At 44.2% G+C, this 72,089-nt stretch overlaps 1 protein-coding gene across 1 annotated transcript; it reads left to right on the forward strand.

The window, feature by feature from the left end:
• Window positions 1–2,120: 2,120 nt before the first annotated feature.
• LOC146180111 (putative glutamate receptor) lies at window positions 2,121–46,891 on the forward strand. The gene is made up of 9 exons (XM_084580329.1): window positions 2,121–2,142; window positions 2,697–2,899; window positions 25,163–25,266; window positions 31,688–31,778; window positions 34,940–35,101; window positions 36,793–36,946; window positions 40,226–40,443; window positions 45,020–45,306; window positions 46,099–46,891. The coding sequence occupies exons 1-9, from the start codon at window positions 2,121–2,123 to the stop codon at window positions 46,397–46,399; spliced, it is 1,542 nt and encodes a 513-aa protein (XP_084436455.1). The 3' UTR covers window positions 46,400–46,891.
• Window positions 46,892–72,089: the final 25,198 nt, after the last annotated feature.

Below are 72,089 nucleotides of genomic sequence, written 5' to 3' on the forward strand. Positions count from 1 at the left end.
GTTCCGTTACTTTACTTTGCTGAAGTTCTGTAGCTCGGCGTTCAAGCGGCGCGCTTGGTAATCGCCAAAGTCAATGTGCCTATTCGGACTCTCAAGGTGTATTCTCTCTTATTGCTCTTCGATTAATCCGCACCTCGGCGAAAATTGAAATACTCCATGGCTTTGAATTATATTTAGCATAAAAAGTTTTGGTTGCATTTCGTTGAATACAGATTAAGTGCTTAGCTCCTAAAATCATCCTTTTTCGCATGTTTGGAATTGTAACATTTATCTGGACAATGAGCATTACATTAAATTTCCTGACGAAATTTGCCGCCAATAAGAAGACAATAGCAGGTTTCTTCGCTCGTCAAAAAAAGAAAAAGAAGCGAGAATAAACCAAAATATATCTACTCCTTAGAGTTAGTAGTAGTAATAATGATAGTTATCTTTTAAAATTATAACAAAAAGATTTAAAAGGATTTTTGTCGCACATATATCTCCTACAAAAATCTTTTTTCTACCTGTTGCTATTTGTTTTAGTAAATAACTACTTCTGCTATTATTAACAGCTCGCAGGAGCTGGATATAAAGTTCATATCTAGCTCCTTTGAGCTAGTACTAGTTGTATAGTAGCTACAATTAATGGTTTCGTTTAGTCCCCTTCTGAAGAGTGAGCAACAATCTTAAGGCGACTCCACATAAAAGCGACTTCGAAAAATTCGTCATGTTGTTTCCTTATTTCTTGTTTTTTTGTTTCCAGAGAATACGAAGATGTCTTTAAGAAGAATACGCCTTGACTCCATAGTCCTGGTAATGCAGATAATAAAGGCAAAAGGCTTCTCGCTTGCGCATTTAAATAAAATGTTTTCATTATTGTTATATTTAGATAACCCACTATTACTTTTAGGTACCCATATGGTGGATGCGCGTTTCAGGCACGACTATCATCATTAGGTAAACTAGACAGAGCTGGGATGTTCAGTATAAATGCTCTAATCGAGAACCACGTGTTTGAGGACCTTACTTTCTTACACGGGCGGCGTCGAGAATGTTCACAGCTTTAAGTTTATTCTCAGCAGATCCTGCGGCTCCCCTTCTTCCCGCTTTTCAAGAGCCTTGGCCACTCGTTGCTCTCCTTGTCCTGAGCCCCCTTGTTTCGGCGCAACGAAGTTTCTCCTTGCGGCTGGAGCGATATATAAGCTTTTTCCCGCAATTGACTTCGTTTGGAGGACGCGCATCCCAAAATGCAATGCAATGCGAGGCACGCAGTCACTTTTCGACGTTAAACCTCCCACACCGGAAACCAAACCTTGTAGCTTTTCAGGCTGAAATCACATTTGGTCGTCAGTACCTTTTTTACCAGACTTGTTTTGGGTACTTGTCTCATTCGATCAGAAGTCGAATGTTTTCGTCGTCTATGGCGGCAATGCAGCAATAAAAGCCTCTGCGACAGCAATACTAAAAGTGGTGCCACATCGTTGCGTTAGCAGCTGAAAAATTTCCTTTGGGTGCAAAAATTTAAACTCTTTAAATATAGTGAAGCTGTCGCCAGCATAATTTTCTCTAATTATTATTGATAATTGAGCTTTGAAAGCTCTTCAAACCTTCCGCAAAACAACTCTGCCCTTCTTTTCCTCACCGAATCTATTTTTTAGCAGAGTTGTGGTAAAAAAGGCGAAATGGCGCCACAGGTGAAATCGATATAACAGCAGCTTCTTTTGTTTTGCCGCCGACACAATCGATGCGAACATCCAACTTCTGATCGAATGAGGCAAGTACCGCAAACAAACATGGTACGAAAACAAATTAAACATATCATATTTCTGTGCGACGCATGAGCTAAGAGGATCGAGTCAGCGGTTTATCGAATAGAATCATTATACGGCACGCACATATATCCACAACGATTGTTATTTAGGTTATATAAAACTAGTGGTAAATAACTTATTTCACACAATATCAATCGATCTCATAGTTTTTCGAGCACTCTTCTGAAGGTCTCGATTGACGCAACATATGACGGCACTATACATGTGCATGGCTTGAAATGAGAAAGCCTGCTCTCACATTTTTGCGATGCTATTTTAACTGGAAAGCGGCTTGGGAGAGCGTACGCGAAGAACAGTTGGGCACAGATCATGGGAACGGCCGGATCCCTAGGTACGTCCGGGAGATGCCAGCATGGCCAATTATTGACACGAATTTCTCCTCTTCCGCAATGCCAGCCGTACATGATGTCGCATCTCTAAGAGTTGTTTTGGTCGGTTGCAGTCGAGAACCTTCGGAACCAAAAAACGGAGGCATTTCGCGGAGCTCTCAAGCTTTTATTACGGGCTCTGTGTGAAGCTATTATAGCCTACGACAGGGTCGTAGCTGCGAATGTCACTGCTCCACTGCGTCACAGTACTTAATCTGTACGTTCGCGCTGTTCTTCAGCGGCCACAAGTGGCCGCTTGCCAAACAATTACCTTCAATGCACCGCGGACGGAGCGTCAGTGTATAACACCTATACCGCTAAGGTTATTTCTGCGGGTACTTGACTCGATGAGTGCGTTTGATGCGTCACGTGTGAAGATGACCCCTTCACTGGACACTGACGAAGAAGAAGCAGTCGCTGAAATTGCTATCGCGCAGAACGAGCTTGTCTTGACTACTCCGCTTCCTCGCCAACGCCATCCTTGACGTGTAAATTAGATCTTCTTCATTTGTGGTAGGTACGGCTAGATATCCTTGCCTCACGCTGGAGCTTCGCATCTGCAAGCTACCGGCAATTCGCATGGCCGAAGACGAACACCCACCGACCGCCCCGATGACCCCACCGGTTGTCTGCTCTGGTTCCATACGCCAGCGAGACCCTACTCTCTTCAATGGGACAAACGACACCGACTGTGACGACTGGCTTGTTTCATACGTGCGAGTGGGTTCATACAATTAGTGGGAAGACGCTATGAAGTTAACCGACGTTATCTTGTGACCGGAATGGCCAATCTGTGGTATCGTAACCACGAAGCCGACATGACGACTTGGGACTCTTTCAAAGCGAATCATACAAATGTGTTTGGTCATCCTGCTATATCAAAGCTCCGCGCCGACAAATGCCTGCACGATCGATCACAACAGCTAGTCGACAAATGTACAAGTTACATCGAAAATGTGGTCCATTTGTGCAGTCATGTCAAAGCGTAGATGTCTGAGGGAAAAAAGATAAAGAACATCCTGAAGGGCGTAGTATATGACGCCTTTCAAATGTTAACATCCCGGGATTTGACTGGCGTCTTGCCCTATCAAGTCCTGGAGCATCAATGGACAAGAAGTGGAAGCTGTGACAGAGTTTCCCTTTTTGGGTTCCAAGATTACCTCTGAAGGAGAATGCAGCCAACAAATTAGGAGACGCCTGCTTCTGGGAAAGAGAGCAATGGTTAGCCTTGACCGCCTAGTAAAGAGCAGAAACATTAGTCTGCCAACCAAGATCCGTATAACTCGTGCTATGGTCTTTCCAGTTGTGATGTATGGACGAGAGAGTTGGACTGTGAAAAAGGCTGACCGCCGAAGAATTGACGCGTTTGAATAGTGGTGCTGGCGAAGACTCTTGAGAGTTCCTTGGACTGCCATAAGATCAAATCAGTCGATATTGTCGACCATAAACCCTGACTGCTCATTGGAGGGTCAAATTCTAAAGTTAAAGCTCAGCTACTTTGGTCATCTGATGAGAAGAGAGGAGCCGCTGGAGAAAGATTTGATGTTGGGAAAGGTTGAGGGTCGCCGGAGAAGGGGTAGGCAGCGAACGCGATGGTTAGATGGCATCCTCGAGGCACTGCAGATGAAGTTATGTGATGTTAGGAAGATAGTGAGAGACCGGAAAGCGTGACGTGACATGGTCCATAAGGTCACGAAGAGTCGGACACGACTGAACGACTGAACTGAACTGCCCAATATGTCAGCCTTGGCAGGAGCTACGATGAGTTGCGTTAGCAGCGCCTCCTCCTTCGACAGCCTTCCACGCATGTCGAATCACTTTCTGGCCACTCCGCTACATCTGAGACCTCGCTGCTACAGCAGCTCAACACAAGGTAAAACAAAGCAAAAACCACCTGTGTTCGCCTCAGCTTTCTGCGCCCTGTTTGTGATTTTTTGCGCTATTTTACTTTGTGATGATTAACCAACTAGCCCGCAATGTGTTATTCAAGCAGCTCAAAGACTTGATCTGGCAGGACGTTGCTCGCCAAATATCACCACTGCCCACAAACTGCAAGCTGTCACACACTTTGGCGCCCCTTCTACAGGCCATCGCCGACTGCGTGTCCGACCCTGTCCTCTGTCCCTCTGCCAGTGCCCATGCGTCAGGCCGCACCAGCCGTTGAGCCCCTCGCATATTCAGACGTCCCTGTCGCTTAACCAGTGAAGTACGTTGCTGTCGATGCCCGATTAAGGCCACCTAGCTGCCCTTTGATATACGCTACGCCTGCAGTACCAGTGCAGAAATTTCTTCATGCTTCATAGATTTGGTTCCATCTCGTCCGCAGCTCCGCAATCGTTGGCGTAAAAGTGATAATCTGATATATGTCCCATGTTTTATTCGTGTAGATTTCCTGTCCATATTGCCCGGTACTGCCGAAATCACGCTTCCGACGATTTTCTGCCGCGCCGAATGTCAGCTTCCTGGCAGCCGCCACGAAATCTGTACGTAGCCGCCGGTCCATCTGCAAGTTCCATCCCGAATGACCGTGCTAACTTTTCTCCTCGCTGCTCGACCTCTTCGCCTCACCTATCTCCTCTGCGACGGCGTCACAATCTTGAGCAAGAAGAAACTTGAATGCCACAGTTCGTGAGGCGAGAACGCGCCACGAACGAACTGTAAATCACCTCACCTATTTACGGCAAATCTGTTTGAAGTGTTCAGGGAGTTTTAGAACTGACTCTGGTCGACACCGGTGCTGCTGCTTCTGCCATGGCTGCAAATATATGCCGTTCGCTGCTGTTTCTGCCATAGCTGCAAATCTTTGCCGTTCATTGCGCAAAGTTACGACCCCTATTTAAGGATTCCTGGTATCCAAGGCAAGTGCCCCAACTGTAGAGCCTATAGCGCTGTGCACAGCTCGAGTCGTCATTCAGGAAGTTGTGTACGCAATACAACTCGCCTTCCTGCTTTGATGATCTTATCGCCGGTTGGGAATTTCGGTCACTTCTTAACGCGGTGATCAACTGTACTTGTGCCGAACTGCAGTTTTGTAGCGTTAGATACAGTACGCGAGTTGGGAGGAGTTTCGCGAGTCCTCTGAGTTAACCAAGCTACGCATGCGCGAGAGCCACGCTAGGCCACAGGGCCACAGCTGCAGCCACCGTAACCCCAGCGGAGGAAAAGGAGAAAGAGTGTGTCGAGGCAGAGAGAGGAAAGGGAGAGCAACCTCGCCCATGACAGTATAATTACTAAGGAGGAGAAGTTGTAGAAAAAACGGCGTATGTCGAGCCTGAGAAAAGGAAAGGAAGTGCAACTGTGCCAACGACAGTGTAGTTCGGCGTTCATAGATCGGCATTTGTAAACCAGCGTTCGTGAACCTCCGGTGTTCGCAGACTGGCCCTCGCACACCGGTGTTTGCAGCATGAATAATAGAGGGGGACAAGGAGAAAACATTTATTTACAATGAGATGATTTGGGAAAGGGATGTACGTATGGTTGTGGAGCTGAGTGGCAGACCATATTCCGGCACGCCTTTGGCCGCCTCCGCTGCCCGAGCTCTCTGGACCAGGGCACGCTCGGCCTCCAGGTCCGACCTGGACAGGGCCACCTCCCAGCCCTAGGGAAGAACGCTGACGCGTTCCACTCTTAAACGCGTAGCTTAAGCGTTCTACCAACACCACCTTGTAAAAGAAAAGGATGTTGGCTCTACCAGGGTGTGTCAAGCGAGCGAGAGGAAAAAGGGCGCCGAACCGTGCCCACGACAGAATAGTTCGGTGTTCCTAGCTCGTAATTTGTAGACCGGCGTTCGCAAACTACCGATGTTTCGCTAAATAAACGTTGTGTGCATCGTATACAGTGCTGCCTGTCTTGGGAAGCCAAGGGGGTAGTGATAAGCCTTGACAAGCCAAGATTAACCAAGAAAAGTCGAGATAAGCTAATATAAATCAAGGAAAAGCCTAGACAGGCCAAAATAAGCCAAGCTCACACTATGTATATGCTGGTATTGCAGAGTTAATTAAGCCACTGCAAATTTTTTTTTGCTCTTGACGAACCGTCAGCAGACGTCCCTTTTCCCATACTCATTGCTGCCGAAAATACTCACCTCCCTACGTGCTCTTTCAATCTTGTGCCCAATGCTTGTGCTTTTTCCCGTAGTACAGATGAACTTTTCACCTAATCGCCCATTTTTCTAAACAGTAAAAATCTTTCCCTAACTTACGCCGTATTTTCTATTTGAGCTGGCCTCACTGCGCTCCCGATTTATATTTCGTTCTTATTTAGAGTGTCCCTGCATTGCGCTGAATGCCTCGACATTATTCAGCTCATTGATTCCATTCTCACCGGTGACACAAGAACCGCTTCGCGGCCCGTTGACTTGGCAGCACACACACTTTCTGTTTTTGCGCTGTTCCAGTTTCTGCCAACGTTTTCGTCCTCTCCGTCGATGCCAATCTGCCTGGATCCCAACGCTCTGAACTTCTCGCACTGCATCATCAGTTTGGTTTGGTTCTTCATTCGACTCTCACCAATCTGCTTCGAGCCGCACATCAACTCGCTGTATAGAGCTGTATAGATAGTGCTGTTGCTGCTGCCGCAGTTTTTGTTTGTGTGTAGAAAGCGTATCCTGGTAGTGATGCCTAAAGACTCTGACAGGGATGCCAGAAGCGAATTACGCGAGCTTCGCGCGGATATGAAAAGTCTAAAAGATTCCATGACATTCATCAACGCAGAATTTGAAGTAATGAAAAATAAATTAGCAGAAGAGCAAGAACAAAACGAAGATCTGGAGGAAGAGAACGAAAGTTTGCGGAAAAGGGTGAAGGCTAACGAACAAGCCATTGAGCAGCTTCAGCGCAGAATGGTTCAAGCAGAACAGTACTCTCGAAGAACTAACGTCGAAATAAAGAAAGGTTGGTGCAGAAAGAAGATGAAAATGTTACGGAACTGGTGGGAAAGACGTGCAACGCTGTAGGCAAACCTATCACAACTGATGACATTGCAGTTTGTCATCGCGTGGCAACTCGTGAGGAAGGCAAAGCCAACATTATTGTGCAATTCAAAAGCCGCAAGAAAAGAGATGCTCTTCTGAAAAAGGCTCGAAACAAACACATAACGAACGAACAAGTGGGCTTCCCAGATAAATAAAGTGTGTTTGTAAATGAACACCTCTGCCCAACCCTGAAGCGACTTCTTTCCCTGGCAATAAAAAGAAAACGCGAGTTTGATTGGAAGTTTGTATGGGCCAGGAATGGAAAAGTTATTTCGCGAAAAGTCGAGGGAAACGACGCGGTGTGAATTGAGCACGAAAAAAATTTGTCAAAGATTGACTGATTTGATGCCTAGTTAGTTCCTTGCTTTCATCATCATTATGTTTTATCGAGAGTTCTGCTCACCTCCTGATATCACACTGCAGGTAGTAAAGTCAGCGGTACATATCAACGCGCATTCACTGGCATCAAAACAAGAACAATTTACTACGTTTCTTGACGAATTTCGCTTAAGGATTCATGTCGTCATGATAACGGAAACATGGTATCATGAAAAAAGCCAGATGTCAACATTAGCAGGTTATAGACACTATTGCCAAAACCGAACTGAGGCACGTGGCGGCGGCGTCGCCATGCTTCTCAGAGATGATGTGTGCTGCGAGGTGTAGCACCATTTCACGCGTAGTAATACTGACGCGGAGGCGTTGTGTGTTTCTAGCGGGAAAGATATATTCGCAGTGGTATATCGCCCTCCTTCTAGAAACAAAAATCATTTTTCTTTACCTTAATCGAAGAACTGTTGGAGTATGCTTCCTTTCATGAATATAGTCTGCTATTAGGAGGTGACTTTAATATTAACATAGCTGGAAATGACTGTCATTCTCTTGATTTCAGTAACAAACTGTTGGCGTCTGGCTTTCATTCTGTCATCAACACATTAACGCGAATAACCGAGACAGGCGAATCCGTCCTTGACCTTTTCATTGTCAACCAAGACACCGTCGTACACTCCGCTGGCACCATATGCTATGATTTAAGTGACCACTGTCCAATATTTATTGTGTATTCCAGCTTTAGGTCAAAAAAAAAAAAACGAGCAAGGATGAACCCATGTATGGGAGCATATCGAAAAGTAATCTGGAATCTTTCCGGGCACGCCTACTACACAACGACTGGTCTCCTATTTATAATGAGAATAATGCCTCTGAAGCTTACAACAAATACCTAGTCTTGTTCTGTGACCATTATAATAAATGTTTTCCATATAGGAAACTAAAACTAAAGAATAAAATAAGAAATTCGTGGATAACACCCGATCATTTGAAGATGATTAAGGAGAAACAAAAACTGTTCCAAGACGTCTTGCGTACCAGAGAAACGACAGCACTAACAAACTTCAAGAAGTATCGAAATAAATTGACTGCAGAGTTAAGAAAAGCAAAGTTTGCTTACTATAATAACATCCTATCTAATGCGCCAAGAATTGGTCCCCAGAAAGGGTGGAAGATCATTAACAAAATTCTTCAAAGACAACATCGCAAGTGCAGCCCTCTTGAAATGTCAAAAGATGGAAAATATATTTCGGCTGTCGATTTAGCCGAAGATTTCAATGCCCATTTTGTAAACATGATGAGACCAACCTGCGACGAAACAGGGTCAACGACTAGGCACAAACAAAATCCAACCGTATTCCTCGAGCCAACGGACGAAACGGCAATTTGTAGCACGTTCCTTAACCTGAAAAATACCAGCTCAACTGATGTCGACGATATTCAGATCAAGCCTGTCAAGTTCGTAATTGGCGTTATCTCGCCTCACCAAGTATATATTTTCAACCTGCTCGTCACAACTGGCTGCTTCCCAAATCGCATGAAAGAAGCAAAAGTACCGGTCATCTTTAAAGGCGGCAAAGCAAATGACGTTATGAACAACAGGCCGGTGTCTATACTGCCAGTATTTTCAAAGGGCTCAGAAAAAATCTTGTTGGTACGCATAAAAAAATTCTTCACTAAACGTAATATACTACGAGATCATCAGCATGGTTTCCGTCGAGGAAAATCGACTGAAACAGCACTGTTAACGATGAAATAACTTATCATCAAGACATTGAGTGCAAAATGCTTACTTTGGTTATTTTGGTGGATTTTAGCAAGGCCTTTGATTTCCTGAACCACAAGTTTCTGTGTAAAAAGCTGACTGCTTACCGTATCCGCGGTGTATCGCATGTGTTGCTTGAATCGTACTTGAGTGATCGGAAGCAGTGTGTCAGTATTGGGGATCCCTCCTCATCTTTTAAGAGTATTTCTTCTGGTGTTCCACAAGGCAGTCTATTGGGCCACCGCTTTTCAATGTATATGTAAACGATATTGTTCAACCGAATTCTGATGCCTGTTATGTTCTTTATGCCGACGATACCAGCATGTTTGTTTCTGGTCATGATATAAAGGAAGTAGTTGCAAAAGCGGAAACTGAGATGTCTAAGATAATCAATTGGTCCAACGCCAATGGTCTTAAGCTCAACGCAAATAAATCTAACGCCATAATTTTTAAACCAAGAAACAAACAGGCTGCAATAGATCGTCTTTTAACGCACGGTACAGCTACTATTGAAGTTGTCAACCAACATAGGATTTTAGGAGTGACATTTTCGGCTGACCTGACATGGTCACACTACTTTGATTGTTTGAGCAAATCACTGTCATCAGCTGTGGGAGCACTTGCCAGATGTCGTTATTATATGCCTGAAAAATTAAAAGTTCACATTTACCACGCATTACAGTCCAGCCCACTTATAACGAACTTGATCGTCACGCGGCAGTTGTTCGTTGTATCCGACGTTCATAGTAAGTGGGCCACCTATAATACGGGCAAAAAGAGCGAGCGAGACAAAAGTTAGCTTTATTTCTGAAAAAAAGTCCGTGATGCATGTCTGCTTCATCAAAGCTGATCGCATCACTGCCGTTTCTAATTTTTCTAGCGCGGTAATATGTTCATCGCCAAGGCCTCTGCTGCACACGAGTTCCTTAAGCGACGCGATGTAACCGATCGCGGTTGAAGCATTCACAGCAACCGGCGGTAGAGCAGCATCCTCGTCATCGTCCTCGTCGGTCAGGAAGGGCTCGCACTTCACGCACAATAGCTTCGTCAGTGCATGGCTCCGCAGTGTCGGCGTCGTCATCAGCAGAAACGAAATCGTCCCAGGCAACGTCAGGTCCGGCCAGCTGCGTGTCAACGATGCGTTGCCACAAGTCCTCGTGCGACCGGCCTTCCGGTGGGTGATCTATGGCGTCCTCGGTACCTGGGCCCATAAAACCCGCCTTGCGGAAGCAATTTGCTAAGCACTCCGCGGTGAGTTCCATCCACACCGCTTTCGACATCTCCACGGCGGCAAGCAAGCTGATGCGAACTGGCATGGCAGCATCAATCGCGATCAACAAGCGTTGGATGACGCGCCGCCGGTAGCACACCTTGAACGCATGAATGATTCCCATATCCAGCGGCTGAATTTTTCAGCTTGCATTAGGAAGCAAGAATAGCACTGTCACCGCACTCAAGGAAGGCTGCACATGGTGCGCTCACAGTTATCCAGCACGAGCAGAACCTTTCTGTTTTTTCGTACCTTGTCGCGGTTAAATTCGACAAGCCACTCGGCAAATAAGTCACAACCCATCCAGGCTTTTGTATTGTTCCTGTAGCGTACGGGCACGTACCTTCCAAAGCATCCCGGCTTACGCGACTTGCCAATGACAAAAGGCAACCGCCGGTAACTGCCGTCCATATTGACACACAGAAGAACGGTTATGCGCAACTTGCTGTTCTTCCCTCCTGCGCACTTGTCGCCTTTCAAGGCATGCTTTTTAGATGGCAACATCTGATAAAACAACGCATTCGCGTCGGCATTGTAAACGTCCCGTAGAGCATAGCTCGTGATTGTTGGGAGGTTGTCGGGAAGCCACACATCGACGTCCTCGTTGTTCACAGACCTGGCCTCGCCGACGACCGCCTTGAAAACAATTCCGTGGCGAGCCTTCAACCGGTGGAGCCATTCATTGCCTGGGCTGAAATCGGGCAGTCCATTAGGAAGGCGAAGTCTTTAGCCTTGGAGAGCATCAGCGGTCCAGTGATCGGAACGTTGCGAGACCGGGCGTCAGCGAACTACTTCAGCAGTGCGTGCTCAACGTCCGCATTCCGGAGGCGCTTTCTAGGCGTCGGGTCGGCATTCACGCTAGCACCAAGAACCTTTTCCTTGCCCTTAGCTATGATTGAAATGGTCGATTTCGACAGTCCGTACTTCTTGACCAGTTCGCAGTTTTTTGCCCTTTGAGAAAATTCATTAACAATGACCATCTTCGTTGCGATGTCGACAGCTTTCCTTTTAGCACCTGAAGAGGTCGGCGTACAGCCCCCATCGCACCAGGAGCAAGTCAAGCCCTTGGCCTCGCGCGTTGAGGCAGCCTTCAACTCCCCTATCTGGGAAAGGCACGGATGCATTAACGATGTCAACGCAGTTCCATCGCACAGAAAGAATCGACGTGGCATTGCCCTCAGTGCGGGATGGCAATGGAGCAACAAATGGAGAACCGGTTTGAGTCGGTAGAGCAGGCGCCTGACTTTCCGGATTGGCCGACGCAGATCCCGTGGAAAGTGACGCGGGCGGCGTCACTTTCTCTTTCGTCACCGCACGCGCGCGCTTTTTCGTTTTCATTTTTCAACGAGCCCTTTTTCTTTTTTTTACTTTATTTTACCAGCAAAGGAGCGCCGGGGGACGCATTGTGCGCTCTGTGTTCGCGTCGTGTCAGGGGAACACAAAGTGCGCGAAATTCGCCTGCCGCGGGTTCGCATTCGAGAGAAACCGCGCCAAACACCGCCGGCTCAGTCAACTACGGGAGCCCGACAGCTTCGCGTTCGCTCTAACCAAGTGTTGAGACCACAACAGTTCGTTCTATGTGAGACACTGTGCCATTGCCCCAATATATATTTTGACGGTAGCACCGCCCTCGTTCATACTAAGCTAGCGTTCGTTATATCTGCGGCTGTTATAAGTGGGTTGGACTGTATTCACATCACATTTAAACTATTGTTTGCTTGTTTGGGGAACAACAACGATCGGCAACATTAACACAATTTTTCTTTTACAGAAAAAAGGTCTTCGTAATATTGCTAATGTATCGTATTACCATCCGACAAAAGCACTGTTTCTCAAGTATCATATAATCAAAGCACAATATTACCTACAATATCACTTAATATATACTTCTTTTTTGCAAACAATGACCTTCAAAGGTTTTTAAAGAGCTCCGCAAGTTTAAGCAAACAAAAAAGCGACGACCGCACCCGCAGCTGTGACAAGCGGTTTGTACCGCATCGGCGTACCGAATATCTCTGTCAATCCTTACAATACCAACTTCCACATCTTATCAATGACTATGAAAAGAGGGCAATGTATTTCGAGACCTTCAATAAAAAAAAGATTGCGACATTATTTTGTAAATAAATGAACTACTTATGTTTCAATAACCATGCTCACTTTGTGATTACAGTTGTACTGACATGTTAGAATTCTGTAGTGCTTTATAAGTTTCATTGTGAATTGAGTATAACGCAAATTTCTTATATTTTCCGTGAATAACTACTGTTTTGTTATTTACTGTACTACTGAATTTTTTGTTAGATTTTGTTTGAACTGATGTTAAATTGATGTGAGTCTACACTGTAATTTACTGTGGGACAACTGCTGCCATGTATGGGCCCTCAGGCACTCTTCAAGCTGTTCTAGAACAGCTTTTTTGCCTGATGGTCTTCAACGTCAAGTTAAAAATGAATTGAATTGAACAATTGCCCACCACATTGCACCGGCTCCCATGCTTCTCTGTGTCAGCGCCCCTATTGAGCGTCTGTCACCGAGCACCGAGTTATTCAAGCCAAAGCTGACACTATGCTACAGAATGGCATGATTGAGACTTCTAACAGTCCGTGGTCCACCCTTGTAGTCTCGGTGAGGAAGAAAGGTGGTGCTATTGGCTTATTTGTCGACTATCGTCATCTAAACAAAATCACGCGGAAAGACGTCGCGTATAGATGAGGCATTGGACGTCTTACAGGCCGCTGAACTCTTTTCTTCACTCGATTTACGATCCGATCACTGGCAGGTAGGTGCCCATGACTGCGGAATATTCCTCTAAAGCCTCATTTGTCAACCCCGATGGCCTCTTTTAATTTACTGTCATGCCTTTTGGTCTCTGTAATGCCCCTACTACATGCCAGCGTATGATGGATACGACTTTGCGCGGCCTGAATAGGAAGACGTGCCTCTCTTACCTTAACGACGTCGTGGTGTTCTCGCCAGACTTTGCGACCCGCCTCTCTCGCCTCAAGCAGGTCTTGACATGTCTTGCGAACACCGGTGTGCAGCTGAACTTGAAGAAGTGTCCTTTCGCTGCTCGTGAGCTGACCATTCTAGGCCACATTGTGCCCAAGGAGTGTGTCCGTCTTGATCCCGCCAAACTTCGAGCTGTGACTGCTTTCCAAAACCTACTACCATTAAGCAACTAAGGAGTTTTTTGGGTCTGGGCTCATAATTTCGGCGTTTCATACGGAAATTTGCTTCCATTGTCGCTTCGCTGATGCATATCCTCTGCAATAACCCAAATGTTTCGCTGTGGTCACCAGCATGTGACGACGCCTACAACATATATTGCACCTCCTCCCCACAGCCCCGAACATCCTTCGCCATTTTGACCCTTAGGCGCCCACTGAAGTGCACACAGAAGCCAGTGGTGTCGGCCTCTGCGCTGTGCTTGCTCAACGCCCCTCTGGCTTCGGTGAATACGTTGTCGCTTACATCAACCGTACTCTCACGAAAGCCGATGCGATCTACTATGTAACAGAAAATCAGTACATAAACATTGTCTGGGCACTCACAAAGTTTCGCCCTTACCTTTGCGGCCATTCATTTGATGTAGTCATGAACCATCATGCCCTCTGCTGGCTTTCATAGCTCAAGGATCCCTCCGGCCGCTTGGCATGGTGAGCTGTTCGTCCGCAAGATTATGATATCCGTGTTATTTACTGATCTGGTCGCAAAAGTAAACACGCCGACGCTATGTCTCGCTCGCCGCTCCCAGCCGACCTTACCAGCCACTCCGTCTTTGACTCTGGGACGTCTTCGCTCGACGTCAGTGACATGCCCGCTACACCATGAAAGGGTCCATGGAGTGCATCTCTTACTGACTACCTCTCCCACCTTTCGGCGATTACCCCTTGGCGCGCCCTTCGCCTTCAAGCTCCTCAATGAGATTCGGGATAACCTTCTTTTCAGGCGCAATTACAACTCAAGTCAAGAGAAATGGCTCATCGTGATTCCGCGCCATCTATGAATTCGAATATGTACAGCTTTTTACGCCGACCTGCAGTATGGTCACAACGGAGTTTACAATACGTACAGTCGAATCCATTTTAGCTACTATTATCGTGGTATGTACAACAAGGTTCTTAGGTACGTCCGATCGTGCCTAGCTTGTCAACGCCGCAAACCTGCCTCTCACCGTTCGGCTGGTGACTTACAGCCTCTCATATGTTCACTTACACCATTCGACCGTATTGGCATTGAGCTCTATGGCGTTTTTCCGTACACAGCTGATAGCAATCAGTAAGAATTGTAGCCGTCGACCACCTAACGCGATATGCAGAGACCGCCTCGCTCCAAGCTGCAAAAGCCCGAGATGTGGTCGGTTTTTATTGAAGAACTTTATGTTCCGTCACGGTGCTCCTTTTTAACTGCTCAGCGAAAAAATCCGTGCTTTCTTATCTGACGTTGTTCAAGCCCTACTCGCTCAGCGCAAAATCGCTCACCGGATTGCACCGCCTACCAGCCGCAAACAAACGGCCTTGCTGAATGATTTAATTGCACCCTGAGTGACATTCTCTCGAAGTACTTTGGATCCAACCATACTAATTGGGACATTGTCCTTCTTTATATCACCGACGCGTACAACATTGCTGCCCAATCGTAGCATGGATTTCTCTCCGTTCGTTTTGCTTTACGGTCGGCATCGATCTGCTTCCCTTGATACTGTCTTGCCCTACAACCCTGTCTCATTAGGAGGTACCACAGTTACCGAAGCTTAACAGCATACCAAGGAATGTCGCCAGGTTGCCCAGAAGTTCACGACCAACTCTCAGTGCCGCTAAAAACATCGCCATGACAACGATCAAAGAATGCACCACACTTCGATCCTGGCTCACTCTTGTGGCTATTGGTTCTATCCGGCAGCCCCTGCATCTCAACAAAATTGACCTCCAAGTATCATGGGCACTAACGTGTCATCGAGCGCACTTCACCAGTGAATTACATTTTCGAGCCACTTACGACATCTGATTTCTGGCGCCATGGCCTGGAGACTGTACAAGTGCAGCGCCTTAAGCCGTTCTACGACCCCGTTGTATCATTGTCCGCTTAAGTTGCCAATATGGCTCCTTTTTCTTTAAGGGAGGGGGGGGGGGGAGAGTATTTTGAAGAAGATGATGAACCCCTTCGCTGGGCGCTGACGGAGAAGAAACAGTCTGTGAAATTGCTAGCGCCCAGATAGCGCTGGCATTGAACACCTCGCTTCCTCACCGACATCGACGGTGTCTTCGACGGGTAAATTAAGCCTCATACACACGCGACATTTGAGAGCTGTAAGCGGGGAAACTACGATTTGAAGGAGCTAAACTGCAGACACAACTGCTGCTGGTTTGAGTCGTCTTCGGAACGCAGCCTACAGCCTTAATAGGAGACGCATGCTAAACTAAAAAAACAAACAAACAATTTATTCCACAGATCTGACAGCAGTGCGACGAAGGCTGGCATCACGATATTGCACATATGCCAGTGAACGTACACATATTGAAATAGATATATGGTGGCGTCCCTAAATCTCGCCGCAAACTAACTTCGAAGTTGACAAGCAGTTGTATGCTATAGAACAACACATGGAAATGGCACAGCCCGGAGCAGTGTACGAGGAGCGTTTACAGCCTAATTTTGATAAATTTGTCAAGCAAGCTGCCCCCGAAATGCGGTCCCACGCCCGAGCTGAGTCTATAGAGATAAAATACACGTACAGAACTGCTTTAGGAGGCGATAACCCTACTCGCCTATCGGTAGGCGTAAGGAGACTGTGACAACATACAGCTGTTTTACGGCGTTGTTTACGACGAAATGCGAATACAAACCCACGGCTGGGTCATTGTCGCCGTGGAACGTGTGACGCTTTCGCCTGAATAGAGTATCGTGACGGACCAGAGTCCTGAACCCATATCATGCGTGTGCGCAACATTTTCATTTCGCTGCTTTTTAAAAATCGTATTTTATTTTTGTAATTGTTTGAGAATGTCTCACTACCACGGAATGTGGACCTATGAGCAGAAGCGATAAAAAAGTAGGTTTATTATTCATGTTTTATGCTATAAAACTTGCCCACATATATATGACGCAATTGTGATGTATTAATAATTAGAAATGTCCTTTCTGTCCATGCAATTGCATCGTAGTTGATTTTTGCGGAGTAGTTTTTAGTTTCCCATAAAGCTTCAAGGAATGGAGAAAATTTTGATTGCAGCATGAATCGATGATTTCATGCAGGTAAGTGGTGCACGACAATGGCTTCTAGTTATATTAATTAGCAATGTGTATTGAAGAGGCATTCCAAATCGAGTCGGCCCATCGCATTTCTTTCGAATACAGCAAAGTTCGGACGCATCTCAAAAATGCTGCTTTCCTTCAGATTCAAGGCAAGTTTAAATTTTTTTTTTCACCTGTTGCATGCTTCGCAGTAAAATGCGCTAGTGCGCCGTTCAGTCTATGCTTCAGTGTTGGATTGCGTTTGCATGAGTGAAAGTTCGGGGCGTGTAGGAGTCTCCAAATGGTTTACAGTCGAGCGCTTCATTTTCAGCTTAACATTTCTTGATTTCATGTAAAGTTAAACAAACGCTAGATATATTGTTATTGGTTCAAGCTCTCATACTCGAATGTCTTGACAACAATCATATTCGCAGTTAGAATTACAAAGTCATCTACAACTTCACTATCGCAGATGTCAATTCTTAGCCACGTAGCAAGAAGAAAATGTTGCTGTCTGAAGACGACAGAAGCAAGAACCAAGCATCACAATTTTGATGGAAACTGTTCAATTGAGGTTGGGTACATAAAAAAAAAACAATTTAATTCCTTCGCGATGGGGTTGCTGATGGTAGTAGTTATTTATTGTAAATACAAAAGGAAAGCAACGATGTTTGCCAACCCCGGTACCTGCTATCTGATATCTGAAGCAACTGAACTGGGGCGGCGGAAATAAAGGGATAGCAAGGACAAGGTAGAGGAAATCAAAGAGGTGAGCGATATGGAGAAAGAAAAGGGTAGGTAAAAATAAAAGAAATATATACACTATGATGGCTGACGCGCATTCTGGGTGTGAAATAATTTCCTTGCGGTTTCCTTTACTTTGCGTTTCATGTCGATAGGATAAGCGCACAGGCAGGTTCAGGTGAAAGCCCAAATTTGTTTGCACGCACTCAAAAAGGGTAAAAATCATCGCTGTTACTGAAATTTTCCTTTCCCGCAAAGATTATTTTCTTTAGTTTCATTCTTCATTGGGTATTCATTTTTGCGGTGCCTAAAAAGCCGCGCCCGCTTATAACGGCTGCAATTATAGCGAACGCTTGCTTATATAAAAAGGGAGTCTGCTTGTCAAATATGTATCAGAGTCTCAGATGAAACGCAACACCTTGCCGCACCTCTCGCTTATAACTAAACAGGAGGCTCCACAAACACGTATTCCAAATAACGCACCTCTAAATTTTATAGGTAGCGACAGGTCTTGATCCAGCCGCCCCTTCCTCCGGGAGGCCGGTGGCTGCACGTGACCTCTTCACTGCCAAGCTCTGCCAAAATGGTCCAGCGGTGCTCGCTGCGCCGCTGAAATGCACAGCGACATGCGCTTGCCAGCGTGATATTGACTGATTAGTTAAGCAAAAAGTACTTCGCATGCCTCTATTGCATTTTTATGAGTGTATATGCAGCACCTAATGTATAAGTAGATGCAATAAGCCGAATGCGCGTGGCATTCGGCTGCGCCGAGCTGCTGTGCTTCCTGCTACCGGAACCGCGCGAAAGACGCGAGAAATTCATTGTCCATTCCTCGCGGTGGCGATAATAGCAACAGAAGGAAGCTATGGCATCATGAGATAGGCCTTAATATATTCATGGCCACGGAAACATACCGCGACTATGCAAAGTGATTTCTGTCTGCTTAAAAAACCGTTCGCTTGCCCAGGATGGCCTTTGTTTGGGCATATGCTATTTCATCGCAGTCGAAAAAAACTACAGAGCTGTGTCAAAAATACGGCAAAATATCCTGTAGTTCTGTCGTAACTATCAGGTTTTTCTGTAGTTCTGTAGTTTTTCTGTAGTATATTTCTGTTGTTTGTACTTTTGTAGTACTTTTCTATTGTAACTACAGAAATATCTGATGTTACGACAGATGTTCTGTTGTCACAACAGGTTTCTCGACAAAAACCGCACAGAAATTCTGTCGTAACATCAGAAAATGTTCTGTAGTTTTTTCCGACTGGGATATATGAGCAAAATATCAAGAGCGCTATGACTATGTAGCTATTGCTTGTACTGTGGATGTATAGTAAAAAGTCACTGCCGTTTTACGCCCTCTTACTTTGCCAGAACAGATCAGGACTGCAATATAACGCGTGGAATCAATGGTGTCAAAATCCTCACAATGAAAAGGCAATGCTGATAATGCTTATTATGAAAATTTAGCCCGTACAATTGATCCGTTAATTGATGTAAATGAAAAATGAAACATCGGAAAAAATAAGGGTGGAAATGTGTCAAAGTGATCGAAATAGTAAGTCAATATTTGCCTATGCTAAATATCGGTGTATAAGATTTAAAAAAAGACACAAAAATGTACCATAAAAAGAGTAAGAACAACCGTGTGTGTGAAATGCTATTGAGCCATTGTTTTAAGTCTGGTGGCGTTGCATTGAATTCAAACAAGTTCCGCAGAACGCGTACACGGACTCATCAAGTTTCAAGAGGCGGCATTCAAGCGTATTGGTTACATTATTGCCCGGCAGTCTATAAGAAAAACAATATAAAGCAAATAAACGCAATAAAAGTGAGAAAAAATTAGCCGTGAGCTTTGTATCGCATCATACCCGAACGTTTTTTGTTTATTTTTTTTTAGTTGTTGGAAGATACACATGCGTTGGTAACGCACAGCTGCAGAAAAACTGACTTCTTCAAATTAAAGCTATTGGAATACCGCGTAAGCGAAATAAACTCAAGCGAAAACAGATCAAGGGTTCAACGCTTTGAACCAAATATTGAGCGAAAACATTAGCTGCGGTTGAAACAGTGTTCTTCTCTTTTTCTTCTTCTTCAGCCCACATATGAAGCCCCGCTTTAACCAGCCCGTATGAACGTGCCTTAGTGGCCTAAAAGGGTTCACGTGAATGCCAGGGTCCTAGCTAGCTCATTCTGACATACCCATATCCCATGTGAAACGAGAGACCCAAGTTGGCAGTTCCTGCCAGCCCACATATAAAGCCCCCGCTTTAACCAAGCCGTATGAATGTGCCTTACGTCACGTATCCCGTCAGCACCAGCAGCGCCTCTAGTGAGCCACGCCGACCGCTTTTGGGTCCCGTGGGGTGTGAGGTCACTCGCTGTGCCTTGGCTGCGACCGCGCTACGCCGACCGCTGGAGTTGGTACCCCAGCTCTCACCCTAGCGTCACGTAGGGCATGACGTAACAGCGTCACTTGGGTGCGGCAGCGCGACGCTGAAGGCTCGAAACCTAAAGTAGTATAGCTTCCGCAATAAAAGTGCGTATAACGGAGTATACCCGAACGACGCCCATATTTTATTGGAGCTCTGTGCGCAACAACGTTCCCAAATGTACAGAAAACTCGCAGTCTACTTATCTCTGCTAAGAAAACCAGCCCAATAACGTTACTGAAATATCGTTTCTACTTCAAGTTCGCTACAAATTTGAAATCATAATTAATGGACAGTTTTCTAACCGCAGTGTACTGAGGCGAATGATTCAGAAGAACGGACTGGGTCGTTAACGCGCGCGTTTTTGTCTTTGACATTCATGCTGCACACACATTTTAAGGTTATTATTTCTGTCTTTCGAAGCTTATTGAGCAAGATAGGACACAAATCTGTTGAGCTAACCGGTTTATGTGTGCACCGAGCGCGGCTTCAAAAGTACGCGGTATGCATGAAAGAGTGCAGCGCGTCGTCTGCTAGTGCTGCCCCCTGGACCCCTCGGGCGCTCGTGTAGCACTCGCTAACTTTACAAAAATAGAGGAGCCTTATTTCAAATGTAGGGATGTGCACGCACTCCCCACAAGCGCGGAGATGAAATTTTTTTTTCAAATATCGAGCGGTGCACTCTTCCACATTCAAGAGAACAAACGATAAACGTTGTTGTGACCGTGCATGGTCCGCGCTTGCGCGCACTATTGTGCGCCTGTGGGCATGGTATTGATATGTCCTGTTTGTGCAAGGGCTCTAATTGAGCGTGTTCACATGATTCTTTTTGTGTGAGTAAGCTTTGCTTTTTCGTCACCCTACAACTGCCAAGTTGGCCCTGTCAAGGAAACGTCAAGAAAAAAACAAAGAAACGTCGCCCTGTGAGAAATAGCCGGAAGTGCTTTTGTTCAACTGTTCACCTTTCCCGTCGAAAGGCGCTATTGTCAAGTGAGGAATCAAGAAATCAATAATTACGATAGAGGGAGAAAATGAGCATGATAGCTACTGCTACCACCCCGTTTCAAAGGGGACGCTCCTAAATTCCATCCATCCATCCATCCATCCGAATGCCTATTGTCCAAAGGAGACGATCGGAGTGACACGTCCGCTGACGTACAGGAGAAGAAAGGAGCATGAGGATTACGGCCATTAGAGAATTTCTCGTTAGTGCAGAAAAGAGTGTCAATTGCCGGAAAGGGACAATGCTGGGAGCAGTATTCGTGGCGCGCACGTACACTTGGGTCTCTGCGAAGGAAATCCACTTGCCGGAACCAACATAGCGGATCTTTGCAGAAGAATCGAAACTTACCTACTCGCCGTTCCCAAGCTCTACCCGACAACAAGTGACCACGCCCGACGAAACAATACGGGACCAGTCAGTGCATCTGACCATCAGTGCAGTGATGTGTTCGATTGGTTGCCGATATCTGAGGGGTGTGCCCTGGAACTGATTGGTCAGCATCTTCAGAGACGGGCTGGACATAGGGGATTTAAGGACGTTGCAGAGCACGAAATGACGCTCTGAGTCCTGGGTAAACGGCTATTCCAGACGCTTCTCGCTATGAACTCTTAACGCTTGCCATTTTGCTGATATACCCTTTTTTTTATGTAAATAGGTTTTCTCAAAGTGCCATTAAACCTGCTTGTATATATTTTACCAACTTCGAAGATTCAATCCTTCATCAACCCAGAGTCTCTGCAGGCTACCAAGTGAAGGCCGGGTCGACTTAGTCCCAGCGTCACGACAGCGTATGCCCCGAATCAGCAATTACTAAATGAAAATTATTGCACCAGTGTGCTAGTAGGGCAGTCGGTGCAGGTGTACGTGCAAGTTAGAAAAGAAACGCTATCGTATAACACAAAACTGGGCATCTGCGGAATATGGGAAACGTTGAAAAGATTGTTAGACGTGGCTGTGATCAACTAGCGACAACAATCTGTGAAATTTCATGTGAATCCGGGATGGGTCACGTGGATTGTATTGATGGCCTACTAACTTAAGAGGCCATCTCATTCTCTGCACATTAGAATTTCTGCCCGCTGCGTTACTGCTGCGTGCTGACAGTGCGCTTACGGAAGACAGTCTGTTTCAGACTGGTGCCTAGTGCATTGTCTGCGCCGAGCCATCAAGGCTGAAAGCTTGCATTAATTAGCGGTAGCGGGTTAAATGGTGGTTCCACCTGGTGTTTAGGTATAAACGACCCTATATGTCATCAATCATTTCTCCACGATCCTTGTAGCTGCTGGGGGACTACACTAACTAAGACCTAGGTACTTCTGGAGCGGTTAAGACTATGCAATTGAAAGACTAAGCCCTGCTTCCATATCCACTCTAGTAACTTCCCTTATAAATACTAATAACTTATTCAACGTTCGAAAACCAGGTTCTAGACCCTCTCCATTAAGCCGCGAAAGCCTCAAAAGTATTTTGATTTCCTAAAGCTGCTTGCCTATGGCAGCGTTCTCGGCCAGAGGCATATAGGCAAGCTTGAGAGCTTTCGACGCGGCGTGGTCGAGTGTGTGTTGAAAAATCGTTCTTTTAAAACTCGTCCTCAACGCAATACCAAAGATATGTCGCTTCTGTCTCAAATTGTCTTGGTGTATGTGCGTTTTCTATGAACCTCCAAAGCAACGTATATCGGCGAGACTGTCAGCTTCGTTATAAGACTGTTTGATTGTATCCCTACCACAACCTTTCCAAATTATGAGCCGGCTTAAATGACAACGGAAGCAGACAAAGTCAGATTTAGGTTCTGCAGTGTGGCCGCTATAAAATAATGCTAGCTGATTGTGTATACACTCAAAAGAAGCAGCGGTTGCAAAAAAGACAGAAAAGGACACACATGTATGACGGGCACAGACATTTGCTACGCTTAGCTACGAAACATTTATCTGAAAACGGGCGATGACAGCTACATTGTGTTGTCAGTAAAAAGTTACCTCACGGGACAATCCTTCACAATACATTTGTGCATGTGAGCTGGCCAGATGATAATCTGGTTTCGTGTAGACGAGAGAGGTAGAATTTCTGATAGCCCTGACTTCCATAGGCGCTGCTCTTGACTACGTGAATGCATCCTTAATTAGGGCTCTATACCAGCGTGAATAAAAGTGAGACAGAATTAGCCGACTTCTGTGTCCTGTGGCCATTGAATAAAAAGAAAGACGAGAGCGTGAACCGATATGGGTAGCGTTCTCTTGCAACTGGGAAGTTCGATTTGGCCCTAATTTGGGAGCCTATAGGTTCCTGTAGACCGCACTCAATCTCCATTTCTTACGAACATGTTAATGCCTAATCCTCAATCCTCGCCTCTACTTTGCATCAAGCGTTCATACAACTGTCCTAATATGCTACTATCATCCGCAGACTGATCCGTGTAATCGCAGAGCTGTTGCAATGTTAAAGCTGGCTTATCAAACGCTGCAGTAGATCGAAGGCTTGAGGTCTCTTTTTCTCTGGAGCTAAATATGATTGACTCAGATTCGCTTTAGTGCCGGCTTGTAATGAATCTCAGATTGGACAATTCAGCGTGTTCGACTTATCGCTTTTTTTCGCATGAGTGGTCTAAACGGAGCAACATAAGAGACTAGCTTCTAATTGGTCGTATTCTATGTGTCACACAATGCTGAAAGGATTGCGCTTGAAGCCAAGGGAACCAGTGGTAGGCCTTCTGATTCGCTACCTCGACTTTTGTGGGCGGTATCTCCCTATTAAGAAGCGGCAGGACGATGTTTCAGGGCTTGACTGTTCTATTGATGCAATGATGTATTCACAGTAAGGCCACACTTCGGTTTCAGTGAGAGTAATTTCCCGCGAGGTGAAGCGTTAAATTCCTGTTATTTTTCCCCGCGAAGAAAGTGCCAGTATGTACGACCGCGTTTTGAGAGTTTCGATCATGCCTGTAAGTATTTATTTGTTTTAAAGAAACATCTCATCTCAGACAAGTAGTTCCCTTGCGAGCTGGTTAGCTTATGGCATAAGGATCGATTGGTATTCAAGGCACTATCCCATTCCCAACGCTGCCTTTTCAGCGCGCTTTTGAATTTGGTTAAGAAGGTTCGATTGAGTAGGACAAATTCTTTTTGCTGGACCTGGATTGCGCTACAAAAATAATATTAAAATATGACGCTTGCTTGTCGCCACTTTCAATACGCTTTATTTACTTCACAGAGAGTACGCCTGGACAAAACGCCGTTGCTCTCCTCAGAGAATCTATCATATACACAAGGTTTGCACAATAGTGCAAACATTGAGGGCAGCTAGAGTTCATGCTTGACAATCCCATAGTTGAATGCAGCGCAGACTTCAGCTGGTTCTCACTTGGACTCATCAGGCGCTTATTTCAAGGTATGCACAAGCCGTGTTTCGCTTTCGTACTGACCATGGTTAGTATAGGGTAGGGTAACTAATTTCAGCTCATCAATCAACCAGTCAGATCTGACGATTTTCACCATTTGGCTCAGTTTTAGGACATGAATTGAAAATGAAGCGTACGACAGCAGCGTATTCCAATCTCTGCAATAGATTTTAAATAAACAATGTTACCTAATTACCCACGCAAACTAGACTTTTGTACCTCCAGTTTCGTTCCTCGAGCTTTGACAAAGGTAGTCGTAGTTGACTGTCATCACTGCCATTGCGGTATAATCCTAAATGTCATAATCCTTTTTAAGCTAAGGTATAGATTAAAAACAAAATATTATCTACCTGAATGGCTGCGGTTAAAGCAAAAATAGAGTATTGCTAGCACCATTCATGCTATAATTTTCAAACTAGCAGGCACTTATTGTGGTTGCACACTACAAGAGAGAAACTGATGTCTGCTTTCCTGTTTGTGGTCTTCCACTAAAGAATAAAGGCACTAAAAACTATGCACGTGAGTATTTACAAGCTCCACTCTATAATTTGCTCATTTCTGTTTGCTTTTTTCAATCATCCTTACCGAGAAGTGAATGTACCAGAGCGCTACTTTCTACTGTTGGCATGTGGCATTCACACCAATAAACAAATTTATCTTGTTAGGCAGTGAAAGGGGCAATAGCCTCTCTGCACTTCCTTTCTGCCACCGGAAAGGCACATTTTGAACAGTCAGGAGGCCAAACATTATTCCTCCTGCGCTTGTGTGCTGTGCTGTCATTCTCCAAGAAATCTACCTGATGCGAAGCTCTGCATTTTGCTGAACGTCACTTACAGTACAGCCCCCACACGGACGTTGCCAGTGATGGCAAAGGCGGGTACATTCTAACAGGACCTGTAGGCAACATTTTCAACTCTCTCGTCGAAGCATTGCGTTTCAAGTAAGTTTAAAGTGACGAACTAATGTTTCTATTATTTCTGGGGCACCTGTTGATAGCCCTACGTCTAGCGTTCAGGAGCAGTCCTGCTCATAGCTGTGCTTGCAATTTAGGAATTTTCAGTGCGTTTTCGTATTCCCTCTTGCGGTTCTTCAGTGATTCTGAATGGCATGTCTCAACGCGATTTCTTGGTGACCGAGCAACACAAGTGTGCGTAGCAATTACTATGCCTTGTACACTTGGGGCTTTATTCTGCAAAATGTTCGTATATTCTTGTTTTAAACAACGAAAACTTAGTGTTTTATTTCATAGCCGCTTATTAGTTGCTGAGTTGTTCGTTTGTATTGACAAAAGCGAATCCCTTTCAGAATGAGGTTCAGATATGTTTTGGAATATCCGAGTCATTAGATGCATACCACTGAAAGTGTTTACGGCAGAAGCCTCTAAAGAGCGAAAACTCTTGAATTGTACACCACAGCGAAATTATAAGCAACTAACTCCGGCGATATATGGAACATTGCCTGTATCATTTACCAGTTTTTTATTGAAATATCTAACTACCACAACATTCGTCCTGTAGACATTTTTGTTTCTTTCAATTGCTTCTATATCCAGAATGCTGTGGCCACTGCAATAGTTGCAACGTGCAGAATAATGTGTAGTCAGAGATTCATATGTGAAGTTCAAGTTGAAAGTTTATTTTCGAATCAAAAAACAACATACAGAAATATACAGCGAGAGGTCCCAAGGTGGATGACCGTAGGTGGGACCTCTTATGGTAACAGGTTTCGATAGGCAACAAAGAATAATATTATTTTAAGGAAAATTGTGTTGGCCAAAGGACTGGCATTACGGATTCTCTGAAAAGACTAGCAGAAAAGTTGGCTTAGACAGTTGCATCTATTACATAGGAGGTCAGAAATAAATTTCCTAAATGCAGTTTTAATACCGTCCCAGTAGCACATTGGTACTGAACATTCGATGTTTATTTCAAACTAAAGCGCTGCTAAGTGGAAAGCAATCAAATCGGTATCGCAACAATAGCAAAGAATTAATTGAACTGGACAACTTGATTGTGCTACACTGACAGGGTCGCAGTATACAGGTTTCAAAGAGTTAAACGTACCGGCCCTTCCGTTCTCAAGGGCCCCTCGGGAGGTGGAAAAAATGTGGTGGATTTCAAGGTACGGTCCGAAATAGTCAAAATTATCTTCATCTTGGTTTCCCATCGTTCAAATTCGAGCTTATGTACAGCAATGTGAAATGTTTCAAAAGGTGTTCGTCGCATTGTGCGCTTAATCACCAAAGCAACCCTCATTATTCGCTAGTCAAAGTACATAGCTTTGTACTTGCCCAAACGGATGAAAACAAAACTCATAAATTGTTTGAGCGGGTTCTAACTCGTTTCAATTGGTTTCTTCTTGTCCCAGCTGGTACTCTAACTGTCATTAACTGGTTCCTGATGCCAACCAGTGGGACGTTAGCGGTTCCCAGTGGGTAGACAAGTGGGTAGACAATTTCAGTTCTTGAGTCAGTTCATACTAGCTGGTAAATCAACTGACCGCTATCATTACTGCTGTTGATATCAGCTGTGTGTTTTATTAAACCGAGTATAAGCAGTTAAAGTTGTGACAAAAGCAATAAATGATTAGTTGGAAGTTAAAATTGCCCATAGCTGACACCCGTCAAAGTAACTGGTCGCTGGTGTTAGTGTAGACGCTAGAATATCACATTGGTCAACGTTGAACATCTCATAAAGAAACGCCCCCAGCAAAACGCTCGAAAACGATTATAGAAAGTAAACACTTTTATTCACTTGCTTGTGAGTGGAATGATGGAAGCAGACATGTTATACGGATACGTGCTGCATTCCTGCATTGTATTCTTGTAAAAAGTTTAACCGATATTTTTTCTAATTTTGTAAACATGTATTATTTCTGAAATAAATTAGGAATATGCAAAATGTTCGTCTTGTAGGCGCGATAGCATATTTTAAGTGCTCACCCCCTTCATTTAAATGAAGGCGCATGTGCGTGAGCGATATTGTGCATGAGGAATCGGCAAATAGAAGCCGTTTACGCTGTCTTATAATACACTCAAAGCTGAAGCTTAAGAGTCAGCCATGTTTTCTTTGTCCGCCCTATTTTTTCAGACCGCTGTTTACGGCGGCTGCGGCATCTCTGTAGAACTAGCTCCGTACTCTATCTCGTAAAATTAATGTTTTTCCCGTACATATAAAGCACAAACAGTGCGTGATACATAAAAAAATATTTTCTTCTGTTCTAAAATAAACATTCTGTGTTAAATGTCAACATGTTGCCTTTTTAAATGTGGACATAGACTGTAAATATATAATAGGGATTATTTTAGAGCGTTAAAACTGCACTTTATGTCTGTTAAGTAAAGATGTCATTTTTTACAGGCGCCACTATATTGAAAAGAGTTTGCTCCCCACATTTTGACTGCGTTTGGAGCAATAAACATTATTGGGTGTACTTTAAGTAAGCACATGGAATATAATATCGAAATTTCTGTAGAAACACCAACCTAAGCGCCTCAAGTGCCTTAAGCGTACTTTAATTCGTCTTGCTGGATAAATTCACAAAACTATTCCATAATTGGTAGTGTACGATTTACTAACAGCCTCTGAGCAAGACCCATCTCTTCTACGTCTGTGCGCAGACGCAGCCGATCATCCTGCGTTATAGAATTAGCCAAGAAAAATTGAGAGTTTTAGGATAAGGGTACCTATAGGTTAGGAGAATAGAGGAAGAGCGGAGCGTGATTGCGCAGGCTGAGTGATTTCCGCACACCTGCACATTATTCGCAGAGTTCCTTGCGTGCGCATCGTCCCCCCGCAATTATCCTACCCCCTGACCGTATAGCTCCCCTATTCTAAATCTCCCCAATAACTCCAGAATTTTATTTCTCATGAGTGCGCATTCTGATTTTGAGGGAATATGTTGTGTGTCCTGTTATTTCTTAGAACAGTTCATTCTAAATGTCAGTCTGTCAATGTGCTCGGCGGTAATGTATATGCTGAAGCAATTTTCATACACTCCTTGTTCATACACTTGTTCGAGTAATAGAATGTGTGTTTTCAGCATGAAATTCCAAAACGCGCTAGGTCTCTCAAGCAGGAAAACTAAGGGGGGGGGGGGGGGGGGGGCTTATAGAGCCCTTCTTATTGTACTTGAACAGGGCCCTTATAATTGTTCTTGAACCCGGCCCTCATCACTGTTAATCTGGCCCTGGCTACGCAACTTACAGCTGAGCTAGCAAATACAAAGGAAAAGCAGAATACACATCTGCGAACCTAATACCACTATACTTCAATACTCTTATAAACGTAGGCCAGTATACTTTATTATCGTCTTCACCAACAGCAATGACAATGAAAAAAAAAGAAAACAAAGGCGAAAAATCTTTACAACCACGTAACAGGCGTCACAAATCTCTGCCTTTCTGTTGAAATAAAGTCACCTTTTATGTTACAGTCAACGCGGCCGAAGCAGCGCTCACATAACAACATACTTTCATCTTCGATCAAAGCTATTGAAAAGACCTCTCGCAGCTTCGCGTGACCTGGATTCTTGATCGTAGAAAGATAGATACTCTGTTGAACACGGGTTCACATTTATGTCTTCAGCAATGAACTGTCAAGTAGCGGGTTGTGTTTGGTTAGAAGTTGTTATTATGTCAACAGAATTTTTTTCCACGTATTTTATATCCTGAATCCCACGGGGAAGTCTGATTTGTACACAGCGTGCTGATTTGTACGCAGCTCATTCAACGCAACTTCTCGCAAGTCACAACAAGAACCCAGCAGTGCATTGCTCAAAGCAAGGGTGAACGCTGTTTAACAGAAACTGAGCACTTCTGCGATCACGAAAGCAGGATCACGGGAGGTATGGGAAGTATTTTCTGTGGTTTTGACTACGGATGAAGGAGGTTATGCGAGCTGTCATTCGATTGCGTTTAGTAGGAAAGAAAAGATGTTTTTTTCTGGACAGAAAGGCAAGGCGATGTGAATCTTGTAACATGCTGTTTTTCGGGATCTCTCGTTTTGGTTTCGCCTTTGTTTTCTTTGCTTGTTTTTTGCCATTATTATTTCAGTTAGCGAAGAAAAAAAAGGAAGCTTTTTGTTACTTTGCTCTTGTGCTTTCTTCGTCCCTTCCGTATTTTGTTAGCGCACCTCTACCTTTTGATGCGCAGTAAGTACTTAGAGGATCTCAGTTGCAAGAAACTAAATTTCACCCTCACCCTTCTATTGTCAGTGTATATTTTTAGTTGACGTCAATAAAAGATTTTGTTCACATAAACGACGCAATATGCACAAAGTCCTGCGTGTATGCACATGCCGGGGGTGGCCACATTCGAGATTGCGAATTCTGACCGGATTTGGCTTAATTTTATCTCTCGAAGACCTAAAAAGGAGAGTTAGAAAAGCCGCGCGAACTCTGGCTGTGCATTGTACCAACCCCAAAGTTTCATTGCATACGGAAAACATAAATGAAAAGCCACTCATTCCCGCCACCGTCTTGCAAAGCTCAACGTGCACGCAAAAATTCATGAAAAAAAATCAAGGTAGCGCTAACGCTCGAGGTAGGTTTCCCCTAAGGATCGAGAAAAAAAATGTTTGATAGGAAACCACATGTATTTCTGGATGACGTGAACATATCCCGTCAGTGAGAATATTTTGCATTTATGAAAGGAAACCACTTTTTAGAAAAAAAAAAGAATATTGAATATCGAACTCAAAGAAGAAGTAATTGACCTATATTAACGATGGCCTTTTTGTATTTTAGTCAGAAGGTTCAAATGTACGATAAAAACATTTTTTGTGATTTTATTGTAAAGCAATGTACTAAAAACGCATCCCACGCTGGAAATCATAACTCTTATATACCTTGACACAAAAGAAAACATTTTACAATTATATGCATGAAGGTGGATCCTGCGCCATTAACCGAAATATTTACAATGTCAGGAGTTGTCGTTTTATATGATATATTTACCAAAAACTATAGTTTTCAATAATTGATTCTTACAGCAAATTTCACACTTATAAATACTATTGTACAATTTAATTTTCCGTGATTCATTGACAGCCTAATGCATGAAGAATAAGCGCGCAAAGTTTTATTAGCGTATCTTTCTGGGGAAAACACTACGAACGTTCGCTTAAGCCGAAGTGGCAGAAAAGTGAGTTTCGAGAAAAGAAAATAAAAAAAAGACTTCATATAGCTACATATGTCATACAGAATTCACCAAAATGGTTGGAATCGGCTACATCTATAGCCAAGGTTCTCCTTGGTATTCGCTTTATTTATTTTTCCCTCTATGGGCTCGCGTTTCTTGCGGAATCGATAGAGTGACGGGAGGATTTCTGTTGGTCGCCTGTCGATCAAGCCTTCAAAGGAGCTTTTCCCCTTTTAGATGTGGTTAAAGAACGCAAACAACAAGGTTAAGGCGTAGACGTACACGAGGCTTCAGAAGGATTGTCTACAGATTCTTTCGTACTGGAACGCTCTAGTGCACACCACCCATGTGTCCTAAACGTCATTCATCACTCTTATGAACGTTTTTATTCCTAAATGCAAGAAATAGGCACTTATGCATGGGAACAGTGTTATTATAAAACTTACATATTAATAACAAAAAGAAAAAAGATCACTAAAAAAGGGAATTATACTTTTTGCTACGCTAAAAGTTTACCAAAATGCACAGAGGTTTACAAATACGGCTATCTTTGGAACGGTTTTATTCAAAAGTATTATTTTTGTCAATCAGTTAAAAGTGAATATTGAATTCATGCAACAAAATTTAGAAACAAACTTAGTCCGCATGTTCATCAATTTGCAGCCTACGTGGCCAAAATGTCATGCGTCGGTCTTTTGAGCTTTGTTGTTGAATTCAAACAAAAGCCACATACATGCTTAGAAACGATCAATATGATTGCAAATTCAAATACTAAAAAGGAAAAAGTGCAAGACCGTGAAAACATTAACAACTTTTCGGATTTTTTCGGGTTTGTGTAATATGAAACTGTTAGTTCTAGTTTTACAAAATGTGTAGGGAGTTACAAGTTCGGTTGTATCTTTGAACGGATTTAGTTAGGAGCATAATTTTTCGTGCCAATAATTCAGAAATTCTTTTTTCTAATTTACATACAATAAAATTCAAAATTTTTTTTGTTTTCATTGTTGACAGGTCTTGAAAGTGTCCTCCTACCTTAAAGAATACTTTTTATCGCATATGAGCCCAAATAATTTCAACGCACAGTATTTAAAAATAAGGCGGACTGTTTCTAACACATATATTTTGTAAATACAACTCACTCGAAAGAGTTAATGTGCGTCTCATAATGATACTACGATTAATTAAAATTGTGGACACAAAATTTAAAATCGGAATGGCGCAGCTTCTCCATCGCTCTGCCACCGGAGGTGACTACGGGCAGCCCTCAGCCCGATGGTTCCTGGACTGGCTGCATGGGCATGCTGCATCGAAATGTAAGTGGCTTACCTACCATACGTGCCCGTGAATACATATTTGGCAAATAAACACCAAGGATGATTGAACTCATATGTGAAATCATAGGGATCAAGATTGGAAGCTTGAGTGCCTGGTAATAAAATGTTCGGCAACATTTTGTCTACCAGTGCTGGTACAAGTTTACGCAGTGTGAACCAGACATCAGCTATTTTTTTTAAATTCAGTGCAATGGCAAGTGTGGTAAACGTTGCTCAGACTTGCTTTCGAATACAAATATTGTTCAGCTCATCAGGGAAATTTTATTCTCGAAATATAAGAAACTTCAAGTCCAATAACATATACCCTATGCCATCAAACATTTAGCAAGGGGATAAGTCATTGTGTCTTCGAACATCTTCATGCTCGACATTTATTTTCCGCACTACTGCATATATCTAACAGGAGAACTGCAATTTCGTGACATTCCCGCCTATTGTCACGTACCCGCTACTGTTAGCGCTGAATGTGGGGCCCCAGTGTGTCCGGTGTAGGCAAAAGTTGGCAAGGCCTATTTCGGCTTGTTTGTGTTCCTTCTACATGGGTCCCATAGCGGTGTTGTTCGTGTTAATGCCGAAAACATTCCTGCCTCAAGACCACAAGGATTCCTTGTTGGATATCTGAGAGCAGACCCAACCTAAATTTCGGCTATTTCCGTGAAAGCCCTCGTAGATCCGAAATGGCCGGGGCCGTCAACATTTTTTCTTTGTGGGACATACATCAGCCGTATTGGAGCAAAAAACGAGTATGCCCACATTCTACCACTAATGGTTTCTTTTAGGTTATTTGAGGGCAGGTAGATTATGAATGATAAATCAATTTGACCAAGGCCTCGTGAAGCCCAAATGACGCCGCCTTAGCTAGACCACTTTTGCTTCCACAATGACCGTAATGGGCCTGGAAGCCGAATCTACCCGCACGATACCGAAATCGGTCCCTTCTGGGAAATTTGAACGCACGTGCAAAAGCAAGTGTAGACTAATTTCAGAAACAACATCAAGACCAACTGGTCCAACCTACAGAAAAGCGCTTTAGGTCGCACATGGGTATTTGCATGGATAGAAGCTCGCTCGTCCGCATCCTCGTCAGATTCGTTAAGAATGAAAGTCTACGTTACCTAAATGCGGGCTCTTGTCGCGAAAAATTGCGCTAGCCCTAATGGGAATGGCGAATAAACTCCGCTGTGGGTCCTACAATGGCCTTAGTGAAGCTGAACGCACAGGAGTGTCTGCATACTAATATGCACGCGTTCTTTCCGTCTTTTATTTGACGTTGCCTTAAGTTACTATTATGCATACTTTGTATAACAGTTGTTAGCATCTTTAGTCGGTTAGAAAATTTTCATGGCATTTTTTCTTGCGCTCATGGAAATTAAGCGAAAGGGACTGAAACATGCACATTACCAACTGCAGCTGTTTAAGTGGTTGCCCTAAACGGCCTGGAACGTTTCGTAAAACATTACCGTTAAGGACACGAAACGTCACCGCCTGCACAAGGTTTAATATCACGTCATTTAGGCTGGTATAATCATATCAAATTATTGTGAAATTTGATGTAGATGTTTGTATGTATACAATATTTGCCAAATTATACTCGTAAATATTCAGTTCCCGAACTTAGACTAGGGCTGCCCATCAGATATCTGCATTCGACCTGCTATGGACAAATGTGGTCAAACCCAAGTTTGCGCTTGCCGTTGTAGAAACAGCATCGGTCCTGTGTCATTATCAGAGGGGCTGACCAAAATTTAAAGAAACCTTCGTCTAGAGCAGTTGGCCAAATCTCGCTGGCGTGGGTACATTGGGGTGAGTTGGCGGGACGTGTATAATTGGCAATGCAGGAGAAATGTTTGTAGCCCCATTAAGGCATCCCGCATTGGTCCCAAGTGGGGCCCATCAGGGCTTCTGTCGACAGCCCAATTAATGCCTACGTCGGCCATCGCTTCAGCTCCCGAATCGAGCCCACAGGAACTGGCCTGCATTTCCTATGTCGGGTCCTCCTTGGCTCAGAAATTTTTAGCCCACATTGTGCTGCATACACAACTTTTTCTCTAAACGAAGATAAAAGTAAAATCCGAACCTTAACTTTTCAATGTCCAGAGGATGTTTTTATCTTCGACCTCTAAATGCGTACATTCTACTTTTAGGGCAATTTTCTCACGTTGTGCAAGGCGACGCCGTGTGCGGTCGACACCACATAAAACTAACTACAAACCATTGTTTGCTACAGACGTCTATTTTTTTCTCCAATCGCTGCTTTTATACGTCATTCTTTCCCCAACTTAATGCATCGAACTCATAACGGCTCTTTAGCCCAGCAGCAAATACGCCACATCTTCCTATCCTTGCTAACTATTTGCCCATGCAAATATTTCGAACATTACTTCCTGTTTTATGCCTTTTTAAATGCATAATCACTTGCATAAAACTAAGCTTGCTATAATTGATACATCCTGCAAAGCAGTCTTTGTCTTGAATATTTTCTCCAGTTCCTCTCACCTCCTAGCAGGTGTGTGCTCAGTGGAATGCACCAGCGTTATGATAAACTAATACGAAAGCATTTCTTGGCTCTTGATTCGCGTAGACAGGATGTGTCGACAGTATCTGACCACGAGATGTGTACAGAGTGTGAATCAGAAGAAAAGTAAAATATGTGAATCGTGTAGCAGTATGCTAAAGGTAACAAGAAAAAGCAATAAAAGCAGCAGAAAAGTAAACATAAAAGCACGAAAGAATACAAACAGAATGAATAATAAGTAAACTAAATAAGTAGATTAAAAGTGAAGCTGTAGACTTCAGAATAACCGCAAAAAGCAGAATTAATGACCTCATATCGAAACTGAACTCGCAACCTTTTCACAGTTACGGTGAAAGGGTTGCACAGGTGCACTCCTGTATATTTTATGATGAGAGTATATCTTTTGGTAAAAAACTTCAATATTCTTTCCCAAAAAAATGACGGTACCTCTATAGTAGGACAACATTTACGTAGCGTTCATAGCATCAATCGATACAAAATCTTGCTAATTTGTCTTAAAAAGAACGGACTCGCTAGATTTAGTAATTTTCAAATTTACTCACAGAAGTACGGGCGCAATCCCGGAAGAAGGATAACTCTATTCGTTTGGGACTTTGCCCTGCAGGAGAGCGACCTGGCCATGGGCCCATTCTTCCCGGCCTCCGAGCGCTTAACTATCGCCAAGCCTACGGCGGTCTTCTATCTGGAAGAGCTGCGCATCCTAGCAGGCCGCACTTCCTCGCAGGAAAGCAGCGTCTTCGGATACATTATGGCCTTCGACTGGATGGTGGGTATATGACGCAGGAAGGGACATACGGGGCGGCGTTTAGTGACTGTCCACGCCTGACGTCCACAGAAATAACGTGAGAGAATCGCGACTGTAAAGCCTGCTGTCCTAAAATTGCAAATCAGTGCGGAAAAGTTTATATCGGTACTTAGCTTTGCTTTCACCGGTCATTGTCTAGAAAACTGACACCTTTCAGATGAGGGCTGCTATGACAGATGGTCCTTTGCTATCAAAAATAGCCAAGGAAATAAGATTTGTTGGAAACCAATATTAGCCTAGGGTTCATGTCACTACCTATAGCGCACTTTAGAATTACCTAACGTTGAAAACCATATCAGCCAGCCGAAACAGAACATTCGGAGTCATAAACGTAGTGAGCCTGAAATAAACGAATGATAATGAGCTCTATACTGATTCTTCAACCTGCCACTACAGCCTCTCCTGACCAATGTCTTGGTGCGTCAGTATGGATGATGCTACTCTACTTTTGCACAAACCCAGCAGGGGTTGCGTAGTAGTTACGGCGCTCGACTACTGTTCCCAAGAATGCGGGATCGAATCCTGGCCTCGGTGACCGCTTTTCTTTGGCGGGGAAAAGCAAGGCGCCCCTGTGCTGTGCGATTTCAGTGCAGGTTAAAGAACCACAGGTGATCAAAATTTCCGGAGTCCCACTACGGGGTCCGTCATAGACTGAGTGGCTTGGGACAACCAAACCAAACCATATTTTTGCACAAGATAGGACCCAATACGACGCCGTACGCACCCTGTAGTCTCTCCAGGGTTGACAACCCTCCCAGCGCTGTTCCCATGCAGATGAGTTTATGTTTCATAGGATACGGATTGAGGTTCCCTTACAGGCCGCCACTCAGACCTGACATAAATGCCGGTCTTTATATTCCTGCCCAATGTATCCTGCCTGCCACTCCGAAAGTACTGAGGCAGATATTCACCACTTGTAGGTTTGTGCGGCGCTGAAAGGAACGATTCAGCACCAGGCAGCCGCGCGTGTCTGTTGTATTTCCTGGACGCAGGGCTCCATTACTGCCCTCTCCTCGACTTCGTTCGATCGACTAACCTTTTCTGATGTATATAACAATCCCCACTCTCGTTTTCAAAACCATTCGTGCCTAAGGCAATAAATGGCGCTATTAAAAAGGAACTGCAGTTGTACTTATTATTAATAATTATAATAATTGGTTCATAGGAGAAGAAAGGCGCAGTATCGTTCACACTTGTTCTGTGGACACCTGACCGCGCCGTAAGGGAAGGGAGGAAGGTAGGAGTGAAAGCAGAAAGATATAAAGAAAACCAAGAAAGGACGTGCGGCAAATGTTTAGGAATAAACAAGAGCAAATAAAAATGCGAAAATAAACGCTTTCTTACATCGTCGACATTTTTTGCCAGTCGCGTTTTTATTCACCATTTCGGGTTGGTAAGGACTTAAGAGAAGAGGGCGTTAGAAGACTTCAGCACTCCAGTATAGGCTATTTTGTTTCAGGCCGACAATGGAGCAGTGAAAGGGTATTTGTTTAACCAGAAATATCAGCAAGATAATGAAGGGGCGGTTAATGTTTGGTTAGAGGAAAAAAGTTAGTTGCGATATGTTATTCAATAGCGACAGGCTTCTAAGATAGAGTGGATGTAGGGGCACTTCGATGGTTCGTAAAACAGACCAACGCTTTCGGTTATAGGTTTGGATGTTCCTCAGCGTGGCGCTGCTCATCGTGTCTGCGGTTACAGCCCTGCTTAACCACCTACACGGATCCATGATGGGACAGCACCCTTCTGTCGCCAGCCATATCAGCGATGCGCTTTGGATGTACGTGGAGAACCTCTTCTTAGAAGGTAACTACAAATTTCTGTATAAACATAATTAGTGCTTTCTAGACATTTTCATCCATTTTTTTTCCTTATTCGAAGTTTTCACCACATATGAAAAAGTCAGGCTCTGAAACGCCAAAGGTTAGATTTATTTCAAATGTTTTTTGTGAAAAATATTAGCGTTGATTATGTCGAAGCGGTCGCATATGTGTATTTCATAAGAGCGAGGTTACGTTATAATTAGCCGCTCCAAAAACGTAGTATGTTTTAATTCATGTACAAAATTTATGAAATGAATATGATTACTTCATAAATAAAAAATCACCTGCTGTGCCACGTTTAACACCACGCGCTAGGAGAGGACTTATTGTGGTGGCGCGTTCAGCGTCGCACGGTGAGAAGAAAACGGAACCCAGGCGCAGCGGCTGAAATAAATCAGTTTTGCTTGCGGCTATTGTGGAAGCACCGTCTTCTTCCAGAGTGCTGACCTGGACAGCACTCTGGAAGAAGACGGTGCTTCCACAATAGCGGCAAGCGGAGGAGGGGCGCCCAGCGGGGTTTACGGAGCTTCTCCCAAACGCACACCCCTGGAAAAGCCGAGCGCCAGGCCGGGGGACGCTTGTACTCATTTTTACCGGTGGGTGTCTGGCGGTGGGTTTCGAACTAACCACCTCCCGCAGCCGAGACGGGCGCTCTAACTACTAGGCCACGGCTGCGGACATGGACAGCACCTCTGCGTCCCATCACGTTTCCCAAGCTGCACCATCTCACGTCCCCTTCGTTGACGCCTACGCCGGCTGTCTTCCACCGTTCTGGGCAAAACATCCTGACATATGGTTTTTATAAGCCGAAGCCCGCTTCCGCCTGGCGAACATTCCCTCCCAGGAATGAACGGTTTGGATACCTTCAGGCGTCTCTGCCAGCCGAGGTCGTGCGCGAGGTACGCGACATTCTGCCAAAACGCCCAGCTGCGGACCCGTACGACAAATTGAAATCAGCAATTCTGGGACGCACCGTAAGCGGCTGCAGCAGCTTCTTTCCGCGACAGAGCTCGGTGACTGGCGTCCTTCGCAACTTCCTCGGCACATGCAGGGCCTGCTTGGTGACCGCGCAGGAGCTATTGGCAATCAGCTTCTTCGAGGGCTGTTCCTGCAACGTTCCTCTCTGCAGTGCAGATGTTACTGGCAATGGTAAGTGACACGCCCCTTACGACTTTAGGCTGTCACGCGGATAATGTCATGGACGTCGCTGCACTCCAACAGGACCCCCATCTGTGACATCTGTTCGTTCTTCAGCTCTGGAGAATCCGCTTCCACCTAGTACACCACTTTACGCTGCATATCTTGAAGTACTTGCCGAACTGCGCAACGACAGGCGTAATCTACAAGATCTACAAGTCCTGCTGTTCTCCAGATATAGTAATCCTAGTCTCCGAGCCCGTCCTCACCGACGTTATCAGAGCCCTGTCCGCAACAGCTGCTCGTATTCCTCCGCACCGCTCATCTTTCGTCCCACTGCGGAGCGTCACGACAAGCCGTTCTGCTTATATAACAGGCATTTTGACGCAACGGCGGAGCATTGCATGCGCCTCTGTTTATGACAGGTAGGAAAACGGGCCAATAAATCATTACTGGTGACGAGTGGTTCTTCGGACAATTAAGGTTGCCTTTACATTACCGACTCTATCAGTGGACTGTGGTATCTGGTGGACAGCGATGCTGAGGTCAGTGTATTCCCTGCCAATGCTGTGGACTGTACTGTTCCGCCGCTGCCATCTCCAAGCCGGGAACAGCTCGCGGATTCCAGTTTAGAAGAAACGATCACTGCTCGTCAACCTTCGTCTACGCCGGTCATTCCTTTGGATTTTCTTGGTTGCAGCTCTTAGCCTTCATGTTGGAAGCGGATTTTCACTACCATTTATCTCTCCTGCTATGCATGGCGTTACAAAAGCTCTGCAATTCGACCACTGAACTACCTGTGCCTGGTAGACACTTCCTTTCTACCCCATTTGCCTTTACCATTCGTGTTACCATCCCTTTGTCATATGGGGACCTGCTAAGAGAGTGCCCATCCTTGAGAGCCTCCCCTGACAAGAAAAAAACTGTCAATCACGACGTTGAACTCCGCATTATTACCAATGGTCTACCGACGCACGCCACAGCTCGTCGCTTTGCTCCTGAAAAGCAACGCGTTGCCCGCCAGGAGCTCGAGCAAATGGTGGCATCGCTCAGCCATACTGCAGCCGGTAGGCGGCCCCTCTGCGCATGATCCCAAAGAAATCTGAAGAGTGGGGCCCCTTCGGGAACTACTGCGCCTTCAAATTGACCACGCATCTTCACCGTTACCTCTTTCCGAATATCCAGGACTTTACCAGCTGCCCTGTCGCTTTTTTTACCGGTTTTTCCCAACAAGGCATCTCCCTGTCCATGTTCGCTCCGACGGAAGATTGTTCGCTGGGACGACTTCATCTCCTGATAGAATGCACAGTGGTGGCGCGTTTAGCGCCGCGTACTAGGAGGTGAAGTACGGCAACTCGTTCAGCGTTGCGTGCTAAGAAAGAGGAAAAGGCTTGCAGCGGCTGGAACAAATCAGTTTCGTTTGCTGCTCTTGTGGAAGCACCATCTTCTTGCACACATCAATTTGTATGACCTTCAAATAAATATGAGTAAGGCTTTGAGGCAAGCAGCAACGATAACCAGTTGTCCTCCTCGTGCACGGTGAGCAGACGTGGCTAAATTTATGCACATTGACTTTCTTTATAACTACGAGGAATCGATCTACCATGCATGCTGCTATAAGACGCAACTTGGCAACTTGTTGCTATTTACTGAAATAAACCAAGGTCTATCAAAAACCATCATTTTCTCTTGTTGGTATGGTGCAGCAGCAGATTTACCATCAATTATTTAAAATATCAAAAGGTTTAGGCTCTGAAAGGCCTAGACGAGAAAGAATGCTGGATGGACATTATAAAGAATTTCTCTCAATGCAAAGTCTAGTGAACTGATGACCTATCACTGGAGTTGAAAATCCAGTCAATTACAACGCTGGAATTGAAAATCGATTTCGGCCATTTTCGTAAACGAAATTTTAGGGCAAAAAAAGAATGTTGTGGAGCAACTGCTTGGTAATTCCATCTGCTAGAAAGTGCAAAATGACGATAGCGATAGCCTCAGCTTTATAATTGTAGATTTCCGCTCTAGGTATTTGGCTCAACTTTGTACTGAAAAAAACCTAAATCCTCTTGCTCCGTTTCTAAAAGGAATGTTCATTTTTAGCGACTATGCTTCGTTGTTCACGCAGCGTCAGCACACGCCCCAAAGCGCAGTGGCCAGCGGATCCTGAGCGCTGTCTGGTGGCTGGCCACGCTGGTGCTGATGAACGCATTCTGTGGCCACATGCGCGCCTGCCTAATGATCAAGTCAGAGGTAGAGAAGATTGATAGCGCCCAACATCTCGTGCGCAGGCCGCAGACTGTGCCGCACATGTGGCTTGGCACTTCCTACGTAGCTATGGTGGCGGTGAGTCATTGTTGCGTTTTGTGATAACCGCACTCTGAAGGCACAATGCGTGGCGTCTCGTGTTTATTCCGCTAGGCGATTTATTTGACGTAGATTGGAATCTATAAGGCAAACTTGAACGAACGTATTGCACCAATGCATGTTTTCAGGTATGCATCGAAAGCGCACAAAGCGTCAGCTATAAGTGCATTTTCCAATCGGTGCATTGAATAGCGTGAGTGAGAACATGACTCATGCAATGCGGTCGAGCTTTTTGTAAGGGTACTGTACAATATTGGGAAATGCTATTAATCTAATATATTATAGAACGGTACAATTTTCGATGAGTAGTAAAATATTTTCTCGGACCTTTGCACTGCGCTTATACCAATAATGTAAGCCTAGAGTAGATCAACGGCTGGAATTTCTGACGATGCGACCAGTTGGAAATTGTAACATCACGTTACTGCCATATTGATAGGAATAAATAATTGTTCAGATAAGAACTAAACCTTGCTGCTGCACTCGCATTGAGTAATATTAACGCTCGCAGGAACGAATCAGAGGCGCTTTTCAAATAAATAGGAGAAACTTAGGCGAGTTTTGTTAATTATCACCAGATTATTGAGGGCTGTTTTAAAACCTAACAATACGCGAAAAACTCCATTTTTAAACAACTTCTCGTTGCGCTTCCCGATTTTTGGAACAAAATATGTGTATGATTGCATTGCTGTCTACGGCTTCAGAGGAGTGATTCGCAGTTTTCCGCAATTTAATCGAAGTTCGATATAATATGTTTCAATTATAAAAACTCCCAAACTGGCCAGAACTTACGGCTGGAAGTGACAACAATAGTACTTGCGAGTGGCCTAGTTGGCTATACGACTCCGACGACCTCTGGCGCTGCATGGTGAGCAAGACGTCTTGGTTTAATTCTCTTGCGTGTGTGTGTTTTGTTGTTATATAACCATGCAGCGCCAGAGGTCGTCTGAGTGACAACAGATCCAAAGTGGATTTGAATCTCCAAGTGCTTCAAATTAAACGAAGTATTTACAATTAACAGTCGGAATTATTAATTAAGGGTTTATTTTGCCTCCGAGTATACGGCCTGTTTGCTGTCGGTTGTTGTCGGTGGAGGGTTTCACCGCAGCTATTGTAATTTCTCTGAAATTCGATTGCATTTAGCATTTTCCTCGGACACACTCCAGTCGCATTGCTCGTTTTATTGTATTGGGTGCTTTTGACATGCTGAGAGTACTTGCGGCGCCATGTGTATTTATAGCGCCATGATTGTGCCGTGTTGGTAGCTTGCAAAAGGTGAATATATAGACAAAAGGGTGCTAGTTGGTGGTGCTTAGAAAGTGTTATCGTATCTGAAAGATGTGATATATCAACAGCTATTATTGCCTAAGCCAGTGCGAAGTAGCGTTTCAAGCAACTGCACCAAAAACATCATAAGATATCCACACTGTACAGCGAGCTTCGCATCTTTCTTCAGAATGCTGGTGCTGACGGATACTGGCATCATGCACTCATATGACGCCCTAGCCACGAGAGCGTATTGGCGAACACGGCAGAAAGGAAACATAATCCGTAGCCGTGGTGTCCCCTTTATAAGTACAAAAGTTAAGGAGATTTAACAGCAATACCAGTGGTGACAGCGAATATGGCTCATATTACTCTCAAGATTTACGCGTTCATATGTCTGTCAATGTGGGCTCTCAGTGATGCTAGAAAAAGATGACGGCTTCGCGCAGTCAGTCGGAACAGCAGGGAGAAAAAGGGGGTGCAGCGGAGCAGGGATCGATCATGACAGGTCTTCGCCCGCTGAATCGCGATGTCTATAGCGAGGGGGATGGGGGCGGGGGTGCAGTGCATCAAGATGGTTTCTCAAAGGTGAAACACCGCATTGCATTGCTAAGGGAAGGTTGTTAGCCGGGTCGCGCAACCCCTCTGCTATGTAAGCGCGACGGAAAGGGAATCGCCCACAAGTGAGGCTCCACGAGGCAGGCCTCGCCAATGCTTCGCCTACGAAAAAGTACAGTGATGGTGTAAAGAAGCTTAAGTTTGAAAGAACGCAGGTAGACGTACGAAGAGGACAAGTGCAACGGCTAACAAGGCGGCTGCGGTAAGAATGCCCGAGTACCGCCAGTCTAGGATGTAAGATCTATGCCAAAAGCTGTTATTTCCGCGCACACACAAATCCCAATTAATATTAACTGACAGAAACACTGCCACCACAAAGATTAACGTTTTCACATTCTTATACATAGGCGGTCCGAAGCGTCTCGATCAAAATTGTTTGTTGCGGGTATGTACCAAGAAGCATCCCCTATGACCGGCCTCTACCTTGTATATCGCAAGTCTGCAAAAATTATATGAACCCTGGCTCCGATGTCAGCGGAACTGATTATACGGGTGCCCTCTGGGAAAAAGAAAGAAGTTGGGTCTCGGAAGACAGCGCGAGAGCCATAAAGCGATAACAAGACCGCCGTATGGTGGTTGTATAAGTACACAGTTCCTCTCATGTAGTTATATTGAATTTTATTCAATAATTATACTCTATGTGTCTCCTAAACTTAAGATCCTGAACAGCAACGCTGCTCAATGAAAGCACGTGGAGGAGCTCCACAACCGAAAAATAATTTTTGCGGTCCTTTTGATTTCAAAGAGTTCTCATAACATTCATGTAACACTTCGTGCTTACAATATTACTTTTCATGAATATATTTGCTCCAAATGAAGGGCCGTTCCGCATAAGAATTTTGGTGCCGTGCACCATTTCCAGCATTTAAAATATCATTCCTGTACCAGTGTAATCTATTAGGGATACTCAAAATAGCCACATAACATCAAAAGACACGCAGTAAGATTGGCAGAACAAAAACGGAGAAGAGAGGAGGGCTCAAAGGTTTTATTTTTGAGGCAGCTTTATAAAACATGCCATGTGGAATTTATATGCAAAGTGTCATATAGCTCCATGAGGTTGTTATTGTCGGATACAACATTAGTCCGCCCTAACCGACGCACAAAATTCTGCTGAGATAGAAGGTTGTTGTTGTCTAGGGCTTTTTTGTTTTCTCAAATAAAACGCTGACCGTCACAGCAAACAGAAATCGCAATAATTTCAATGCCTCTGGCTTGTTTGCCATCGTCAAAAATTTAAAACTGATTCTATTTACTGTTAAGCGCTGTATTTACCACTTCCCACGGTTATCAACTCCTATTTTATTTCTACGTTGTATCCTAATAAAGCAGTTATTTATCTCCTTAAACATGGCATATACGTCTGATTTATATATAGGTTATATAAAAGCCAATCAACAAACAAATTATGACACTTTCAAATCCTGATCTGGTTATAACATGTCAACCATAATAATAAAAAAATTCAAAATTGTGCAGCAGGTATTATGCGATCACAGTGACATCATTATTAAAATTTGTAGTTTTCTAACATACAAGACCATAACGAAACGCGCGATCATGACGCAATGCTTGCGAGCATACGTTTGGATGTATAGAACACGGATTTGTTTCAGTGGCACCCCCAAAAATATTAATATAATAGAGAATCATAGAAATCAATCGAGAGGAGAGGGAGTATAGGTAGAGTCAGTCTACTCAAGTTACTAAGATCAAAATAGTTCAAACATTGTTAGCAACTAGGCAATACTATTTGGTTAAAATCATGGATTAAGGCCTTACGGAGAACGTTACACAGACAGCTTTACTAACACTGAAAGAACTTTCAAAGTCCAACAAACTAACGCAGTGGATGTAATGCAGACTTTTTTTTTCTTTTTTCGAAACTATATAACCCATGGCGCTTTTCTGAACACGAGCATCTCAAGCATTTGAGTACGCTAGATAGGCGATGTTGAGAAAGCGATGTCTCCTAGGTGTGAGAAATGGTCGTAGTACAGATAACGCATCAAACGGCTAATATCGCAGTGTGCCCCATCTACCTTTGCACACACGCGTTATATGCTTCCTCTGGGCCGCAAAGACAAACATGCTACTTGCAAGATGCTGACTGCGGATACACTTCATTACTTGGTTTGCAACAGAGAATTTGACGAGTCGTGAATTGTAAAGCATTAACTCTGATGATGCAAGTAACATGCCTATGTCAGTCTCGTCTTTGTATCAAGTTTCTTCTTTCTTGCCCATTTATTTCTATAGCCCCGCCATGGTGATGCAGGGGTTAGGGCACTCCACTACTGTGCCCAAGGATGAGGGATCGAATCCTGGCCGTGGCGGCCACTTTTCGATGGGGGCGAAAAGCAAAGCGTCCGTGTGCTGTGCAAAATCCGTGCATGTTAAAGAACTCACGGTTGTCAACATTTCCGATTTCTCCACTACCGCGTCTCTTCTCAGTCGCTTTGGGACAAAAACCCGATTAACCTAACAAAAACGAAATAATTTTCGACGTTGGCAAGAGGTTTGTTATCCGAGCAGAGAGTGACCTTAATCTGCTTCACATACACACATAAAACGCAGAGAAATCAGCAGGCCACAATTGATCAAACAGTTTAATAATCCTTTGTGAAAATCATTACGTGTGATACAAAAAACTATTGTTACCCTGGTGCAGAACTCAACTAACCCGGAGCTGCGCCAAATCGGCCGCGTTGTCCGAGATCGAGGCACTGCAGTTCCTGTGGCTATGATGTATGGGAAGCCCTTATTGAAACGGGTGGCCCGAGGGCAAGCGGCCATCATCAGTGACGCCACCTCTCTCGCCTTTCGGGTTTCTTCTGTATGCCGGGAGTTCTTTGGAGCAGAGTTCTACCTGGCCCGCGAGGGCCTCGTGTCCCATCCGCTCAACAGTTTTGCCCGAAAAGACATAGACGCACAGCTGTTCGCTGACATCAACAAAGTGTAGGTTGGCTTATGAATGTCTTTACCGCAGTGTCACATGAGACATAAGTTTATATGAAAAAAGCTGATTGCCGAGTAGCTGTAGTCCTAGAAGGGGGAAGTGCTCTAGAAGCATTTCTGGGTATCTGCCTTGTTGGAATCCGTTTCCCAAATAATTTAACTGCTTATGAGTAGACATCAGCCATTTAATTAACGCTCTGGTCGCTTTATAGGTTCAAATATTTTTGCTCATTATTTCTAACGTCTATTGTTGCCTTTCGCACTGCGAATTATTGGCTGCAATGATCTTCTAGGCTCTGCTATTAATAAGTTTCAGTCAATAGTGAGAAGCAATACCAAGTAGCGTTAACGCTTCTCTCAATGTCGAATAGCACGGAAACCGGAATATACAATTGTAGTGGCAATAATGTTTTCTTCCGATGCAAATCTTGAAATCAGGCTATATTGTAAATAATTTTTTCTACTGGACAAAAAAAATTTCTAGTGCTACCGAACTACCGAATGGTTTCTTTACTCTAAATCTCCCGCTATTAAATACGCTCGTGTTATACTGAGACCAAATTCGTGCTCTGTTCACCGCTCTGCATATTTCGCCTCAAGTTATTTATTAGCCCTATAGCTGATTGTCTTAATGCACGTTTACCTTAATTATCTGAGCCAGGTGGTAAAGATTTCATTGGCATCCTCCAAAGCATATTTTTAATCTATTTCAGTGATACAAAACTTTCGAGGAACACCACTCCACACGGTGACACAGTCATACACTCTGGCTTTTGCTTCTTCCGCCCGTAGGATCGGCCGCCTGGTGGAAGCAGGGTTGGTCAACTACTGGTGGACGCGATCCATGGGGGACATGAAGCGCTGCGGAGGTGGATCATCCTCTTCCTCAGGGCCTGAGCAAGCGTCCACTCTGACCTTCGATGACGTCATGGGCGTGTTTGTGCTGTGGCTTGCTTGTGTGGGTGTCTCCTGCGTGGCCTTCATCGGAGAAGTCTGTGCGCCGGGAAAGAAAGAGCCTTCCGAAAAGAGAGCGCTCAGCATCGCTCGACGGCGGCGCATTAGGCGCTTGCCGAGGGCCTACAGGGTGGCATAAGAAATGTGAAGTTATAACGAGATTATTATTAGAGAAGTTTAATATTATATGACCCAGCTCGAAAATGCAAGCTGCCGCATAATTGAAACAAGCAAAGACTTGCGAGTATGTAGTTGGCGGCAAGTTTATAAGCGTACAATTTCGGAGTAGACGGGCGCTTATAAGCAGAAGAAGTATGAGAATTCAATCAAGCTGTTAGTGGATAGCTATAGGTTTCAGATAGAGATGAAGGGTGTCCTGGCTAAAAAAAGTCTATGCAGCTTGAGTGGGTCCAGGAAACGTGTGCATGCAATAGGATATGAGCGGTGTAGGAAATAGGCATATCCATACATTACACGTACAATAGGCATATGCACCAAGGAAAAGGAAAACAGCACCCTGCATATAATAATGTAGATTGTAAACAATCTTTCGGAAAATTAGGAAAAGAGCAAAGATGTCGTCACAGATATTAGAGCCACATGAACATTAAGAATGTAAGCGAAAACATTAAACCACATTTCGACAAAATATTTCCAAGCTCGTTTTTTTATATATCCTATTGTGTTTTATGTATAATTAAAACGTTGAGCAGGTTGTCTTGAAAGCATTTATAATTTTTAATTTGTGGGAAAACGTGTTGTTCTCATCTATTAACTAGTTAGTATTTACGCTAGCACGACGCACGTACAGTGATGCCAGAGTAGAATAAAATTCAAAAAGCAAAACCGACGAAATGTACTTTATTTGCAATGTCTTCAAATTATATAAGTTATCTACTCGGACGCTGTTATGCGCTTGGAAGGTGTGTTTAAAGGAAGTGATCCTATTTATTTATTTATTTGTTATAAATATTTACAGCGCCCATGTGACATTATGGTAGGGGGGATATTATTATACATACAATAGCACAAGCAAAGAAGATATTGAAAACATGCCAGCAAGGTACCACAACAAACTAGAAGTACACTGATTGAATTCTCAAGTAGTATCAGTGATAATATAACATACATCGGCAAAGCGCTGGTAAACGCACGAGATCTGGACGGAGTATGTCAGATCCTCATTTATACAGCACTTTGGAAGTCAGGTGCACAAACTACATCATTTCGAAGATTATTCTAGTCCAGGATTTTGTTAGAGAAAAACGAATACTTGAATACATAACTGCGGTATTGATAACTCTTAATCCTTCTCGTGTTGTCTTGTCCCTCTGTAATGGAATGTGGCTGCTTTAGATAAGTATTGCTATTATTACCTGTACAATCATTGTAAAGGCTGTGCAAGAACTTCAGCCTGCAGATTTTTCTCAGGGTTACTAAAAACTTCCATCCAATACTGTCCCAAAGTTCAGTGCTGTCTATATGAAAATTATAATTCCCAGTCAGAAGCCTTGCAGAGCGTTTCTGTACCCTTTCTAACTTGTCTATGAGATTACCCGTGAAAGGCTCCCATGCTACACAAGCATATTCTAATACAGGCTTGACATTTGTTAAATATAATATTCCTTTTAGTACGTGGAGATAGCTTTTAAAATTTCGCTGCAAAAAATACAAAACGCGAGAAGCCTTGGCTGTTATCATGATAACGTGGACTATTCAGTCTAGGGATGCTGTGAGTATAACACAAAGATATTTAACCTTATTTATAGTTTGAATAATATCATGGTTTAAGAGGGGCGATGCAATAATTTTATTTTTTTAATTCGTAAATTTCACATGAAAACACTTTGATACATTCGGTGCCGTGCCCCACTTCAAGCACCAGTCACAAATTGTGTCAAGGTCAGCCTGTAATAAGCACAAGTCATTAAGGCATGTTACCAGGTAATACAAAACGCAGTCGTCAGCATACAGTCTGACAGTGGATCTGAGGACGACAGGTATATCATTGGTGAATATAAGGAACAATAATGGTCCGAGCAGAGAACCCTGTGGCACTCCCTATAAAACATCCACAGGTGAGGATGACACTATTGATTACAACCTGCTGCTGGCATGCGCCTAAATAATCCTGTAGCCAACCGAACAGGTCGTCAGGAAGACAAAGGCAAGATATTTTTTTTTCAGAAGAAAATGGTGTGGCACATACATCAAAAGCCTTTTGAAGTCTATAAATATAGCTTCTATCTGAAAACAGTTGCTTATTCCGGATGCAATGTCATGATTGAGCTCAGCTGCGTTTTACACGACAGCCCTGATCAAAAACTCTGCTACGCTGATGTGAAAAAACTATTATCTTGAAGATGTTTTACAAGTTCAAGATAGAATATGTGTTCTAGGGTTTAACAGCAAACAGATGTCAAATATATGGGGAGGTAATTGGACACCTGGCTGCGATCCCTTTTTAGTGAACTCTTGTGATATTGGCTATTTTCCAATGTTTATGTAGTTTTATGGTCTGTAGTGACTTGTTGAATAAAGTAACTAAATTTGGACGAATATTTTTTGCGCTATCTTTAGAATATAGTTAGGAATGCCATCAGGGTCTGGTGTGGAATGCGCATTTAAGTTATGTAGCAATGAGCTGGCACCTTGTTCGGTTGTAACCATATCTGGCATTGCATTCAGCTGTTCCTGCTGTTCCGTAATTGCGTCTGAGCACCAATCCGAGACGACGGAATGAAAAAATTACATTGAAACGCTCTGCTCATGCTATGTCGTCTTTCAGTAAATTGTCGCCATCCTTGATGGCAGGAATACCAACATCCTTTTTGTTGCATTTGATAAAGCGCCACACTTCTTTAGGGTTCGTCTTTAAGTAGTCTGCCAATGAGGATAGGTAATAGCGCTTTGCTGCCTTTAATTCGCTCTTAAGGTTCGCCGCCAGGATTTTCAGTCGTGCGTACACAGATGTTCTTTTTTTTTTTTGCAAAACTTTTTAAAATCCTGACCTTTCTTGTTATTTGAAGCACGCAATCTTTTATTGATCTATGGTTTATCCGCTCGTTTATTAGGTCCACATCAGCCTTCCGGGAAAAAACTGAACCACGAGAGACAAAAGCTTATTTTTGAAATTTGCCCACCGTTCGTTTACATCATAGGAAATAAAGCTATCTAAGAAAACCGTAAGAAAAGAATCAAGGTCCTTAATTATGGCATTATAGTTCATACATACACATAAACGTTTCTAAGAGATTGCTTCGGCCCTTCTACTCGTTTCCATAAGGCTGTTGCTGCTCCCCCCCCCCCCCCTTCATTTTCACTATAAATCAAAATCGGGTAATATTCAGTCTATTTTACTTAGAAATACCAGAACCGTATTCTTGCTTGTTATAGCCCTTGTCATCCCCACTAAACTACAGTAGTAATGGGGAGAAAAAATAATACGCAACAAATTTGCAGTTTGCATTTCAAATGTATAGTTGCACGGCATCGAGACAAGGCTTCGCAGACAGTGGAGAGTTCCTTACAGAGAAGCGCAAGGTGCATATCCCAGGTTAAATGACATCAAAAATGTACTCCAACTAATTTTCGCTCTTTAGCTAATTCCATTTTTCGGCCCTCGTATTGGAGCATACAGTTTGGAAGATTTGGTAGACTTCTTGCGCGAGATATTGTAGCATTGGAATTTATATAATATGACATTTAATTTGTTCATCATTGAATGGCCCTACACAGCAGAGCTCACGACTTCATCGAGTTTCGCAAGCCCCTCCGCCACGACAAGGCAGTGATCCATGAAGGGGATAGTTACCTTATTCATACACATAAACATTTCTAAGCGATTGCTTCGGCCCTTCTACTCGTTTCCATAAGGCTGTTGCCGCTCCCCCCCCCCCCCCCCCCTTCATTTTCACTATAAATCAAAATCGCTTTGTAGTCATCGGCCTATATTAAAAAACTCCACGCAACAATCTCTACATACCACGTCATTAACGTATACTTTAAACAGAAGGAGTTCAGGAATGCTCCCTTGAGGGACACTACAATCCACAGGCAAAAGCGATGAAAACTCATTGTCTATATTTGCACACCGACTGACTTCTATTAAGAAGACAATCTTCTAGCAATCTGAGTGTATTACCGTGAATTTTATGCATCTGAAGTTTATTTTAAGAAGAAACATGATTTAAGCAACCAAGAGCCTCACTAAATCATTGGAGATTCCCGCCGAGTGCTCAAAATGTTACTCAATAGTTTATTTGCTAATAAAACTGCTTGTGTGAATTTACAGGACTCAAAACCAAATTTATACTCAGTTATTATTTTACGTTTATGACAATAATTGTCCTTGTTGAAAAAATTACCTCTCCCAGTCCCTTCAAAAGCATAGCAAGTACAGAAATCGGTCCATGATTTGGAGGCTCATTTCCCTTACCATAAATTACGGACACTGTAGTAGTTTTCATTCCTCTTGGGAAATAACCACTTATATTGAGAGATTTTACATGTGAGAAAGCAAGGGATCAGGTATGGCTAAAACGTAATTTACTGAGATTTTTCTTCGCGTTGTTGATGTGAAATGTTTTACTGTTTGTTTTCATGTACACGTTGTAAACTTCACTTGGCTTGTAAGCTAACAATACTGCCTCACTAATCAGGTTACAATAATAGGCGGCAGTAGCGTCGAAGTATTCTCACCGAGAGCAGTTAATAAGTAATGTCGTGTTAAAATATTATGCGAATGCCTTCGCTGTAGTAACATTAAATATCCCAACAAAACATACACATTCGGTTATTCATGGAAATGCAAGGCTTCTGGAAAACACTGCGCAATTTTCATTCGTTGATTTTGTGGTTTCTTCAGTCGTTTCGGAATTTATAACGATAGTGCATCACTCCTGTTCTTTCCACCGCTAGGTAATGCTCACAAAGCGGTTATAATTGAACCGTCTAACCTTGAAAAAAAAAAAAAAAAAAACAGAAAGTGAAAGAACAACCTGCTGACCGAAATCAAAAAGGAGACACAGAAATATACTCCCTGCGCATTTTAGTTTGTCAGAACCCCCCAAAAATCACTCGGAGTTGCCGTAATGCTGTTGCTTTGTCAAAATAATAACAAGGCGAGCACAGAGTAATGGAGTGCACTCCCACTTGTGCTGCGAGACTAACAGCTGTGGAAGCCAACACTAGACACCATTGGGTGTTTTCGCAGGATAAAGAAGAGTGTATTTATGAGCAGATGTGATAAGCCTTCGAAAGAGCGAAGTGTAATAAGCCTGCCTGTGAAATGGTATGAGAGGTGACGTTCCATGTTTGAAGCCCTCCCCTCGTATCATGAAACATGTGCAACAACAGCCTACACAGGCTTTATATCCCTTTCAACACGTCTTGATTTCCTTATGTAAATAAATGAATATTATTTCAGAGGAAGTTATTATGGCTATATTTTTCTACGAATTGCATTGGTCCTCGGCGCAGAGGGCGTTGTGCGGGAAAGAATAGAAGACGTTTATCTATGTTAAACATAGTTATCCTATTGTAACATCTCTTAAGCACGCCTACGCATCAACCTGACGCCAGCGCTGAATCGTTGACGCACTCGGACCAGTAGGCAACTAATTCACGGCTAGACACAGCAATCAAGCGCCGGCGAAGCAGTTTGAAATCCTCCCCCGCCCCTCCTCTCTATCACGTGTCATCACAGCAAAGAGCCACTGAGTGCGCGCCGCCGCAGCCGCGTATATTCCGCAGAGGATGATAACGTCATTGACGCGCCGCCGCTCTGGCGGCTCAAGGTCAAACGTGCAATTGATGGAAATTGGAAGTTCCAGTACGAAGGATAGAGCTATCGGTCTACAATCACCACTATGCAAGTGGGAACTACGGAGTGACATGATCGTTCAATTATTCCTCGGCGCTTTGTGACAATTAAGTCACGACACCACATGACAAGCCTTAGCAGGAAGCAGCTAAATCGGGCAGCTGCTTTCAGATAAGAATACGAAATTAACATTAAACTTGGGGCTTTTCAAAGACATTATCTCATAGCCACCAGTTATGTTCGTAGCCTGAGTGTACACAGAATGCCAGCTGAAAGCATTCCGTGCTAGATTTGAGAAGTGAAAGCCATTCTACAAAACAGTGTAACTCCACTCGAAGATCAACCGTAAGGAATGACAGCTGTTCGCCTATTAATACACATACAATCAACTCTTCCGCACACCTGAGAAGCAAGGCGCTTACGCAATTAAATAGGTGAGCAAGACTTTACACTGGGCTAGCTCGTCTTGGATTTTCCTAACGTAGAGGTGCGCCATCAAGAAGCAAATGGAAAGGGGCACCCCAGTACGCAAGCAAAACTTACAACGCAATTTTGTTTCATCTTGACTAACATAATGATGATGATCTAGAAAGGAACAGAACAATACCCGACCCAAAGGCCAAAGGCACCTTAAAACGCATATGACAGCCGTCACATCACCGCCCTTTTTGCTCTTACACACATGCGTTTTCCTTCCCAGTCAACGCAAGGCAAGCTAGGAGCGATCACATAGCCATGTGGCTATGTGAATACCATTAAAGAGGGCTCCCACAAATGCTTTGTGGTCTCGTTTCTTGTTCGCTGCAGAATAGACGTACGCATGAACACGCCACTGTGGCTCGGTGCGTTGTCGCCCAGAGCACTGTAGAATAAAACTTTTTGCTAAACAGCAACGTATAAAGGGCGTCCGTGTGCGCTGCAATCATGTTCTACCATTGACATATGTCCATTCTGCGGTGGCACCCTCCCACGCTATAACTGACATTTTCCTCCTCATCTTTCGCTCCGCTGTATTCCTTTTCCTAAACCTCCTCCGGCATCCTTTAGCTACGCAAAGCGAATTAAAGACTCGTTCTCAGAATGTCGGCGTAGAGTGTTGGATAGTCCGTTTAGCTGGGGAGCAGCAGGTTATGGTCGAAGCCCTGGCGCGAAAAAAGTTGACGCGAAAAAACTTTCTCCGTACTCTTAACAGAATAGCGATATTCGCCATAGCCACAAAAACTCCTCATTGAATTTGCAAAAGTACAGCCTTTACAAAAGTATTGCGCCATCTATGCGTCACTCCCTCAGATATGCGATGAGCACAAAACTCCGCTAATGTCTAGAACGCATGTCCTCACCCCCTGAGAAAAGCGACGTGCAGAACCAGTGGCTCTTGTCAAGGATTCGTGGAACCCACGTAAACAAATTCGTTCAAATAAACTGTCCGGAAGTGCCGATATTTTGTCAGATCTGTTCTACACTGAGCGCTTTGGCCTCTATAAATATATTTCACTACAATGACGCACAAATTTATAAATTAAGCCTTAGTTCAGTATCAGTTCCTCTCTATATTCAAACATTCTTAAAATTGTCATTTTGCGAAGACAAAGAGAGTGAGCCAACTTTTTCTACTTGTGGAGCCCAAGTGTGACCCCGCATCTGATCTATTCTACGCAGTGACGTTACACTGAGGGGAGCGTGCGTGGAATGTTATCTGCATTTTATGTTCCCTAGATGACCAATTCCAGGCATTGAATATGTGCTTTTTGTGCAGACTAAGCGGAGAAAAATCAGGAATGGCAGCCTTGCAACAGATTCCAGGCAGGGAGGAGCGATCGCAAGCTGTGCGGAGAGATATGGAAAGGGACGCCATTAGGAAGGTAATAAGAAGCGTTCGCTTCCCTTAAAACCAAACATGCACTGATTCAGAGGTTTCTAGCGTAGGCCTCGATGTAGTGAAGAACGGTATCCACTTCGAAATACTCTGTCACCGCAATAACAGTTTCTGGCCCATTTATCCTCGCCTTTCAAGCTTACTCCTTTGCTTGCGAAATTCGCTCAGAGAGTGGAGCCTTTTTTCAGTCGAAAAATATGTTACTCACGCTGGTTGTTCTAATGGGGCTGTGAGTGCATTTTGCAGAGAACTGGTTACGGCGCTGCAAAAAACGGCCGCTCCAGGTCTTCCTCACATACACCGGCGATGGCAAGTCGTGCCCCCTTCACGTGGCTTTTGGAAACTGAGCAGTGCTCGCTCAGTGCGAGAAAATTGAACGCAAAGCTCCAGAGGGCGTCACAGCGCCGTTAACATGTTTACGAATGAAGAGACCTTTGAGAAACCACAGATGGCGCTTTAACAATTGGCAGACCAAATCAAAGACAGATGTAACAGCCGAGGATACTATAATACCAGGTCCGATTCCAAAGACTCACGAGGTGGCAGTGGGCGGTATTGGAATCAATAAAAAGAAATTCAGTGCGCACAATCACGGCCTTACCGAAACTTACCCCTATACCTATTCTCCAAGAATTTGCATAGCTGAATACGTTGACAGAATTAATTAAACAACGATAGGCAGCAAGGAATATGAAGCGAAAGTACGTTATGCACATAGCATCCTTGTATGACGAAGTGACAGTGCAAACACCAACAATGGTTGACCCCCCTCCGTGGAAATTCACGACTATTACGACATACCAGACCTCTGCTTCGCCGTGAAAGAAACCTAGCATTTCGACCTCCAGCTACCTGCATTGCATATACGGACGCATCAATTATAAAAAATGGTGGTAGAACTGCAGCTACTACCCCAACACACAGTGAACCAAAAGTACATACTAAATATGCATCAGCATAATCGGACCCGCTGGTGATGGAACTACATACAATCCATGATGCTATGGAGGCCATAATTAATAGATTAAATAAGAGAATCCAACATCTATACTGACTCCTTAGACGCCATAAAACAACGGAAGAAAGTGACAAATATACTACGTGGAACCCACGAAATCCTCTCACTCAATAAAAAAGGAGAGATACGCATCCAGATACACTGGACACAAGACGATGCTCAGAGCGCTGAGCAGAAAAAATTTGACCACCTCCCACACGAAGTTCCAAACACTACTGCATCCCCCACCAGGCTCCTTTTGATGCCCGCTCCCCTATTCCCATCTTAGTATCCTCTTTAAGGAAAAATACATGTGCTCTCATTCCCAAGTTCACTTTCCCGCTCCCTCATAAATTAACGAAATTGGAGGACCTTTCCCTTAGAAGGATAAGAGCTGGGGTGGCCCTTACCTCGTCAGTAACATTCCGATGGGAATCTGGAGAATAAATCGGACCCACCACATGCCCGAAGTGTTCCACACCAGCTGCAGAAGTGGATGTTCGCCACCTGCTGTAGACCTGTGCAGGGACAAGGGCATCAAGTATAAAGATTCTGCAGGAAGTGGGACTAAACGCAACACGGGAAAAGGACTTCTCCAAATGGTTCACCGACAACGATAAGAGCAGGAGTCTTCTCTGGTTCCTTACGGAAAATAATTTACAGGGGTTTTTATATATGTCTTATGGCAAGCTTCAAAAAAAAAAAAAAATTGAAGATCCTAGCTCTGCGGATGGCCTCAAGGTTTTGCTTCTGCCTGCGATTGGTTTTGTAGAATTCCTAGAGTTTCCGAAATAAAGAAAAGTATCCGAATGGCGCGTACAAAAGTGTATACGTTTCTTTGGAAATCCGCGCTTGCTATGAACTGTTAGCTTGGGTGAGAAAAGTGGAACGCAGTGGTGTATCATACATGACGTTTATCCATGCCGCTCGATCTATTAAGACATATTATAAGGAAACTGCAGCAGTCTTTCTTGGTCAATAGCAACAGTGTGCAATTGAAGTTCGAAACGAAGCTGAAGATCGGATTCCTCGCCTAAAATTCCGAAAGCCTTATTTCACTGTCCCGGAATTCTTTACTCTGGATGACGTGGAAAACTTGCGGGACACATGAGCAACGGGATAAAAAATTCGCAGTATTCATCGCTGCCAGTGACCGCTCAGGGGAACTCATTTTTCGTGGCGCCTTCCTTTACTTGGTATTTGCGAAATCTGAAACAGGAACTGGCGACAGAGTAACACAGAACGCAGAATTTCGAACACGTCGCTAGCATGCGTGCGAGCGTAAAGCCTTCAAGGATAATTTGAATAATAAATGACGTTGATCGTATCGATGAGAAAATGTAAACTGCTGGGGCGCCTTTCTCGTAGCTGTTTCTCGGTTGATCGCTTTCGTTGTCAGCTGCATACTTTTTAGAGTAGTGTTGCTGGACGGTAACGGGAAAGCTCGACTCCGGTTGGAGATGTTTTTTTTTATTTTTCAGAGTAAGGTAGGGCACTCTCCTAGCCATCGAGGACGATTATGAGTATCTTGTTTCTTCTAAACACTTATTCAGCACACCGCATATCATGAAACCTTACACATCAACAACAAAAAGCGTGTAAAATACAGTTTGTTTTTCGGCAAATAGCTGATTTGCAGAAAGACAGATAGCCACAGTTGAAAAGACATCGCAATTTAGGGAATTTGTATTTGTGGAATGGCAACCAGCCAACCTATTTTCTTTCATTGAATAACCTCCGTAAAACTTTTTATACATATTCTATTATGCCCTAAGGCAACAAATAACGTTATTATAAAAAACATTCTTTTCTTCTTTTCGCGCCTCGTATTCTACTTTAGTTGACACGAAGAGTGTGGTATCGCAGCGAGTTCCTGAAACAATTAAGCGGTTTGGGTGCACCACAATATGGTTAATTTTTTTTTTCGATTGTCCCGGTGGAATGAGGATAATAGCCCAATGTAAAGTATCTTGTGATTAATTGGTCCGCTAGAAGAAATTTAGAAGTCGGCAATAAGGTGCGACAGGAAATCTAAAGAATAGGAGCAAAACGGAGGTTTTCAATGTTTCTCCTATTGCTGAAACTGAAAACAACCTACCAGTCTCCGAAAAAAAGGCAAAAAAAAAATCAGACATGACTCAATATCTCGTGTAATAACTGCTATTTGCATTCGACGCGCTTATATATATTAAGGGCTACACAGGTGTAAAGGCAACGGCACATCAAGCATCCCACCCTTGGAAGCACTGGTGAACATTTAGCTCATTTGTACGGCGAGAAGAAAATTCTCATTTTGTTTTCTGCTGAAAACAAGTAGAGTCTTAATGCTATTTATCAACGCCGTCTCGTTGGGGCGCATGTGGGCCTGAAAGTACTGAGTTAAACGAAATTATATAATTGCTCGCGGCGACGTGGATATCAGATGTCCTGGCATATATACCCGTATTTATGAAATCACAAGCAGCCATATTTTTCTCGGTAGCAATGTCCAAAATAAGGAGACTGCTTAGGTTCAAAAAAGGCCCCTCCATACCCCCCCTCCTTTCTTTATATTCGCTGATATTTTGACGAGACGCGCTAAATATAACAATTTAAAAGCAGTCTTAGGCTCATGGAAGGAAATCTTGCTGTGCGTCGGATATGTGCATCGGATGTGTGCGCTGCTGTGTACGTTGCTAATAACGGATGCATGACGGAACTTCCCTGTCAATTATCCTGATGGTGTCATCAGAAAAAAAAATCTTTCCTCCACTGGGACTCAAGCCTTCATCCCTCGGATCGCCTGCCGAGTGCTTCAACAAGCTGCGCCGTGCTTTTATTTCCATCCTTTATTGCAGCATAAACACACATTCTAACAACAAGAACCACACTTTAGCTACCTTTTTATATATATTTCGCCAGGCTTTAGCAGATCTCAGTATACATACATCAAAATACATCGCAGCTAAAAATATCCCGCCCCTGACTGCTTTCCAATGTTAGAGCCCTTTCTTGCGCTTAAAGAATTTCAGTGTCAAAACTATACTGGTATTAACTGCGCAACGGAATCGCGAAACGCACATCATAATTCTCCTCTTCGACAGTGAGAATGATAGTAGCGATGAAAATAACGTTGTATAAGTTATAATGACAATAATTACAGTAGTGATGATAGACGGTGCATTTAGTTCGTAATATTAATGAGAGCAAACATGATGCACCATGTGTGCCAACAACGCTCGGGCTTTCGAATTTCTGCACGTAGATTACAAAGTGCTCTCGGAATTTTTTACTTACCCAGCATCTTTCGCAAACATGAGTGAAGTACGCTTAAAGGACAAGCTTTGGCAACAACCTTGAAACGTATTCCGACCTCCGTTATGGATGTCAAACAGCTGATAGCAAATAATGCAATGCGGGACCGCGATGACTGCGCAATCTGACAAGATCCACTGAAATGACGTCGATTCCAGGTCCACGTGACAACAAACTGATAGAGTAATTGGGGTGGCGTTCGGCCGGGGTTTTGGAGTTCTGCGCCGCCAGTTGTCGTGTAGTGTCGGAACGTAGCAACACAAGAAATTAGAGATCGCAGCACAGCTTGATCCTCCAATGGCTCGATTGAGTGAACAAGGGCTCTGGCAGCCTTGTCTGTGTACATTTTCGCAAACCAGAGGTGCTCTGATTCGCACGCAAATTTTTTTCCACAATATTTTGCTGAGTTAATCGAGTGCTTAAAATAGAGCTGGGGGGGGGGGGGGGGGTTGTTTTTTGGCTCCTCAAAAAAAACTTTCGAAAAAAAAGTGTTTCCCTTTATGTTACACACCGGGCTCCTTATGTCCACACCTGTTAGAAGTTCTTTTTTTCAGCATGGTCAATATCACATGTGTTCACAGAAAGGAGCTAAAAACAGTGGAATCTTAGAAAGCAGCCAGCTATGTGCATGTACCGTAGGAGCTTGTCAATAAAAACAACCAAGCTAAAAATGACTTAACATATCTATAATGGGGGAAGAAAAAGCAACCATTAACAGCAACTAATCTGACGCGATGTATCATGGCAATATGCATATAAGAATACATGTAGAGTAATCATGATGACTGAAGGCATTTTGAAGACAGAATATAATCTCTACTATGTAATAATGCAGTCATAATGTAATGTAGATGAATATACGCATACGACAAGAAAGACTACAGGTAGAGTGTACGAATGATGAAACGCAGCTGACCAAAACCTCATAATCCATGCTTTTTGTCATCAGTCAAAGCCACACGTTATGATGAAACCTAACGCGTATGACTGCATAGTTAAACATACGCACTGTAAGATGGGGATCATGCACAGTCGTGGCGTATAGCCATCGTGTTGGCCCATGAATATATATGGGTATTTGCAAAGTAAATCATGCAAATATGGAGAGGTTTCACCAATATTACGCATAGTAATCACAAATGATTGCAAGACATTATGAAATGCACTTGGTCTCAGCACTTTACAAGTATCTTAACATAAGTTGTGCAGCATGTGTACAAAATATAGCCATAGTTATGACTGATAGTCAGAAACAAGTCACAAAAATAAAAACACATAAGGAGGTGAGGTATGATACTGAACTGTACAAATTTACCTTCTCTAGGTGGAGATTTCAGAAATTTCACATTCTCACTGGTAATTGTTTCTACCAAACGTTTTAGGCCGGAGACAGAACATGGGAAATTCTCTCGTAAAAGTTTATGTATCATATTCGCAGACCTTCTATGACTATCTGAATTGTTTATTGAGGTAAACAATCGCAATTAAGAAAGGGGACCTTAGAATCGCGAATTAATGAAACCTAAACCACCGTTATCGTTTAGCTCCTAAAATATAAACACTTGCGAAAAACAAAGGAGGAGGAGGAGGAAACAACTTTATTTAACGCATTCCATTAAGCGTTAAGAATGTCCTGGGCCAGGGTCACCAAGGCCAACTGATCTTGCAGCTGGTCAGAGGCTAACCAAGCCCGCCACGTTTGTGGAGGAGGGTGTGGAAAGTGAGGAGATTGGAGGGCGACAGGGCATGAAAAGATGCAATGCTCCAAGTTTGAATAGTGTTCTGGGCAATTTGGGCATGCAGGGGAATGTATGATTCTATATAGAAAAGATCGGGCAGGAGTAAGCAGTGTATTTAGTTGTATGCGTCTAAGAATGCGGATTTGCGTGGTAGTGAGAGATTTATCAGCAAGAGGAAGTGTACGGAGAGTTTCTCTAATGTTGTCATAGTGAACGTTGATTTCTTTTTTGTAGTGAAGAGTAGTGTCCCACGTTGGTGGATAAGGCCAGGGAATCCCAGGCGCCCTGTGTTGAAGTTCGCGGGCGAGGCGATGCACTACCTCATTGCCTGGGATTCCAGCGTGACCAGGAATCCACCTCAGTGTTACAGTGTGGGGACGTAGTTTGGTAAGAGCTCTGTGTAGAACATCGTGTAGTTCTTCAGGAATGCGACCCGTGTGAATGGCGCGTATAGCTTGTATTTAATCATTGTATATGGTATATCCTGAAGGGTTAGGGGGTGCTTGTGCGAGGTCTTGAGTACTGGTAACTATTGGTAGGGTCTCGAGAGTCGCTGTAGGAGGAGGATCTATGTAAGGACCGAGGGTATGCGTCACTACACCGCTACAGCTCTGAATTGAGTAAGCAGCCGCTCCGACGTTAGTTCGTGTCGCATCTGTGTAGATGATCGTGGAATCTCTTGGGTGAACATGGTTGGAAACGCGAGCGGAACGTCTTCCTGTGTTAGTGTCGGGTGCAACGTTTTTTGGAATGGGGATTATTCTAAGGTTATCCGGGAGCGAAGAAGGAAGGGTAATTATAGGGAGGTCTATAGGTTTGAGTGCAACCTGCTGTAGTATCCAATGTCCTTGTTTGGTGCTAGAAAGACGTGCCATTTGCCGGTCGCGATGTTGTTGTATGAGGTCTCCCAGGGGCAAGAACAGCCCCGTAGAGTATAGGCGCTCCGTGGACGTATGTACAGGGACGTTAAGGGCGGCCTTGTACAATATGTGAAGCGCAACCTCAATCTGAAGTCTTTGGCGACAAGTTAGTGTAAGGTAAGGAATCGTGTATAAAATTTTGCTAAGTGCTAATGCGTGGACAAGCTGCCTGACTTGACCCTCGCGTAGCCCGGCGTGCTTTTTACTATGCGGCGAACTAGATGCGTAAGCTGATTGCAAACTTTAACGGTTGTAGATACATTGGCCTGATTGGTTGACTCATGGATATGAAGTCCGAGGATCCGGCAGAATGATACACGAGGGATGGGGTGACATGCCATTGTGAGATTGATCAGCAGGTTATGTTGGCGTTGATAGCGAGTTTTAGCAATCAGCAGCAATTCGGATTTTTCAGGTGCGGGAGATAGCCCTACTTTATCAAGGTAACTAACGACTGCATCGATACCTTGCGGTAGTGTCTCCTTTACTGCTCCAGGAGACCCAGAAGGGCACCAAAGAGTAAGGTCGTCTGCATAGAATGTGTGTTTTAGGTTTGGGATAGACGCTAAAGTACGAGATAGGGGAGCCATTGCAAGGTTAAAAAGGGTGGGTGACAGAATAGTACCCTGAGGAGTACCACGTGTGAGGGGGAAAGGATCAGATATCGAATCGGGGAGACGGAACTTGGCCGTACGGTCGCGGAGAAATGCTGTGAGGTAGCCATACATCTTTGGACCACAGCCAGTAGAGGCAAGGATGTTTAATAGAGGATCGTGGGGAAGGTTATCAAAAGCTTTTCGCACATCAAGGGCCACTATGGCTTGGATCTGGGAAGTGGGCGGAGGGTCAAATTCGTGCATGAGGAAACAAAATACGTCCTGAGTATACACACCTTTTCGGAAGCCAATTTGTTGAGGGGGAAAGAAATCTATGGATTCAAGATGAGTCTCGAGCCGATTGAGCACCATCCGCTCCATGGTTTTTCCCAGGCATGATGTTAAAGAAACTGGGCGGAGGTTTTGAAGCGCAGTTGTTTTGCCCGGCTTTGGAAGTAGGGTTATAAGTGATTGTTTCCAAGATGCTGGGAGTGTGCTTTCTTCCCAATGTAAGTTTATAATGCTCAGAAAATGTTCTTTGTCCTTGTCAGAGAGATTACGAATTAGTGAGTATGTAATCTGGTCTTCACCTGGGAATGACTTCTGCTTTAGCTGTTCTAGCGCCCAGTCGAGATCCCAGAGGGTAAACGGCTGATCGAGTTCTACATTGGAAGCACCAGTGTACGGAGTATAAAGGCTGGGTAGGGGAGGAAGTATGTAGAGATTGTGGAGTTGGGCTGTTAAGGCATCCGCACCTAGTTGAGAATAGTGCTTCTCGAGAGTGGGAACAGGCGCCGGTTGAGGCCCGAGTAGTTCTCTGAGTAAATGCCAGGTTCTTCTTTGATTTAGTGTGCCGTTAATGGTGTTAAAAATTTTGTTCCATTGATTGGTGGCAAGTGTAACGCAGTGTTCTTTAACCTGTCGCGTCAATTCGGTGACTTACCCTCGGAGAGGCGAGCATTGTTGGGCTGAGTGCGAAGAGTGCGCAAGAGTCGTTTCCGCCTCTTCCAGATGCGTACAAGGTAAGGGTTCGGATTATCTGACGGGGCTGAAGTGGAACTCTCCTGCGTAGCTTGTTTCTGAGCATGTTTGAGTGCTTTTGTCCAGCTCTGAAGACTGCCAGTAGTATGAGAGGTGTCGCGTATAGTGCGAAAGGTATTCCAGTTTGTGTGGGAAATTTTACGTTTACGCGGACGGGTACGGCTAGGGACAGTGATGTTAATAATGTAATGGTCGCTGAGCAATTTTCATCTGTAACTTGCCAGGTGACCTCTCGCAGTCCGCGGCCCACTGTGAGGTCTGGCATGGTGGATTGTTGGTTCCTGTAACCTTCCCGGGTAATGGAGTTTGGGGTGTTATAAACAGTTAATTGAGCTCCGTTTAATGCGTCGTTAAGTATACGGCCAGGTCGGAAGGTGTGTGGGTAACCCGAGATAACGTGCGGGGCATTAAAATCCCCACCTATCAAGAAATAGGAGCCTCGAAACAATCTTGAAGTAAAGTGCATTAGCGGTTTGAAAAGCGTGTACTCTGTAGGAGGGTTATAAAAATTTAGAATGGATAAAGGGCGAGATAAGTGATCAGCATACAGTGTAAATGCAATAAGGTGACGTTCAAGACGACTGGGGACTTCAATGGCCTCAAATCGGATGTCCCGACGAATATAAGTGCTCACTAATGGGGCACAGTCGCTGTCATGCGCTGCATGCAGGGCACGGTAGCCCGGAATACCTTTAAGAGCACGCGATTCTTGAATGAGAATGACGTGGGGCTGCGAGGGTAAAGTCAGGAGCCATTGGATAAAGAGTGTTCGATTGGTACGCAGGTTTCTGCTATTCCACTGTACGATGTGTATGTGATTGTTTCCTGCCATTCTTAAGCTACGTTAGCGCGCTTCTCGGGAGGGACAGAAGAGGATGCAGCAGTTGCTTCAGGGGATGTAGATGGACGGGGCCGTTTAAGAGAATGATTTAGGAAATCCATGCGTTCGTCATCCTGCAGGAGATTGCTAACGAGGGTATGCATGAGTTCGAATGCTTGGCGAATGGCGGAAATTTCTTCTGCAAGGTACCAGATAATAGGGTCATTTCGATCTTTTATGTGGTGCATATAATTCTCAGATGTGATAACTGGTGTGGAATCGGAAGATGTATAAGTGAAAGGTTTGGGAGGGGAAATGGGAAGTGGCGGGCTCGGCTTACCCGCTGGTGGGAGCGTAGCTAGCTTGAGAAGCGGACGTGGGGCAGCTGGCAGTTCTTGAACTTCTTGATGCCAGACATTGGTCCGAGGGGGTTGTGCCGCCTCTTGATTTGCCTGTGACAGAGGGGGGAAGTCCTCGCTAGTCGGAGGATGATGGGGTGGCGTATTTTTCTTGCCAGGGTGACGAGACATTGTTTGTCGCGTAGTCAATAGTCGCTTTGTAGTGGTGAAAAACAAAAGTGCTGCGCTTTCATTAACAAGCCGGGCCTCTTACGTCTACATGAGTGGAGAGCGTTATTTTTGAGCTATGGTAAATATAACTACGTGTTTACAGTAAGGAGCTCCAAACAGTGAATTTTTACAAAGCAGCCAGGTATGTACATATGCAGTATAAAATCAACTAAACAAAAAAAGAATCTAAAGTATCTAGAACGATGGAAAGAAAACACAGCGCATGAACAACGTAACGTCAATTATTCTGGGAAATTATCAATTTCGTCATGATTGTCCAATGCCCGAAGAATACTCGGACCTAAATATTCAAGAAGACACGACAACCCCAGCGTTATGGTCGATATTCTTTTTTCACAGGCTATGTGGACCAACCTGCGAATCATGTAACGGAGCTTCTATCCACTGAACGGGGTGAGGTGATCGCATGACATCTTTAAGTACCGCTCTAAACGCCAATAAATTGCGTTCGTTGTATCCGATACTTTAGAAGCCTAAACAACCGCTTCATACATTACTTACAGTGAACACGAACCACGTCATAAACGACACAAGAACGTAGTATATAAAAACAATAACTTGCGATACTAACGATCATTGCTCAGTAGACTGTGCTTACTACAAATAATTAGCTAGGGCCAGGATTTATCAGCTACATATAATTTTGATACGGTTGTGCTATTGCATCCACTGTTAAGACAAAGATATTTAAGCGTCCACTAAATTTTATTACTCTTCCCGGCGAACCATCAGATAATGACTTATTTTTCCAGTCAAAACAACATCTCTAAGTGTCCGTTCCTTTCCCGGGGTATTACTTAGTGGAATAAATAAAGCATCACACTGCTTTACTGCAATCTCCAAACTTTATTTGCTCAATCTAGATATGCGATTCTTTTATACCCGTTTCTAAAAATCGATTTGCTGCGGTGACTTTGCGGCTAGAGCACTCGACTATTAAACCCAAGGACGCGGGATCGAATCCCGACTGCGACAGCCTTACTTCTGCGAATGCGGAAAGCAAGGCGGCTGCGTGCTGTATAATGTGAGTGAAAGTTACAGAACCCCAGCTTGTCAAAATTCCTGGTACCCTCCTCTAGGGCGTCCGTCATAGCCGGTGTTTTTTGTGACGGTAAATCCAGCAAACCAAAACAAACCATTGCTATATTTCTGTTTGAAATAGTACTCTTGTTTGAGTTGTTGCTTTGTATTCAACTTTGTATACTTGAAGTTATGTTTTGCTGTTGCCTATGAATGGCAAGCTTCATGTTGCCCCCCTTCCAGCTAAAATGTCCATAAAGATTGGAATATTTATAAATAAAAATAAAGAAGACGAAGAAACCACGGGTGCCGCCAATGACTGCGACTTCGCTTTATTTAGTTTCTTGGAATACATGCTCAATGGTTTCTTTTCAAAATACATTATGATCATAAACCTAGGTCTACATCAGTCGAATGCCATGGTTACACTTACACATAAATTTTTAGATTATATGGGTGCCATACAAGCGAAAATGATGTTGAGCGCAGCATGCGGCCACAACAATGCCGCGAGGGACCGATGATATGCACCAAGAAAAGAACAAAATGTCATCACCGCTCGTGCTGTAGTTCCACTGGACAGTCAAGCCTTCCCAGTGAGACCGATGCGCTACATTCGTCTCGGTCAGGCTGTTGTGCTCAGGATTAGCACCACATCGCTGCTCCGGTCTGACCACAGAGACATGGATTCTCATCCAGTGTCAAGTCAGCAGCTGCGCACGGAGTCCTCGATTCCAGAGATGAAAGCATACAGCCGGAAGAAGAGCCGATACGTCAAAGCAGCTCGTTTGGTGGCACCATCGAAGTGAATTCCACCCCAGAGGCAAGTGTGCCGGAAGCACCTTGTGACGATCCACACAGTGAGACATGGTCGTTGATGGACTCTGCGGCCAGGATTACAGAAGACACGGTTACCGTCTTAAGCGAAGTTTGCGGAGAAAGGAACTACTCCACTGTACTGAAACTGCCTGCTCCAGAACATGGTAATAACGTTACGGCAACATCGACATCCCCTTCGCTCATGTGGGCATCATGAAGGAGCCAAGCAGCAGACCAAAAGCAGAGACAACTTGGGTAGTGCTGAAACAAGAGGTCCCCTCGGAAGATGCGGTTGCTGGAAGTAAGCAGGAGGACAACTGTGAGGCCTTTCTCGACATTGAGATAGAATTCGACGGTGAGCGGTGTACAGTCATTAAGGATCACGTATACGGAGGTGGTGGTTGGACCTCTAGAAGATTAAAGCGAAAGTTGACCAGGTCGAAGCGAAATGCTATGCACGACCGTAACAAGCGTCGCTGTGTGAGCTCTCTTGAAGTCGAAGACTCTGGATGGGAGGGGGACACTGAGCTCTCGGATTACACCGACGACGAAGGTGGCACTCCAGAGGAACTGCGCGTTGACAGTTCGGGCCCTCCAGTATTCGTCAAAGTGACCATGGTAGAAGTCAGAATCCTGTGACTTGCCTCTATGCACAACTCTGCTAGCAGGAACTGCCGCAGGGTCCTTGAATACTGTGCTGCACGAAAGCATGACGTGCGTACATAGGATTAGAGACAACGCCTGTCGCCATTTTCCTTAAAACAAAATAAGTGACCTAACTTGTCGAGAAGTGTAAAAGGCAATTTTGTCAGGATATAGTTCGGAGAGTAAAAACGGCTTGGCATTCAACGAAGCCACAAGCAAGGGAAAAGGAGAGGAGATGAACACAAACATATTTTGTCCCTTAACTGTTTTCCTTGACCATAACGAGCTCACTCTAATCTGCCGCGCTGCATCATTGGTAGGAACAGAGTGTTTCGTTTGAATTCCCTTAGCAAACAGAGGCATCAACGTGACCTGCATGCGCGTCTTCGCATGAACCGCCAGCACTGAGAGCAGGATAAGGTGCCGGTGTTCTTAACCATCATCTACCGCGAGAAACCAAACGCGGGTAGCTGGTAAACAGGGCATATATAAGTGTAGCGCTGAGGTAAGGGCAGTAAAGCACGCTCTAGACACCTCTATGGCATGTTTTACGCGTACAGTCGTGTATGGAACATATTTGCAAGAAAATTTCTGTCTTGATTTATTATCTATCATTATTCTCTGGCTGCAGGATAGGCCATTGAAGGAAGACCATTCAGCCTAGATGTTTATACGTTGGCCTCTTGAAACTTGCACGCACTCACCATGGGGATTCAACTAGGCGTAGTAACGCACACAGAAAATATTTTAAAAGTTATTACGGGAAGGTCAGCTTAGCTGCCCTCGGCTCCTCGTAATTCTCGTCCACTCTTTTTCCAGTTGGTGGTACCCAGCAAATATGTTGGACAAATGTTCGCACATAATTATAGCGCAGTGTGAATATCATTGCGTTTATTTCTTTTTTCACCTCAGAGTTAAAATCTGTAATGCTTAGTGAGTATTATGTTTGCTATGTACTAATATATTTAGCGCATACGTAGCAGATAATAGCAGCAGAAAGGAGCAGGAAACGTTATGCAATAGTGAGCCATGGAATATAGTTCTCACATAGATCTCAATGTCTCCAAACGTTGAAAAGTTAAATCTCACACGGGGAAATAGCACAAAGTTCTTTAGTAGAGATGCGAGAGCTTGCACATCGAAGCCCGCCTTTTGCGGAAAGTATGTATTGTGCTGATTAAGGGACCAAATTTTTATTTCTTCCCGATAATTTGTTCAGTGTCACATGATTTTTATAGAAGATTCGGTGCCAGCAAATAAATCTACAGGCGAAATGCCACTGTACATTAAACTCGCTGCGTTTATTTAAATTTTGCCGCATCTACTTCACTGTGAACGAGTGCAGCCCAGTTGATTTTCTAGATGTTTGGGTGAAAAAACACAAAGGAAGAACCATCCGGATGATTAATTTTCAATCAACACTGTTCAAATTTAATCAAAAGGTTGGAGATGTATTCGTTCCTTAGAACATATCAATCGTTTTGCCATTCTTGGCCGCTCACATACACTTATAAAGTTTGGTGCACCGTAGAACAAAATTGAACAAATTAATCAACAGATATTTAATTCAGCTTCTCGGTTACACAAAAGTAAAAAAGACAATCTATTCGAATTTCACCAAATAAGAGAAATTACTGCATCCCTTGAGGATTATACCCAAAACATTATTTCGTGTGGACGGCGAAACTTTCGATAGAAAAAAAATTCTTGTATATTGATTTGTTATAAATGCTCGCATTATAACCATTCTGTAATTGAAACGCGTTCTGAAATATTATTTGGGATCATTTATTATGGCGAAATAAATATATGAAGTTCGGAAGAAATAATGCGAAGGCGTTGCTGAAATCATTGTGGGCCCAACATAAAATTTATAGATCAGTAAACGAGAACAAAAGGGGTGTCGGTATTCATTTCGGTTCATGCTGCACTTTTTATATACGGGTGCGTCACCTAAGCTTATTTGACTGGCTTTATGGGGTGATGAGACATTGTCGATATATTACCTGTATTCAAGGGGACAATTTTCGCAGCAGTATGCGAGGGGCAATGCGAAAACAGGATAATGGTTAATAACTAAACATTCCTTCTATTCTTACACACCCGATGTGTACGCTCTTTCCAATTGGAAGGCAAGCTGTAAATAATAATAATAATTGCTTCACAGGAAAGGAAAGACGCAGTATATATACATTTGTTCTGTGGGTACCTTAAAGAGGGGAGAGTGGGAGGGAACATGGAAAAAGAAAAATGTGCCTTAGTGGAGGGCTGCGGAGAAATTTCGGCCGTCTCAGGATCTTTAACGTGCACTGACGTCGCACAGAACACGGTCTCCTCTTCGTTTCTTCTTCATCGAAACGCAGCCGCTGGCGGTCGGGATCGAAACCGTGTACTCCGGTATAGTAGTCGGGAATCTTAAACACTACACCACCACGGTGAGGCGACGTTGTTACTGGCAGAAACAACTTCGGCTATAGACCGAGACCCTGTTACCTCGCACATCAAAATGACACTAGCGTGAGAAAATTAAGCGCAAAGGATGCGAACATACGTGATTGGCAGAATATCGTTTACGCGGTGAAGGACATGAAGGAATTGTTTCAATGAAGAGGATTTAATAACGAAAGTGTCTCAGTTTTATTATGTTTCGCAAACAATAAATCAGGGCAACAGCCATTACTTTAATTTTAAGACAGAACGACATTAACTTTGAGGTAAAAGTCACTAATGTTAAAGTCAAGATGCTCGGGACATTTGATATTGAGTGTCACTAAGATCTGTACTAGAATAGGCAAACGTTAGTTGGTTTTTATACGAATTGTTTTGCCAAAAAGTATCCGCGACGTCTCCCTAAACGGTGTTATAACTGGCGATCGCGTCTATTATGGCTCTATTCGTTTAGGAAGCAAGAGCTCGAGGAATACAGCCGCCAGTACATACGCCGCTTTTGACTTTCGGTAATATTTGTCAACACTGTGCTGCCCCTAAAGCTTTTTTTTAGGTACGAGTTCCTTGGAATTATAAAAAACAAGTGTCTGTCTTCACAGCAATGCAGCATGTGTTCGTAACCATTATTTCACAAGCCGCAGGCACCAACAACAGTAGCGGTAAAATTTCAAAAGTAGAAACTGAAATCCACATTTGAAAACCATCGCAAAAGAGTGTTCGCACGCAGCGACATAAAACGGGTAGCAGTAAAAAACCATGTATTCGACTGCGATTGAAATATTATTTGTTTATAGCCCACGCCTGATGCAAACGATTCTAAACGTTCGTTTAGAATCGTAAGTAGGGTGCGTAATGTACAAATCTACATACGCGACAGTCTTTGCTCGTATCATTCATTGCGTTGCTTTTCGTTTGAGGTCTGCATAATATTATACAGAAAACGAGAACGAATTCGAAGCTTACGCCCGAAACTTCCCATATATAGTACGCTTTATGTTTTAGCTTGTTCCTGCAATATCCGCACGTGAACAGGACTTTGCGGAGAACTGTTAGACGCCAGAAATCGTAACAACAAAGCGATCCGCCAGGACAACGTTTATGTCCTACTTCTATTTTTCCTATCATGCGTACATATTGAATGGAATGCGAACAGTGAAGCTCTCTGCAATGAAAGCTTTCTATTTCCGCTTCTCATACTGCTGCTTAAATTTTCCTAGCATTCAGCTGCAAACGCGCTTTGGTCGGTCTTATCGGGAAAACAGGGCTGTTTTATAGAGCCTCTTTATATTTGCGGTCGCGTTGTGTGCAGTCACGAACAGTACCATAATACCATCCTCCTACGCTCGTTTGAGATTGAAGGTTGCAAGACAGCAGTTGTTGGCATGAAATCCAAAGACGCAGATGGCCCACGCGATAAGCACATTCAGTCATAAAAACCTTTGCTTGTGCTTTTCTCTTCCTTATCGCGAAGTGTATATCACTGGAGAAAAGACAATATGAAAATAAACTTAATTGCCGCCTGGTTGTTGTTGTTCCCCCTAAAAAAAGCAACAGCACTTTTTCTTCTCAATCGTCGTCGTCTTGTGGCACATACTTTAAGAAACCGAGAAGAGTTTTAATTTCTCCAGAGGCATTCATTATGAATATAAACTCAGTTCCATACGGTCTGCTTGATATGGCTGCACTGGTTTCCATGTGTGTGTGTGTGTGTGTGTGTGTGTGTGTGTGTGTGTGTGTGTGTGTGTGTGTGTGTGTGTGTGTGTGTGTGTGTGTGTGTGTGTGTGTGTGTGTGTGTGTGTGTGTGTGTGTGTGTGTGTGTGTGTGTGTGTGTGTGTGTGCGCGTGTGTGTGTGTGTGTGTGCGTGCGTGCGTGCGTATGTGTGTGTTGATCAACCTGAGATATCAATGCTATCTTGTAGATAAACTAATAAAAAGTGGAAGACAAACAATCAATTGCAGCCGATGGGAGTTGAACCAATGACGTCTGAAACCCATGAACTCGGATTCTCACATTCACATGCGCTCATTTCGTCAGCAAACATTTACACATGAATAGCTGGTTTCTAATCATCTTGACAAAGAGGTATGATAACATAATATTATAAAATGAAGGTGAGAGAGTCAAATCTTTAATGCGAGGCGTCAAAGAATCGCTTTTTGCAAATATTGTTCGAAATCCGCCAAAAACCGAGGCGGAATTTGAAACGGAAGCGTCTGCCATCGAGAAGACGTTGTACATCCGGATGCGCCACTACGAGCGACCACTTCAGCCAGACTACTAAAGCCACTACCCCAACGCATCTGCGAGGGGAGAGAACCTTCGGGACCTCATCCGGGAGATCGTGCGAGAGGAGCTCCGCCGATTGATGCCATCATCGCAACAACCCCAAATGGCGACGCTCGCGGACGTCGTCCGTGAAGAAGTCCAGCAGGCGCTGGGCGTTCCTCAAGCGACGGCTGCGACTGTTCCAGCACAAGAGGCAACAGCAATGAACTACGCTGGTGCATTACGTCACCCTGCGCCCCGACGTGATGACTTTCCGAACCCTCGCCGCTACCGTCCTGTTCCTGAAAACCGCCCCTTGGCCCCCCCCGCCAAGCATACCAACGACCCCAAAACCCCAGGAAGTGCGACGCCTGGCGGACTGCAAACAACCGGCCATTATGCTTTCACTGCGGTGAGGCCGGCCACATTGTGGGCCACTGCCCGTACCGACGAATCGGTCTCCGCGGATTTGCAGTCGACGCTCCATGACCACGCCCAGGTGAACGACCACAAGAAATTGTCAACTATTTGCGTAGCGGTGAGATTGCGCCCCCAAGCCGCCGGTTCAGATCTCCATCGCCGTACAGGGCCCGCTTTGCGTCGCCAAGCCGTACCTATGATGAGAGTATGCGCGGAAGGTCCCCAAGCCCGCGCAGGGGAAACTAAACAGAACAACCTTTGGAGGTGAGGTTGCTCAACGGCGAAAAGACGAACATCCTCCGCCGCCGACGACCACTAACGACGACGCAGCCATTTCACCGCCGCTCCACACGACGACATCGACGACAACACGACCAGAGTGCAAGCAGACACCGCCGCCCAGCGAAGTAACAACGGTATGCCCCGGTCATGACCTGAAGAAACGACGCAGCCGAGATCGGACACAAAGGCCCACGTGCAATGCGAGGACACGAACAAGTGACCTTGAAGTTGAT

This window comes from Amblyomma maculatum, chromosome 9 (assembly GCF_055883805.1).
Source record: "Amblyomma maculatum isolate TAMU_Amacu chromosome 9, ASM5588380v1, whole genome shotgun sequence".
Classification (NCBI taxonomy): domain Eukaryota; kingdom Metazoa; phylum Arthropoda; class Arachnida; order Ixodida; family Ixodidae; genus Amblyomma; species Amblyomma maculatum.

What these genes read in the sequence shown, in the direction of transcription:
- LOC146180111 (XM_084580329.1), top strand. Translation starts at nt 2,121, where the DNA reads ATGGGAACGGCCGGATCCCTAG. An exon ending in GTCGAAGCATTGCGTTTCAA is followed by an intron (nt 25,267 to 31,687) that starts GTAAGTTTAAAG and finishes GGAATGGCGCAG; the next exon opens with CTTCTCCATCGCTCTGCCAC. An exon ending in TGGGCATGCTGCATCGAAAT is followed by an intron (nt 31,779 to 34,939) that starts GTAAGTGGCTTA and finishes TTTGCCCTGCAG; the next exon opens with GAGAGCGACCTGGCCATGGG.